Source organism: Diceros bicornis, chromosome 2 (genome assembly GCF_020826845.1).
Source record: "Diceros bicornis minor isolate mBicDic1 chromosome 2, mDicBic1.mat.cur, whole genome shotgun sequence".
In the NCBI taxonomy this organism is placed as follows: Eukaryota; Metazoa; Chordata; class Mammalia; order Perissodactyla; family Rhinocerotidae; genus Diceros; species Diceros bicornis.
Genome location: NC_080741.1, coordinates 93,324,373 through 93,395,179, shown reverse-complemented (window position 1 = coordinate 93,395,179; position 70,807 = coordinate 93,324,373). Strand labels below are relative to the sequence as shown.

At 46.0% G+C, this 70,807-nt stretch overlaps 2 protein-coding genes across 2 annotated transcripts; one reads left to right on the top strand and one right to left on the bottom strand.

Annotated features, from left to right (window-relative positions):
- Window positions 1-1,536: 1,536 nt before the first annotated feature.
- LOC131411297 (large ribosomal subunit protein eL37-like) lies at window positions 1,537-1,860 on the bottom strand. The gene has a single exon (XM_058549999.1). It carries the CDS (start codon window positions 1,858-1,860, stop codon window positions 1,567-1,569), a length of 294 nt encoding a protein of 97 aa, XP_058405982.1. The 3' UTR covers window positions 1,537-1,566.
- A 10,339-nt stretch (window positions 1,861-12,199) lies between these two features.
- On the top strand, window positions 12,200-36,027 carry RPN1 (ribophorin I). The gene is made up of 10 exons (XM_058567035.1): window positions 12,200-12,481; window positions 14,982-15,046; window positions 19,236-19,542; window positions 23,236-23,445; window positions 24,580-24,772; window positions 28,634-28,733; window positions 29,912-30,050; window positions 30,290-30,409; window positions 33,899-34,144; window positions 35,413-36,027. The coding sequence occupies exons 1-10, from the start codon at window positions 12,215-12,217 to the stop codon at window positions 35,593-35,595; spliced, it is 1,830 nt and encodes a 609-aa protein (XP_058423018.1). The 5' UTR covers window positions 12,200-12,214; the 3' UTR covers window positions 35,596-36,027.
- Window positions 36,028-70,807: the final 34,780 nt, after the last annotated feature.

Sequence of the window (70,807 nt, the reverse complement as noted above, 5' to 3'; positions counted from 1 at the left end):
AAAAGGAAGTCAGGTGTTGGTGAGAATAGTGAGTTCTGCTGGCAGTGTTTGAGCTTTCTCAGGCAGGCATTTTAATGGGGGGCTGGGGTCATCCTAAGGACACGGCCTCATGCTGCTAGAAGTCATTCTAGAGATTGGTTGTCTTTTAGTGCCGAGGTTTGGATGAGTTTTTAGGTGCCCGAAGTTCTGTAGTTCTCAAAAGATAGCCACTGGAGGGGCTGGCCCCATGGTGTAGTGGTTAAGTTTGGTCTGCTCCACTTTGGTGGCCTGGGTTCACAGGTTTGGATCCTGGGCACATGACACCACTTATCAGCCATGCTGAGGCAGCAACCCACATACAAAATAAAGGAAGATTGGCACAGATGTTAGCTCAGTGCAAATCTTCCTCAGCAAAAAAAGAAAAAAAAAGCCACTGGAGAAAGTGAAACCAGCCATGAAGAAGACAGATTAGCCATCATGCTTGAGATCTTGGGTAGGTATGCATGGCATCACGGTGCACAGCAGATCTGTGGCAGGAATGCCACTCAGGTCAGCATTGAGCCGGCAGCCAGTGGCTGGCCCTCCTGGGCCCATTGCACACAACTATGGGTCTGTGGCCCAGCCAGTCAGAGATGCTACAAGTCAGGAAATAGGGCACAGGAATGAAATAACTTCCCCAAGTGCTGGTGCCTCTTTGTCCTTCAATGACATTCATACTGGACAGCACAAACCAAAATAAACAGGAACATCAGGCCTTTGCACTTTTATCCACATAATAGATATAATTATGGCTTAAATCACATAGAAGAAAAAAAAGAGCTACAAACAAAAAGTATATTTATGTTGTTTTTTATATTTACTGATGTAGTTACCTTTATTTGCGCTCTTTATTTTTTCCTTTGGAATTGAGTTACTGTCTGGTATCATTTCATTTTAGCCTGAAAGATTCCCTTTAGCATTTCTTGTAGTGCAGGTCTGCTAGTGACAGATTCTCTCAGTTTTTGTTTACATGGGAAAATCTTAATTTCGCTTTCATTTTTATTCTATTATTATACTGTATTACATTAATTGATTTTTGGATGTTAAGCCAACCTCATATTCTTGGGAAAAAGGCCACTTGATCATGGTGTATAATTCTTTCTATATGTTGCTGGATTTGGTTTGCTAATTTGTTGTTGAGAACATTTGCATGTGTATTCATACAAAGCTGTTGGTCTATAGTTTTCTTCTTTTGTGATGTCTTTGGTTTTAGTATCAGGGTAATACTGGCCTCATAAAATGAATTGGGAAGTGTTCCTTCCTCTTCTATTTTTGAGAAGAGTTTGTGAAAAATTGGTATTAATTCTTTAATGTTTGGTAGAATTCACCACTGAAGCCATGGGCTTTTCATTGTGGGTAGTTTTTAAAATTACTAATTCAATATCTTCACTTATTATTGGTCTGCTCAGATTGTCTATTTCTTCTTGAGTCAGTGTTGGTAGTCTGTGTCTTTCTAGGAGTTTATCCATTTCTTCTAGGTTATATATTTTCTTTTTTCTTTATTTTTTAAAACCAGAACATTTATTGTGTGACTATTCATCAAAATCCTTAAGATGAACTGGATGCTGCAACAGCTGCCCTCGTGGGTTTAGGAATTGTTCCTTCACAGAATCCATGCCTGAATCTGCAGTATACAATTTTTAGGTGCCTCATTCGACCAGTCCTAGTGGTATTTAGTCTTTTAGCCTTGGCACTCCAGTTATACTCTCTCTTCCTCTTGGCATGGTAGCCACATTTGCCACAGGTTGACTTCTGAAGGTAGTAGGCCTTAGAGCCACAGTGGCAGCACAGCATGTGCGTCTTATTGCAATGCTTTCCAAATGGTGACGTTCCCTTCATCATCTTGCTTCTGTGGCTGACACCAAAGAGTAGGTTATATATTTTCTTGGCATACAAATGGTTATATTATTCCTTCATAATCCTTTTTTATTTCTGTTAGGTCAATAGTAATGTCCCCTCTTTCATTTCTAATTCTAGTAATTTGTGTCTTCTGTTTTTTTTTTGTTTAATCTAGCTATAGATTTGTCAGTTTTGTTGATCTTTTCAAAGAACCAGCTTGTGATTTATTTATTTTTTTCCCCCAAAGCCCCAGTAGGTAGTTGTATGTCATAGCTGCACATCCTTCTAGTTGTTGTATGTGGGACTCGGCCTCAGCATGGCCGGAGAAGCGGTGCGTCGGTGCGCACCCGGGATCCGAACCCGGGTTGCCAGCAGCGGAGCGCACACACTTAACCACTAAGCCACAGGGCTGGCCCTCAAAGAACCAGCTTTTGGTTTAATTGATTTTCTCTATTGTTTTTCTATTATCTATTTCATTAATTTCTGCTCTAATCTTATTTCCTTCCCTCTGCTTGCTTTTGGTTTAGTTTGTTCTTCTTTTAGTAGTGTCTTATGGATATTGATTTGAGATGTTTCTTCTTTTGTAATATATTTACAGTTATAAATTTCCACCTAAGCACTGATACAGCTGCATCCCATAAGTACTGATATGTTGTGTCTTAATTTTCATTCATCTGAAAGTATTTTCTGATTTCTCAGAAATGGTTGACAATATTTTCTTGAAGCACTTTGAATATGTTATCCCACTGCTCTATCTCCCTTGTTTCTGCTGAGAAGTCAGCTGTTAATCTTATTGGAGGAGCCTTGTAAGTAATGAATCGTTTTTCTCTCGATGCTTTCAAGATTTTCTCTTTGTCTTTGACTTTTAGCATTTTTACTGTAATGTGTCTGTTTATGAATGTCTTTATATTTATCCTACTTGGATTTTGTTGAGCTTCCTGGACATGTAGGTTATTGTTTTTCAATAAATTTGAGAAATGTTCAGCCATTATTTCTTGGAATATTTTTTTTCTGCTCCTTTCTCTCTCTCCCTTCCTTCTGGTAGACCCATTATACATATGTTGGTGTGCTTTATGGTGTCCTACATTTTTCTGAGGCTCTTTTCATTTATTTTCACTCTTTTACATCTCTGTTCTTTGGCCTGTGTAATTTCTACTGATCTACCACAAATTTGCTTATTCTTTCTTCTGCCAGTTTAGATCTACTGTTGAGTCTCTCTGTTGAATTTTTTATTTTTGTACTTTTTTGTGTGTGTGTGAGGAAGATCAGCCCTGAACTAACATCCATGCTAATCCTCCTCTTTTTTTTGCTGAGGAAGACCAGCTCTGAGCTAACATCTATTGCCAATCTTCCTCCTTTTTTCCCCCAAAGCCCCAGTAGATATACAACTATCATAGTTGCACATCCTTCTAGCTGCTGTATGTGGGACGCGGCCTCAGCATGGCCGGACAAGCGGTGTGTCGGTGCGTGCCCGGGATCCGAACCCAGGCTGCTAGTAGCGGAGCACACACACTTAACCGATAAGCCACGGGGGCAGCCCCAAGGTTATTGTACTTTTTAACTCCAAAATTTCCATTTGGTTCTTTTTAATAATTTTTTCTCTTTATTGATGTTCTCCATTTGATGTGAAATCATCATCATACATTCCTTTACTCTTTATTCATGGTTTCCTTTAGTTCTATGAACATATTAATAATGGCTATTTGTAGTCTTTTTCTGATAAATCCAACATCTACTCACTCTCACTGGCAGTTTCAATTGGCTGCTTTTTTTCTTCTGATGTATCATTCATACATTGTTTCTTTGCATGCCTCATAACTTTTTGTTGGAAACTGGACATTTTAGATAATATATTGTAGAAACTCTGGGTACTTGATCCTCTACCCCCACCCTTTAGGTCTTGTTATTTGTTTATTGACTGGCTGGATTCTTTTAGTGAAGTCTATTTTCGCTCTCATGGAGTGTTAAAGACTCTGATGTTGCTCCTCAGGGAGGCGCAGCTTTGGGTTTCTTAGTTACTTTGCAATGAGAGTGGTTTTGGTAAGGACTCTCTTCATCTCTTTCCCTGACTATAGCATGCTGTTGAACTCTAGTAACTGCAGCTGATTGCTCAGTTATTTTCAACAATTGCTCTGCAAACTAACCCAATCAAATGTGGCTCCTTTGAAGGAATAGTTTGTGAAGTCACTGTCTGGCATTTGTTCCAACCCTGGGAGGGCTCCTCCCAGCTGTCTTATTCCCTGTTCTCTTCTGCAAAATGCTAGCCTACAGTTTTGCCTTTTATCACAACCTCCATTGTTCTTGAGAGTGCCCTTAGGCTTGTACTTCTCCATACTCTGATGCAAATGAAGCCATTTCCTTTAGGAAGAGATTGGGAGCTAGCTGTTTTACTGCCTGTTTCTCCACCCAGGCAAAATCTTTGAGCCAGGTCTCTGGAGCCAGGAGTGGGGACAATGGAAAGCTTCTCTCTGAGTGACACTCTCCCTCTAAGAGCTGAGCAATCAATGGATGAGATTGGGGAAATAAGCTGAATTCCTCTTGACTTGCCTCTCCTGGAATGGAACCACTTCCTCACAAGCTGGGGCAAGGGTGACCAGGGCCCCAGTATTCTTAGTGCACTGTGCCCAAGGTGGAACCTCCATTCCATGAATGGGGGCTGGATAGCAGAAGGGAGCCCCCACATCTCACCTGTACTCACCCAGGTCTTAGATTGAACAACACATAGCTAGGTGCAAGATGAGAAATGCTGACTGCTCCTCCTGGAAAGAAAACCCTCTGGCTGGGAGCTCGAGGGAGAACGAGCCCTGTATTCTTGGCTGCAGCAGCCTGGAGTGGAGTCTCTGCCTTGCTGAGTTGGGAGGGTGAGGGAGGTAGCAGTCTTAGTTAAAATACCTCAGACTCTCACTTTACTTACTGAATTTTCATAGATGTTGTTGAATGGGTGTTTCTTCATTTGTTGTGTGCCTTTATAACCATTTCCAGAAGCTTTAAATGGTTGTGTTTTTATAGTTTTCACCAGTTTCACTGCAGAGCAGGTCAGTGCAGCTTCTCAGGCTGTCATGCTGGAAGTCAATCCTTCACTCACCTCCTTCATTTTTTAAGGATATTTTGTTCATATAGAATTCTCGGTTGAGGGGCTGGCCTGGTGACATAGTGGTTAAGTTTGGCACACTCTGCTTCAGTGGCCCAGGGTTTGTAGGTTCAGATTCCGGGCACGGACCTACACCACTCATCAAGCCGTGCTGTGGCAATGACCCACATACAAAATAGAGGAAAGATTGGCACAGATGTTAGCTCAGGGCCAATCTTCCTCACCAAAAAGAAAAAAGAAAGAATTCTTGGTTGACAATGTTTTTCTTTTCAGCACTTTGAGGCTGAAAGGCCACTGCTTCTGGCCTCCATAATTTCTGATGAGAAATAAGCTGTTAAGTTTATCCAGGATTCCCTTGTACATGGTGAATTATTTCTCTCTTGCTGCTTTTAAGATTCTCTTTTTGTATTTGCCTTTTGTCAGTTTGATTATGATGTGCCTAGATGTGGATCTTTTTGAATTTATCCTACTTGGACATTGTTCTCATACTTTCCTTTAGTTCTTTAGATGTGGTTTCCTTTAGTTCTTTGAACATACTTAAAATAGCTCCTTTTGGGGCTGGCCCAGTGGTGTAGTGGTTAAGTTTGCATGTTCCACTTTGGCAGCCCGTGGGTTTGGATCATGGTCATGGACCTACTCACTGCTCATCAAGCCATGCTGAGGTGGCATCCCACATAGAAGAACTAGAAGGACCTAAAACTAGGATATACAACTACATACTGGGGAGAAAAAAAAAAGAAAAAGAGGAAGATTGGCAACAGATGTTAGCTCAGGACCACTCTTCCTCAAAAAATAAATAAATAAATAAATAAATAAATAAAGTAAAATAAAATAGCTGATTTAAAATCTTTGTCTAGGAAGCCCAATATCTGGTTTCCTTAGGTACAGTTTCTATTTACTGCTTTGTCCCCCCTGTATATGGGCCATACTTTCTTGTTTCTTTGCATGCCTCATAATTTTTTGTTGAAAATGGGATATTGGAAATAATATAACATGGCAACTCTGGAGATCAGATCCCCTCTTTTCCAGGGTTTGTTGTTTTTGCTATTTGTTGTTGTTGTTGCTGTTTGTTTAGTGACTTTCATGAACGAATTCTGTTAAGTCTGTATTCTGTGTCATTTGTGGCCCCTGAAGTCTCTGATCAGTTAGCTTAGTGATCAACTAATGATTGCACAGAGATTTCCTAAAATGCCTGGAACCAGTAAATCTCCTAACCTTTGCTGAGAGGCTCTGTGTGCAGGTTGGGGCAGACCTTCAATGCTCATGCAGGTAGTTTGCAACGTCACCTTACCCTTCACTTCTTGTTTCCACAGCCCCAAGAGCAACCAGAGGTGAGAGCTTAGAGCCTTTTCAGCTATTTCCTGGGCATGTGCACAGCCCTACACACATGTTTGGCCTTCTAGATCCCAAGAATATGGGGGCGTCTCATTCCCAGTTTTTCCTTTTAAGTTTTTTTTGAGGAAGATCAGCCCTGAGCTAACATCTGTTGCCAATCCTGCTCTTTTTGCTGAGGAATATTGGCCCTGGGCTAACATCCATGCCCATCTTCCTCTACTTTATATGGGACACCACCACAGCATGGCTTGACAAGCAGTGCATCCGTCCACACCCAGGATCCAAACCTGTGAACCCTGGGCCACCGAAGTGGAGCACATGAACTTAACCACTATGCCACCAGGCTGGCTCCTTCTTTTGAGTTTTTTTGGTCAGCCTCTTGTTTACCCCAACTGTTACTACTGCCTCAGGTAGCTGTGATGCTTAAAAATCACCACTGATTGTTTTCAACAAACGTCCCTGGGGAAAAGGCTGTTCACCCCATGTGAACTCTGAATCAGGTCAAATAAAGACAAGCCTTACAAGTCGGATTTTCCAGGCAACTGCTGTCCAGTCAAATAATGACAATTATCTGGGAACTGAGCTTTGGAGGAACTCTATTATAGTCTTTCCTCACAGAGGCTGCTAGGCTGGTTTCCACCATAATTTTATGTCTATTGGTTTTCAATGCTACCACAGCACTGGCAAGAGTAGAATCAGACTAAGGCAAGTTAAAACGCCACAAAACTCACTGTTCTTCTGAGATTCACTAGTTTTTCTTAAACACTACCGGGGTTGTTACAATCTTTTGGTTAATTTTCACAGTTTTAAAAACATTGATTTTGACTATTTCTCCAGTGTTCTCACTGCATTTATGAAGGAGAGGACTTTTGGAGGTCCTTACTTAGCCATTCCTGCTGATGTCTTAGCCATATAATATTTACAGTAGTCTTTATCTTTCATTTCTTGATAGATGACCACATAGGATGTTCTCAATTTTTTGTCATTATAAGCACAGCTCTATAAAAATTTTTTGTCTATGTAGCCAGGGGCACATGTGCTCACATTTCTCTGGGGTATATGTCTAGGAGTGGAATTGCTAGGCCATATGGTATGCGTATCTTTGGTAGACCATGCCAAACTCTTTTTCTAAGTGGTTATACCAATTTGTAGCAGGGAATGAGAGTTCCTCTTGATCCACATACCCACCAACAGTTGATATTGTGAGACTGAAAGTTTTGCCTATTGGTGAGTGAATAGTGGTATCTTACTGTGGTTTTAATATGCATTTTCCTAATTATTAATGACATTGTAAGCCTTTTCATCCTTATTGGCCATTTGAATAATTCTTTTGGAAGTTCCTGGTCAAATTCTTATGCTTATTTTTGTACTGTGTCGTCTGTCTTTTTCTTTTTCTTTCTTTCCTTCCTTCCTCCCTCCCTCCCTCCCTCCCTTCCTTCCTTCTTTCTTTTCTTTCTTTCTTTCTTTTCTTTTTTGCTGAGGAAGATTCACCCTGAGCTAACATCTCTTGCCACTCTTCCTCTATTTTGTATGTGGGTTGCTGCCCCAGCATGGCCATGAGTGGTGTAGGTCCACGCCTGGGAACCAAACCCGGGCTGCTGAAGTGGCGCATGCTGAACTTAACCACTATGCTACTGGGGCTGGCCCCTTTTTCTTATTAATTTGTATTTTTGTACATATTTTGGGTATGAGTCCTCTGTTAGATGTGTTCCAATGATCTTCTCCCACTCTGTGGCTTGCTTTTCACTTAATGGCATGTTATTTTTAAATCTTTTATTTTTGGATCTATAGAAGAATTGAAAAAATAGGAGAGAGAGTACCTATCTGATCTCAGACTGTCAGTCTGCACAGCTGCATTTGCCCCTCTCATCCTTCACCCAACTTTTCCTTGTGTGAACACCTTACATAATAATAGAATGAGAGTGGGCATAATTTTTTTTTAAATCCTGACAGTAAATACTTTTGGCTATTAGTAAATGGCTTTACGGGCCATACAGTCTCTGTTACAACTACACAACTATACAACTCTGCTTTTGTACTGTGAAAGCAGTCATAAACCATATGTAAATGAATGGGTGTGACTAGGTTCCAATAAAACTTCATTTACATGTGGTTGGCCCGTAGGTTGTAGTTTTCAGATTTCTGCTCTATAGGGAAGGAGCATGCCCTCCTCTTTCCCTTCCTCTCTTCCCACTAGCTGGATTGTAGACATTATGGAGGAAGCAGGAGCAGCCATCTTGGGTCATGAGATGGAAGTCATGTGTTAAGGACGTGAGAGTAATCATATTGAAGGAACCTGGGTTCCTGAGTTCCATAGGGTTTTTACATGAGAAATAAACATTCTTCTTGTTTAATCCATTGTTGTTTTGGTATTTTTGTAACAGCAGTTTATACTGTATACTACTATGCCTAGTGTGAGTTGGGTTTCTATCTCTTGCTACCAAAAGAGCTTTGACTAATATAGATAACAATAAGAATTTGGGGTCTAAAGAAAAGAATTGTTCTGAACATTCTTCTATGGGTAATTGATGGGCTCAGTGTTTGACTTTGTTTCCTATGATATCTGGACAGTTTTATCTTTCCAAAATAGGGGAATAATGAGGATGCTTCACTGATATGCTAATGCACAGAGTGGTATTTCTCAAAGTCACCTGACTGAATGGAATCACTTTTCTACACCTTTTCACTGAGCACCTGCCACACCCCACGCACTCTGGGGGTCATCATAGGGAAGGATGAATTAAACCTTGGTGTTCCTCTTTCCTATAAAGAAAGGCAGGTGCACAGACAACCTACAAGGGGATACAGAGCTAAGAGGGATTAAACATTTGTGTGTGTGTGTGTGTGTGTGTGTGTGTGTGTGTGTGTATGTGTGTGTGTGAGATTCATGAATTGTTCTCAGATGATTTTAAATTTACTGACCAGAAGTAAGCAGAGGGAACAGTGAAGGGGTTTGGGACTTTTAGTTAAAAGGGCAAAAACATCACAATTTCTTGATGTACAGGCCACAAACACAAGTATGCAAGAAATGTAAATATATTTATTTGTGTAACACAGCTTTATTTCTATTTCCAGTTCCATTCTTCTCTGGGTGATAGAAAGTTAATCTTGGTCAATTCGGGCTTTTTCTCTCCTTTTCCCAGGTTGCCCTAAGTCCTGGGATTGGGATGAAGGGCATTGCTTAGTGCCAGGTGAGGGAGCGCTTGGTACAGTACTCCCCCCTTATCCGAGGGGGATACATTCCAAGACCCCCAGTGGATGCCTGAAACCACAAATAGTACTGAACCCTTTATATACTGTTTTTTCCTATACATACATACCTATGATAAAGTTTAATTTATAAATTAGGCCCAGTAAGAGATTAGCAGCAGTAATGAATAATAAAATAGAATAATAACAATATACTGTAATAAATTGTCAGCATCACTACTCTTGTGGTTTGGGGCCATTATTAAGTAAAATAAGGGTTACTTAAACACAACCACTCCGATAATGAGACAGTCAATCTGATAACTGAGACTACTACCAAGTGACTAATGGGTGGGTAGCTTATACAGCATGGATACAATGGACAAAGGAATGATTCACGTGTTAGGCAGGACGGAGCAGGATGGTGTGAGATTTCAACACGCTACTCAGAACGGCAGGCGATTTAAAACTTATGAATTGTTTATTTCTGGAATTTTCCATGTAATATTTTCAGACTGCAGTTGACTGTGGGTAACTGAACCCATGGAAAGCCAAACTGCAGATCTGCAGGGTACATGTTCCAAGACCCCCAGTGAATGCCTGAAACCTCAGGTAGTAGGGAACCCTATATACACTATGTTTTTTCCTATACATATATACCTATGATAAAGTTTAATTTATAAATTAGGCACACAGAGATTAACAACAATAACTAATACAGTCATGTGCTGCATAATGACATTCTGATCAATGACGAGCTGCATTTCTGATGGTGGTCCCATAAGATTAGTACCATATAGCCTAGGTATGTAGTAGGCTATACCATCTTGATTTGTGTAAGTACATACCATGATGTTTGTACAATGATGAAATCACTTAATGAAGCATTTCTTAGAATGTATCCCATCGTTAAGCGATGCATGACTGTAATAAAATAGAACAATTATAGCAATATACTATAATAAAAGTTATGTGAATGTGGTCTCTCAAAATATTGTACTGTACTCACCCTTTTTGTGATGATGTGAGATGATACAATGCCTATGTGCATGAGATGAGGTGAGGTGAATGACATACGCATTGTGACGTAGTGTTAAGCTACTATTGAACTTCTGATGATACGTCAGAAGGATGATCATCAAGCCCATGATGATGTTGATGGTTGGATGTCAGGAGCACAAGATGTAGGTGGTTGATCCATGATAGTTGAAGTTTTTTTTGTCGAAACCTTTTGGAAGAACGTTGTAATCAGAAGTTGTTGTCTCTTTCTCTTTAACTCATCAAAGAGTTGCTGCAGAGGTTGTAATCCTTCAGTGATCATACAGGTGACTTTAATGCTGCGTCCTATCTGAGGATCGTATTCCATAATTTTGTCCTTTAATGTCTGCGCAATTTGAAACACTTCAGCAAATTTCCGTAATGTCCACATTGCTGGTTCTGCTTCAGTTTCTTCTTCATCTTTCTTTTCCTCTGGTAGATGACTCAACAATTTCTTCCAATTTCTCATTTGTTAACACTTCTTGATGGCCTTCAATATGTTCTTCCACTTCTTCAAGCATGTCTGGGCATGTCTCCAAGCATGTATCCTTTGCACTTTTATGAATGTAAGTTCTATTGGGCATCTTCTTCCAGAAGAGCTGGGTTTCATCGCAATTGAAGACTTGCTTTGGATGGTATCTTTTCCCCTTAATCAATTTCTTCAACTCTGCCGGAAATGTGGCAGCAGCTTCTTCATCCCCAGACACAGCCTCTCCAGTAATTTTTATATTTTTCAGTCCAAACCTACTCCTGAATCTGTGTAACCATCCCTTACTTGCAGTAAATGGCTTAGCGTCACTATTTTAGGGGATTCCTTGCTGAAGTCTTCCTATAGGCTCATTGCTTTCTGGCACAACATGTTGCCATCAATCGGAACACATTTTCTGTTCATATCTTCCACCCACAAATGTATTGCCTTCTCCATCTTAACTAAGCATTTATCACGCACTGTGGCTGTAACTTTTGCAGTCTGAGGGGCAACAGCAAAACTAGCACGAATTTCTTTTTCCTTCTTCACAATTTCACGGATAGAAGATTCGTTCTTACCATAGATTTTAGCAACCTCAGCATACGATTTTTTTCCTTTCCTAATTAAGTCCAGAACTTTCACCCTCTCACTTAAAGGAAGCACTTTACAGCTTCTCTTTGGCATATCCGAATTGCCAGCATCACTACTCTTGCGTTGGGGGGCCATTCTTAAGTAAAGAGAAGGTTCCTTGAACACAAGCACTGCCATACCGCCATAGTCGATCTGATAACACAGAGGGCTACTAAGTGACTAAGGGGCGGATAGCCTATACAGCGTGGACAAAGGAATGTCTCACGGCTGAGGTGGGACGAAACTGGACAGAGTGCGAGTTCACCACGCAATTCAGAACGGTGGGCAATTTAAAACTTATGAATTGTTTACTTCAGGTATTTTCCATGTAATATTTTCAGACGGCAGTTGACCGTGAGTAACTGAAAACGCAGAGGGAAACCATGATAAGGGAAAACTACCGTAGTCCCTGCAAGAATTAGATAAATGTAGAAGCGTGCCGTCAGGCGTCCTATGGCCGCCCGTTTCCTTGGAGACGGGGTCCTTCCTCCCTGGGCGCCGCCATCTTGTGGCGCCAGCCTGGGCCCAATGAGCGGCCACGCCGTGGCCGGAGGCGGGGCGGCGGCGGCGCTCAGGCGCGGTGTGCGACTTAGCTCGGTCCGGTCATGGAGGCGCCCGCCGTCCGTCTGCTCCTGCTCCTGCTCCTGTTGCTCGGGGCCTGGGCCCCGGCGCCAGGCGGCGCCGCCCCGGAGGCACCGCCGTTGGTCAACGAGGACGTGAAGCGCACGGTGGATCTCAGCAGCCACTTGGCCAAGGTGACAGCCGAAGTGGTCCTGGCGCACCCGGGCGGCGGCTCCGCGTCCCGCGCCGTCTCCTTCCTGCTGGCCCTGGAGCCCGAGCTCGAGGCCCGGCTGGCGCACCTCAGCGTGCAGGTGAGCGCGGGCGGGCCTCTGCCGCCGGGAGCGCCTGTGCCGACCCCGCGCCGCGCCCTCTCAGCCCACGAGGAAGTGTGGAGCCCGGGGCGGCGGGGGTCCGGGGGAGGTGGGGGCGCGGTGGGGCGGGCGGAGGAGGCCGGGGGCGGCGGCTCTCCGCGGCCACGTCAGCATAAGCCCGCTGGCGCGCGGGCCGCCGCCCACGTGGGCAGCTGCTCGCAGCCGCGGCCCAGCGCGCATCTGGGCGAGCCTTCCTGGGCTGCTGTCCCGGCCCCGCGCCGGTGACCTTGGGCCGAGCGCACCTGCTCGCCCCCATAAGACGAGGATAATAGCCTCAGCGAAGGGCCTAGCGGGGTGTCAGCGTGCCTCACACTTTCCCTTCGTTTCCCACGACGTAACGCAGTCGCCCGACTGGAGGACGAATAAATGAGTTAAAATGAATTTCATTCCTTTAGTTCAGTATGCGGTCCTTTGTAGGTGCTTCTTTCTAGGTATCATCCAGTACAATCACAAATGTAGCAGGTTCGGTGTTTTCAAGTTTGTAATCATTTGAAACCCTTGTTAATATAACACACCTGTTCAGGTTACTAATGAACGCTTTTTAAAATTTTATTCCTCTTCTTAAAATTAGTTTTAAAAATCATACAAATAATACAACCCCTTTACAGATACAGAAAGTTGAAGTCCAGTTTTTTCCTTCGCCCTACTAGTTCTTCTTAGCTTCAGCAGTATATGGCTTGTACGTTTGTTTATCCAGGCGTTACAGCTCTGAAGGAGAGAAAATGTTGGCTTTGGGAATAGAGGGAATATACATATATAGAGTTTTGCTTTTTATTACTGTATTCATTAAACAACATCCATTAAGTGATTACCCAGTTATTTGTTAAGAGGAGAACAGTCATTACAGTGTCATATTTCTTTTAAGCGCATCTTTTTTTCTGACCGAATCTGGAGCTGTAAAGCTGGGTTTATGGAGATTATACTTCTGAAATGACTCCTGTTCTCTTTCATGTCTTGTCCATGACGGAATGCTCAGTTTTGCTCAAAGGTTTGTGGAAAGATGGATTAAAACGTCATTTAAATTTGTGCTGTCACCTTTGAATGTTAAATCCCATTCTTTTGTAAAAGCTAGTGCTGATTTAATGAGGTTGCCACAGTATAACAGGACCACAACAGAAGCTAACTCTGCTGCCATCAAGCTGGAGAATGCTTACAAGCTGCGTTACTGTACTGTTTTTTTAATTGAAAATCTACTTGGTGTCATGTATTGTAGGTATTTTAAGGTACATTCTCATTTAACCCTGGGAACAACCCTTTGAGCTGTAGCCTTCTAACAGTTAACTTGGAAACTTTGGTGAGGTTGCTAGAAAGTTTTTCAGCGGATCACTTTCAATCCTATTTGTAGAATTTTAGGAATTGATGGAAAGGATGGACCATGGTGATTATTGACGAGGAGCCAGTTGTTCCTCGTCTTCTTACTACCAAGGACCCATCTTATTATTTCTCGTCTCATATGGATCCTATATTTGAAATATTTTGTTTTTCTAATCTTTTGTTAAGTAATAATGAATATTTCTTATTAAGACAAATCAACATGTAACTGAACAGTGATAAGCACGAGTGTACTAGAATGTTCCCATTATGGTAATATTCCAGTCAAGTAATGACAGTTTTTATTTTTGTTAGCCTCAATAACTTTACTGAGGATGGTTTCATGATTACTTTTAGGCTTTTTGAAATATTAAAAATGGCTTCTTCATCATAGCTTTGTGTACCCTACGGGGAATCAGTGCTTCAGTTCTAAAAGATAGTCTTAATTGTTTTTTCTTTTAGTGGAGATTGGGTTGGCAAAGAGATCAGTGGTGTGCGTATAAGTTTTTTCCTTACAGTCTGCTCCACAGTCTCATGATGTGAGTGCCTACTCTTTCTCAGAAAGGCCCTGCAGCTTGTTGGAGTTAACATCCTTTTCCTGGTTACACATCCTGTTGCAGTGAAGGATAAGAATAAAGGAGCATGCCAAGCAGTGGCCACTGGCTCCTTCCCAAGGACTTTTGCCACTGTTGTCTTCCTTTGTGCAAGTTAAAACAGTTTTGGTCATGCACGAGATGTTTGTACTACAACAATAAATACTGCTCTTTATTCTGTATGCATATCTGTATTTGAGTGTAACTGAAGGAGAAAGCATCCAAAAATAAGCCTTTCAGGCCTTTATATTTGGAAGTGTAGTTTTTATTTGTATGTGTGTATTTGATCATTCAGAAGAATGTTATGTATTTATAGAGCTTATTATATAGCTTATTCAGTGCAAAAATAAGTCTTTGACAATGATCTTGTGTTTCAGATGAAAAAAAATTGTTACTGAAACCAGAATTCAGTCTTTAAAAGGTTCTGGTAGTTTGAATACTTTAATGTGGACATTCTGAGGCAGCTGGTTAATTGTTGACTCAAAATTTAGAGGTCAAAAGACATAAAAAACAATAACCTCTTTGTCTTTTTATAGGTGAAGGGAGAAGATGAGGAAGAGAACAATCTGGAAGTACGAGAAACCAAAATGAAGGGTAAAAGGTAAGCTAACAAACAGTCAGAATATCTACATCTTGTTTCTTCTTATTATAGATTATCCTATCAGGGTTGAAATGGTAAGCTTGGAGAGTTGCTTAGGAAGTGCTTGGTATAGTAGAGCTGTTTCAATTAATGTAGTGTGTGGTAGCAAGCAACAGGCTGTAATGTATTCTAGATCCATTTATGATGTCTTTTCTGATAACTGATGCTGAAATTGGATTCCCCTAACCATGGAGTTTGTTTTACAACAAGAAAGTAGTTATTTTCCATACCAGATCAAGTCTCCCTAAATGTGTTTATGGATAGGGATCCCCAACCAGTAGATGGGGAACCAGTATGTGAGAACTTGAAGCTGTTTGCCTCAGCACATATCTTCCTGTTTATGGTTGGCTATCATCCTGTTTCCAAGGGGCGGACAGCTCTCCCTCCGCTTACCTCACCCCTTTTCAACACTTCAGGGCACTGAAAGTGATACTTTTTTGCAGGAGGTAGACTGAGCTCTGTGAAGGCTGGGGTTGGACTTGCCTTATTCTCTGCTTTAACCTCAGCACCTAGCATGGGACCTGGCACTTATTATTTACTTTAAGACACTTTATTTATTTATTTTTTTTATAATTTTATTTATTTATCTTTTCCCCCAAAGCCCCAGTAGATAGTTGTATGTCACAGTTGGACATCCTTCTAGTTGCTGCATGTGGGACGTGGCCTCAGCATGGCCAGAGAAGCAGCGCGTCGGTGCGCGCCCGGGTCCGAACCCGGGCCGCCAGCAGCGGAGCGCGCGCACTTAACCGCCAAGTCACGGGGCCGGCCCTAAGACACTTTATTAAGGATATTTTTCAAATACACTTAAAAAGCAGGATGAATTGCATAAAGAACCCAGCTTCAACAATTAATCAGTATTTTCCATGCTGTGTATTAGGCACTGAAATATTTGTTCAGTGAAGGATGTGGGAAGAAGAGATGTTTTTAGCTCAGTGATTTTTACTTTTGCCACACTCTCCTTTCTCCTGGTACATGTGGCAATGTCTGGAGACATTTTAGTTGTTAACAGCTGTGGAGGTCCTACTGACATCTAGTGAATAGAGGCCAGGGATGCTGCTAAAACATCCTACAATGTACAAGACAGGTACCCCCTCCCAACAAAGAATTTCCACTCCCAAATAGTCAATAGTGCTAAGGTAAAAAAAAAAAAAACCCTGCTTTAGCTTATGCTGTGGTCTGTCATAGGAAGAAATAAAAACTTTGGTTCTTGACCAGCAAACCATTATGGATTACAACTCAGTCCTCATATGATTCAGAAAATGTTAAATGGGGTCTCTCTGCTTGGCAGAGTTTTAAAAGCTTTTTCTCATTCATTTTGAATTTTTTAAAAATAATAAGAATGTAATATTAAAACAACTCTATTGTTTTCTTTATGCATATGCTTGCACATACATAATTTTATGAATGAGTATAAATGGGATCATATTTAAATTTATTAATCCGTCTAGACAAAGCTTAACAGCAGCATTAAGCAAGTCATTTATCCCACAACCCTAACATGACAGCTTATAAGTTTTTGTTCTAGACCATGTCCACTTGCAGGTATATTTTACATAGTTTCAATTACTGTGTGATTCTACTTTTTAATCTTTTTTTCCACATAAAACATTTTCTGTTTTCTGTGTGGTCTTCATAGTTGTCTTTGTTATGCTTAATCCTCCTGTAGTTGCTTTGATTTCATGTACAAAAACGTTATCGTTTGAGGAGCTAAATTGTAATACATGATGATTATCTTAATTTTTCTATTGTAGCCTCAGAGTGCATGAAATGGGCATCTCACCAGCCCTGAGGATGTCAGATCTGAGAGTTAGCCTTAAATAAGTTGCTATTAAAATCCCTCCCCCTTGGTAAATATTTAAGAGACTCCTCTCGCACTGAGGCTGTTTGAAGACCCCCTCTGTGTTTCCTGGCTCTGGCTCACCACCTGCAGCACATCTCTTGGAGAGGCGGGATGGCATAGTTGTTATGAGTGTGGTCTTTGCAGCTTTACTGCCTGGGTTTGAATTCTTTCTCTGTTACTACTTGCTGGTCATCTGTCCTTGGGAAACTGCCCCTCAGTTTCCTCCTCAGTGAAGGAATAGTGTCTACCTTTAGGGCATCATGGTTAAGATACCCTAAATTAATACATACAATGTACTTAGAACAGAACCTGCTATATAGTACTCAGTAAGTTTTGACATAATCACAAAGAGGGCTAACAAATGAGAAGCAGCATTCCAGGCAGAGACATCTGTAAAGATACAGAGGTTTGACATTTCATGGAATGTTTAGTTAACTGGGCCTTCAGGGTGGCTGGAGTTCAGAGGAAGGTGGAGATGGTATAAGGAGGGCTGAGGTCAGTTTAAGGAGTGTTTTGTATACCATTCTTAGGAGTGTAGACTTTACCCTGTAGTCAGTTGGGAACATTTAAAACCTTTTTTTAACAACATACTATATTTATTTCTAGCTATGAGTGCACACATTACACACATTTGTCTTTATTACTGCTTCCTGCCACAGAAACTGATGCATACTGAATTCTCAATAAATGTTTGAGTAAATGAATAATTGCTTTAGTTATTCTGTACCCAACAAAACTAGGTCCTTCATGAAATCTCCCAATAGGTTGAGCAGGAAAAGAGCTATAGAAAAAAAATTTGTTTCTTAGATACCAGTATAGTCACCTCTGTGTTGTCTGTCCAGCCTTTTATCAATCAGAAACCTTCATTAGCTGGTGCTTCTGCATTTCAATAAGAATTGATGTTCATAATGATGACCCTGGAGCACTGAATGGTTCTAAAGTGTCTCCTGAATCATCAAAGCAAGATTGAATTATATTGGGAACATTTAACATGAAAATTAAGATGAGAGTGACACCATCAGATTGTGTTGATGGGCTGGAGAGAGAGAGAGATTAGGAGATTAATTAGGAAGAGATGCAATACTGTAGGCAAGAGATAATGGTTTGAGTTGAGGAGGGGGCAATGGAAAGCCAGAAAGGGATGAATTTGAGAGACATTCAAGGCAAGATAAACCAGATAGGGGATGGTACAGTGTGAGGCATCAGAAAATACCTGAGCTTTCTAGTGTAGAGTTGGTTAGATGGTAGCAGTATTAATAGAGATAGGAAATTGGGGATCATGAATAATATTGGACATTGGATATGTTGAAATGCCTGTGGGTTGGTCAGTGGAGTTGTCTAGTGAACATCTGAGATTTTGAGTTTAGAGCTCAGGACAGAATGGGATGAGAAGCAGACTTGGAAGTTGAAGCCAAGAATTGGTTAAGACTGTCCCTGGAGAAGTTGTAGGGCTTATTATATTTTTGAGTAGGTACTTCATAGTAGTGATACGAAGTATAAAGGTGGCTGATGAAGACATTTAAGTTTGGGGTTCTGTAAGGTCTCTATCAGGAAAGTGTTCATGCAAAAGTGTGCTGTGTTCTAACCTTTGAGGAAAAGTACCATGGAAACATGTTAAAATGCCTTCAGTTTTCCACTAATGGTTTCTGGGTCTAACAAAAATTGGTCTCCTGGCTTAAAAAAACTCAGATTCAGTTTTGAGTTAGTACTCCCTGAATTTTAGTAGTTTCCAGGCCATCTCTTTTTCTTTAAAATGCTAGTAGCTTTATTTTTTTTCTGATTGTGAGAGTTATATAGGCTCATCATAAAGCAAATTGGAAAAAACAACAAAATGAAGCTTATCCTCCTACCCTGATTAACATTAACATTGTGTGGAACGTTCATTGAAATACTTTCTTTACATACATTTGATATGTATATATTTTTAAATGGAATCATGCTGTGTAATTTTAAACTGATTTCTGTTATTCACATTGTACATGGAAGTATTTTATTTATAGATAGATAGATGCAAGCATCTTTTTTAGTGCCTGCCAGTATTTCATTGTGTAGCTCTCTACTGGAGTGTTTTTAACTGTTATCCTATTCTTGGACATTTAAGTGGTTTTATACTCTTTTATGATTATAAACAACCTTGAGATAAGCATCCAGATACTTGTCTTAAAAGGCTTAAATTAATAGGTTAAAGGTGATCTCTGAAAGGTAACTACTTTCATCTTGGGTGCAAAATTTTGCTATGACTTTGATCTGCTAGCTCTGTTTTCAGTTTCTTTAATCTCTTTTAATTCTTTTGCCTCGTTCTTCCTCCAGTGGGAGATTCTTCATGGTCAAGCTCCCAGTTGCCCTGGATCCTGGGGCCAAGATTTCAGTCATTGTGGAAACAGTCTATACCCATGTGCTTCAGCCGTATCCAACCCAGATCACCCAGTCAGAGAAACAGTTTGTGGTGTTTGAGGGGAACCATTATTTCTACTCTCCCTATCCAACGAAGACACAGACAATGCGTGTGAAGCTTGCCTCCCGAAATGTAGAGAGCTATACCAAGTTGGGGAACCCCACACGCTCTGAGGACCTGCTGGATTATGGACCTTTCAGAGATGCCCCTGCCTTTAGTCAGGTAGGCTCATGTGGAATCCAGCCCATCCCTGTCTGCTTCAGAGAGTGTCTTCTAGAGTGACTACTAGTTGATAGGCTTGGATGATGTTGGGTAGGTGGAAATCCAAGATCATCCCCCAGTTTTTTAACCTTCTGTGAAAAGAGTCCATGGAGGTCACCTTTCTCATTTTGGGAGTACAGATAGAGAGTATATTTGGAGAGTTGGAGAGGGAGTTAGGAGAGAAGGAAACAAGGCATCCTGGGCAGAGGCAATAAGAGGGATGAAGGCCTGGAGATGGGTAAACGTGTGGTGTGCTGTCTGGTGTGGCTGGGGTAGCTGCTGGGGGTGTAAAGCTGGCTACTTTGCTGAGCCTCGGGGCTGGGCCTTAAAGGTAGAGGGAGCAATTAATATTTAAAAAAGATTTTATGAGGGACAATTTCAAACATATACAAAATTATGGAGAATAGTATAATGAACTCCCATACACCCATCACTTAGATTCAGTGGTTATCAAGATACTAGCACACTTGCTTCAGCTATTCTTTTTTTTGTTGTTGTAATATTTTAAGAAAATCTTACGAATCATGTAATCATCCTACCATGTCTAAAAAATATGGATATTTAAGACATGTATGATTTCTTTGCATTTCTACATGTTCAGAACATGTATCACTAAGGATGTACAGTCAAAATAGTTTGTTCTAATGTCACTTGAAATAATTGTTTTTTCTGTCTCTCAAATGTCAGTTCGACATATAGTTAGGGCTGTTCATTTTGGGTTGTTTTCAACTTTAAGTTTTTTTTTTTTGTGTGTGTGTGTAAGGAAGATTGGCCCTGGGCTAACATCCATGCCCATCTTCCTCTACTTTGTATGGGACGCCGCTGCAGCGTGGCTTGACAAGTGGTGTGTCAGTCCACGCCCGGGATCTAAACCCGTGAACCCCAGGCTGCCGAAGTGGAGCGCATGAACTTAACTGCTACGCCACTGGGCCAGCCCCTAGAATTTTTTTTTTTTTTGATTGAATTTTTTCAATTAAAATGAACATTCCATAGTCAAAATTATGTAACAAGGTATATTCAGAGAATTCTTTCTTCCACTTCTCCCTTCCCTCTCTTCCCTTGGTGACCATTTACATTAGTTTTTGGTTTATCTTTCTAATGTTTCTTTCTATAAGTATATGCAGATTTGTAGTAAATGTATTCATATTCTCCCATTTCTGAAAAAGTATCACCCTGTGTATACTGTGGCACCGTGGGTTTTAGGGGAGCAAGAGAGTCCTCTGTGTCTCCTGGTGTAGTTGCCATGTGGTGCAGAGCGCCCCAGGGTCATGCGCCTCTGTAGAGCTAGTGGATTGGCTGCTCTCAGAGTTGTGTTTCCTCTAACTGCATGTCTGTTTCTTTTCCTTACTTAAAACTGAGTTCATGTTGGGATAGAGATTTGGTTATCTCCTACATAGGCTTTTAAAATTTGAATAATTTTGATTTTGGACCTTCCTCTTTCATTTTAAATTAATAAAATGCTCATGAGAGATTATTTGGCAAATACAGAGGGAAATTTGACAGCAGTTCACATCCACTTTTGACATTTTAGTACCTGAGTCATTTCTTTCTGAGCATAGGGGCTTTTTAATGTAGAGATCATATTATGTGTAAAGTAACATTTTTACCACTTAGAATATTCTCTAAACATTTTACATTACCTTTGTCAACCATTTTTAATGGCCGTTTAAGATCCCATGATTTGATGTCCTACAGCTTATTTGCCGAGTTTCCTGTTGTTGGACAGTTAGCTTTTTTTCTATTTAACACTATAATGTTCATCTTTTTGCATGTAACTTTTTATATATTCTCAGGATAGATTTTCTGAAGTAAAGGTTTTCAAATCAAAGCATATGAACATTTTAAAATCTTTTACTATGTATTGCCAAATGGCTTTTCAAAAGATTTAGCCCATTTATTATGGCCCAGCAATAGGAAACTGCCCATTTGACTACACCTTTGCCAGTATTGGCATTAAATGCTATCAAATACGATTATGAATGAAGTTGAACTTCAAGAAATCTAGTCATAAAGTGAGTGAATAAAATAGCAAGAGCTATAAGAATTAACAAAATATACTTTGTCTTGTCCTTTTCACAGACTTTTTGGGAAGAAGGGTATTTTTCTGGTTCTTTTGTCCTTTTAGATTCTATTTCTGTAGGGTTCTAGATGTGTATTCGTAGAAGGCACTTTAATTACTTAATGACCAGAAAGATTTTTTATTACTAATCTCAGTGGTAAAATTGGCAAAGAAGTGGAGACATTGCTGAAGGTGTCCCCTTTAGTTTTCTTGGAGCCCACAGAGAGGCAGTACTTACTATGTAGAAGTGTGGAGCCAGAACTTCTACACAGTTGAAGGCCTAGTATTGCCACTTAGATTTATGACCTTGAACACGTTAGTGAAAACTGCTAGGCCTCAGGTTCCTTTATTTGTAAAATGGAGGGATAAGTGGTATGTACTTCATCGTGTTGTTTTGAGGATTAAATGAGATAGTGAACTTATTTAGAGCTCATAAAAGAGTGCCTGACATACTTACGTATTAGCTCTATAAATGTTAGCTAAAAAAGTCTGTCTTCTGTGAACTTTTCCAGATAAGTCCTCCTGGTTAGAAAAATCCACTCATGCTATGTATCACCCTCAGTTTTGAAGTTATTTGCTAGCTCATTGGTTAGAGATCATGTCTTCATTAGATCGTATATATATTTGCCAGTCAGAGTTTTTCTTTATTTACAATTTAATATTTTATTTTATTTTAAAGCTATAAAATTATTTTAAAAAGCAACTTAAAAAGCTTATTGTAGAAATTTGGAAAATAGAAACTTCAGGGAAAAAGTAGAAATAATCTATAATTCTGCTATCAGTGTTGATTCTCATGTATTTCATTTCAGGTTTTTTTTTTTTTCTTTTTCTCACATGGTTGCTGTAAGATAGTAAGTAGACTACAGAAGTTTTTGTTTTTAAAACAAATGAGGGCCGGCCCCGTGGCTTAGCGGTTAAGTGTGCATGCTCTGCTGCTGGCGGCCCGGGTTCGGAACCCCGGCCGCGCCCCGACGCACCGCTTCTCCAGCCATGCTGAGGCCGCGTCCCACATACAGCAACTAGAAGGATGTGCAGCTATGACATACAACTATCTACTGGGGCTTTGGGGGAATAAATAAATAAATAAATAAAATTAAAAAAAAAAACACAAAACAAAAACAAATGATATTTATGTTGGAATTTAAGACAATTTTGTATATCCTATTTTTCCAATTAATAATACAATCATGCGTCACTTAACGATGGGGATATGTTCTGAAAGACACTTTTTTTTTGTTAGCTGATTTCATTGTTGTGCGAACATCATAGAGTATACTTACACAAACCTAGGTGGTATAGCCTACTGCACACCTAAGCTAAATGGTACTAATCTTACGGGACCAACATTGTATGCGCAGTTTGGTGTTGACCAAAATGGCATTATGTGGTGCATGACTGTATATCATGAATATTTATTTCCATATGTCACTAAAAATTCTTAGTAAGTGTCATTTTAAAATGTTGCATACATTAGATACATCGTAATGTGACCATTCTGTTGCTGATGTATAGATTGTCTCAGGTCAATTTGATTTAAACTAGTGTTGAGTCTTCAGTCCCTAAAACTTTGAACTACTTGTTTCCTTCCTCTCCAGGATACTTTTAAAGTACATTATGAGAACAACAGCCCCTTCCTGACTATCACTAGCATGACACGAGTCATCGAGGTCTCTCACTGGGGTAATATTGCTGTGGAAGAAAACGTGGACTTGAAACACACGGGGGCTGTGCTGAAGGGGCCTTTTTCGCGCTATGATTACCAGAGACAGCCAGACAGTGGAATATCCTCCATCCGTTCTTTTAAGGTATGGACTGTTCAACTTGGACATTGGGAGAAACTATGACTTGATCATATCTGCCTTTTTGCTTTTGAAAGTAGCTAAATATGGACAGTTTGTGATTGGTTGGTGTTTGAGTGGTTGAGTAACAGGCTTAGAACCAACAGAAGGAATCTTGAAAAGCCCCCATTTATATAAGTAGGCCATGTTTTTTAAAGAAAATTTGACTAATAGAAAAAAGAAAAACATAATACCACCATCCAGATGCTAGTATTGCTGACATTTTATATATTTTCTTTTTTTGTAATGCTATTTTTAAAAAACATTTGATATATTTCATATACGCTTTTATGTCTTTTTATCTTATAAATGAAATATCATAAGCATTTTCATGCATTTACATATTCCAGAAGGGTTTACTGTATGAACAAAGGTATTAACGTTTTCTCCCCGATTGTCAAAATATGCTTACAGATTTGGCAGATACGATAAAGAATATTAGGTGGGGTGGGCCAGCCCGGTGGCGCGGCAGTTAAGTGCACGCAGTCCACTTCAGTGGCCCGGGGTTCACAGGTTCGGATCCCAGGCGCACGCTGACACACCGCTGGTTAAGCCATGCTGTGGCAGCGTCCCATATAAAGTGGAGGAAGATGGGCACGGATGTTAGCCCAGGGCCAATCTTCCTCAGCAAAAAAGAGGAGGATTGGCATCGGATGTTAGCTCAGGACTAGTCCTCCTCACAAAAAACAAAACAAGAATATTATGTGGGGAAACCCCTTCCTTAACTCTACCTACCGCCTAGTAATTTGATGTGGTTTCTTCCATCTTCAGTTTCCCTCCTGTAAAATAATTTACAAATTATTTTTACATTTGTATTGTCTTTGGGATTTGCAAATGTATTTATGATTCTCTTTATTGTTTACTGTTTGAAGATTTGGCTACTTACCAACCTTGATTGAGAAATAGGTGAGATATCTAGAAATTTTAAAGCCTTGAGGGGAAAGTTAGACATTTTTTAGGTTGTTTACAGTTTGGGGACTATTTTAATTGAGTAGTACTGTGATGAAGATCTTGGTGCAGAAAGTCTTTTTTTGTATTTAGGAGTATTCCCACTGAATAGGTTTCTGGAATCTTTAGAAGGGTTTGTCCACTCTCTTGCAGACCATCCTCCCTGCTGCTGCCCAGGATGTTTATTACCGGGATGAGATTGGCAATGTTTCCACCAGCCACCTCCTTATTTTGGATGACTCCGTAGAGATGGAAATTCGGCCTCGCTTCCCTCTTTTTGGAGGGTGGAAGACCCACTACATTGTTGGCTACAACCTCCCAAGCTATGAGTACCTCTATAATTTGGGTCAGTCTTCAATAGTAAGGGAATAGAAAAGAGAGAGACCATCTTTTTCTTTAATTTCCTTAGTTGTTTTTTTGACAATTGCCAGTCCTTCTAGATAGTGAGAGAGTATTCTCTTGTCATTCTTAGGAAGGCTGGGATATCAGGAACAACTTTTCATGGGTGGGTGCAAATTACTATTGTAAAAGTAATACATGCATGTGGTGATCAATTCAAACGGTACAGTAAAACTCCTTCTTACCTCCAGTTCAGTTGAGATGGAACTGCTTAAATTCTTTTAATTTGAGGTATTTGAAAATTTAAAAAAATTCAGAGGAGTAATGAGCACTTTTACACAAGTACCCAGAGCTAATGATTATAAACATTTTGCCATATTTTCTTGATCTTTTTTTTTTAAACCTTTTTAATACAAGATAAAGTACAGAAAACCAAACAAAACAAATATATAGCTCCGTACATTTTTTTTTTTTTTTTTTGGAAAGATTGGCCCTGGGCTAACATCTGTTGCCAATCTTCCTCTTTTTTCCTTTTTTTCTCCCCAAAGCCCCAGTACATAGTTGTATATCCTAGTTGTATGTCTTTCTAGTTCTTCTGTGTGGGATGTGGCCTTAGCATGGCTTGATGAGCGCTATGCAGGTCCGTGCCCAGGATCTGAACTGGCAAACCCCGGGCTGCCGAAGTGAAGCATGTGAACTTAACCGCTATGCCACTGGGCTGGCCCTCGCTCGGTAAATTATTATAAGAGGAACATCTCGTAACCACCACTCAGGTCAAGAAATTGAAGTTTGCTGGTCACTCAAAAGGCCTTGCATCTACCTCTTCCTTCCCCGCAATAGTAATCACTAACCTGACTTTTGGTAACCACTTCTTGAATTTCTTCATGGTTTTATCACCCAAGTGTACACCTCTAGATACTCTAGTTTTGCCCTTTTCAAAAAATTCAGTTTGTCTTATCAGTCTCTATTAATCTGTGGTTTCCTTCTCTATCTGTTTTCCTTACAATTTATCTGTTGAAGAACTTGAGCCAACTTGTAGTGTAACTTACAGTCTGGATTTTGCTGACTGTTTACTCAAAGTGCAATCCAGCATATTCCTCTGTCTTGTGTATTTCTTGCAACTTGACGTCTGTCCCTGGAGGCTTGATCAGACTCAGGTTTGATCCCTTGAGCAAGATTCAAGTGTTCTTTCATTAAAAGGCATGCAGTAACTAGTGTCTGGTGTTTCCTTTTGTGGTGCTCAGTGCCTTGATTCTAGTACATGACTGGGGACTGCAAGTTGCTGATCTAATTCTAGCATTTCTTTTTCATTTATTAGGTGGAATTTATAAGGAGACACTCTCCCTTATCTACTCTTTGGTTTCCCACTATTGCATCTCATGTAGGAAAGGCAGGATAAATACTTGATTCTTTCCATTTTGTTTATTAGATAACCAATTAGGGTTTAAAAAAATTATTATATACTTATAGGTTTAAACATTTTATGGATTTCATTCTTTTGCAATGATTATCCTAATTGATGCTCAAATTCTCCCATCTTTAGCCTGTGGGTACCTCTTCAAGTTAAGTTCTTGAATCTTTTGGATATGACCCTAGCAGTCTCTTTTAGTTTTCTTGCTCCCTTATGAAAAGACATTCCTGGCTCAATTTGTGTATTTTCTATCTCAAAACTGTAATCAGTCATTTCTCCCTGAAGCCCTAGTTTCTTCCTGTGTAAAAAGGTGTTTTAAGACCATAATCTGAGAACTAGGAATGCTCATTGCTCTTAGGTTGGTCAATTTCTAGGCCTTTTCAGTTAACAGCTAGGTATATATTATATACTATATGTAAAAAATTTAAATTTTTACAGTTACTTAATAGTATGACCTATAGGCATTTTGCTTCTATATTATATCTGTATTTAGTTCCATATTGAGAATCCTGGTTCTGAAGGACACAGGAGATGACAGAATTAGAATATTCTACAATTAGTCGTTTGTTTTGTCCCACACCTAATACACAATGGTCTCGGAATAAAAATGTTCATACTACCACTTCCAATACGATTACTGAAAAGAATTAAAATTTTTGTTTTTTTTTTTGCATGCCCTTTCCCCATTCTACCCCATTTTTTTGGTGTACTGTATATATATTGTCAGTACAAATAGCCATTACATAGTATACTTTCTCCCTTTTGACTTTAGTCTTAGTTCTACAGGTAACTATATATTTAATGCTCACCATCAGTCTTTACATTGATTGATATCTCTAGTCATTTTGATTATCTGAAGCTCGTTCTCTAGTAGATTGCGTAGGAAGGGCTTGTGGGAATGAGTTCTTATATGTTGATAACAGGTTGTGCCTTTTGTGCTTATAAGTCAGTTTTGTTGAATATAAGATTCTTGGCTTACACATCTTTCCTTGAATATCGTAACTATGTTACTTCATTTTGTTTTTTTTCATTTTTGGCATCAAGTGTTCCTGTCAAAGTCTGATGATAACCTGATTTTCCCCCTTGTAAGTCACTTGTTCTTTTTATCTAGATGCTGAAAGGAATTCTTTCGTTAAAGTCTAATACTTTTAGTAGAGCATGTCTTGGCAGTGGTTGCTATTCTTGGGTATGCATTATACTCTTTCAACTGAGAGTTTCAAACCTTTTTGAAAGTTTTCTCCTTTGGGGACTCCTATTATTTCCATGTTGAGTCTTTGCCTGTTTTCAGTATTTGGCACTTTCTCTTGAATCGTTTCTTCATTTAAAACTTTTCTTTCCACCTTCTGTTTATCATAAGGCATTATCTGTTGTGTTTATTCACTCATTTTCCTTCTAGCTTAGCCCTCATTTGTAAAATGATTTTTTCTTTTATTTCTAAATTTTTTCCTGAGTTCCATCACTTTGCTGAATTTCTGTAGTTCTGGTTTATATCGCTCTTTCGTGACTTGTGTTGTTTTCATATCTTTAGCTTGTTTTGAAATAGTAGGAACAGTTTTGGTTGGTTTTGTGAGCATGTCTTTCTGGCATGCTTTTGTTTTCTATAGGAATGTTCTCTTTTTTATAACTTTTTGAAATATAACTTATTCTAAGAGTGAGGGGCAGCCTTATGCTTTTCTGTTGCTTATTTTCAGTGTGAACTTTTAGGAGGAGGCATTGTAACTGCCCAGTTCTCTGTTGTTTTAGTGTGGTATTAAAAAACATGGTGGCTTGCTTTCTGAGCTTTCCCTGGCTCTGGTCTCCTGTAGCTCCGTTGTCCCTGTTATGCTTGTTTTTGATTCTACTCCAGTAGTGCTTCCTCAGTGTGGGATGCTGTCCTGGAAGGGGAGCTCTGATGGGCTCTTCAAAGTTCTCAGCAGTTCTAGATTGCTTTAGACTCACAGATCTTCTGTGGGCCCATTTTACTCATGCTGTGCCAGGGGTAGGGCTCCTAAGTTTTAGCTGCTCTTCACTTGGCCTGCCACACTCTCTAGTGAACACTATTGTCTTCTGGGGGTCTTCTGTTTTCAGATCTGTCAGTTGTCCTGTTGCTTCCCTCTGCTTGCTTCTTCACAGATCCTAATTGCAGGTCTTGTGGTGTTGGTGTTTTATGCTCCCCACCCCTTGTTTTTGGGGTTTGTGGAAATGTCTTGTTACCTAGTTTTGTTGTAAGTATGGTCCATGGGTTTTTGGTTTTATTATCTAATTGCTGTGTCTTTATGTGGAAATTGGGGAAGACCGAAAAACAATGCTGCTACCACCACTTCTGTCTTCCAGTCTCTTCGTCCGTTAACTTCAGGTAGCATCTCTTTATTCCTCTCTGCACGAGATGAGATCATTCATGCCCCTGTACTTCCTGCTAGCTCCTGTCCCATTTTCTCAGTTTTTCACATTGCTGCGTGTGTTTGGTTGATCCTTCAGGTGACCAGTATGCACTGAAGATGAGGTTTGTGGACCATGTGTTTGATGAGCAAGTGATAGATTCTCTGACGGTGAAGATCATCTTGCCTGAAGGGGCCAAGTGAGTGTGACTGTTCCTTTCCAGTGCTTCCCGGTTGTCTGATGGTGCCCTCTTGGTCCCTCAAGGAGAAGCTATGTTCTAGGGGCACAGAGTACGTCCTCAATACATAGCTTTGACTGAGAATCCTGTAGGGATCTGGCTGCAGCCAGAGTGATGGCCTGAATCTGATGGGATGATCTGTAACAGGAAAGAATGCAAAGTCAGGGCAGCCAGGTAGCCCTTGTATTCTGTTAGTAGAAAGAGGAAGAATAATGGAGCAATGGCACTGTTTTATCCTGTACTCATCAGGCTAGGTTCAGAAAGGGAGGGGGGTCTCAGATGGCATATTAGGGTTCCGTAGTTACAAACAGTAGGAGCTGTCTTTGGCCAATTTAAGCAGAAAGGAACGAGTTTGGAAGGGCAAGGGATCTCTCATAAAATGACAGCATAAGTTGAAGAAGTAGGCTTCTGAAAGGACAGAGCCAGAGCATCTCTAGGAGTCCAGTTGGCAGAAACTGATGGGACACCTGCCTTTGGCACAAGTGACAAATGAACAGTGCAGTCTTGGTGTCACTCTGCTCTAGGTTCACTTTAAAGGGAAGCATCTACTTGGCCTCTCTTGGGTCACATGCCCACTCTGATCACTAGAAGGAGAGGCAACTTGATTATTCTTCCTATGGAGGACATTCCATGGTAGAGGGGTAGTTCCTCTAAGCAAAACTGGAGTGTGCTGTTTACCAGAAGAAGGGAGAATGGGTCTGGGCGGATAGAAACGGGACGTGTCCACTATACTCTAAAAAATCCTCAGTCACATGAGGAGACAGAACTTTTGGAGTAACTCCTGAGGGGCCTCTTCAAGTCCCTGAGAGGTTCTCGTTGGGTAGAATGCACAAGAGGAGAACTGTGTGGCTGTGTGACTCCAAGGCGTAGGTCAGTACTGGTGAACACTTGCGAGTGCAGGATGCAGGGAGATAGTCGTTGCTGCAGAAGAAGAGTGGTCTAATACTCAGGGCTTTCTGGCAGTGGATTAGTTGTCTCAGGAGGTTGGGTGTTTCCTGGTGCCAGAAAGGGAGCAGAGTGGAGTGTGAACCTCGTGCCTCTGAAAGGCCCCCCGAGCCTTGGAATTCTCCAACCCTAAATAAACCTAGTTGGCCAGTGCAGTTTGTCTGAGGCTGTATTTCATTGCCATCTGCCTGCAGGAACATCCAGGTTGACAGTCCCTATGAAATCAGCCGGGCCCCAGATGAGCTGCACTACACCTACCTGGACACATTTGGCCGCCCTGTGATTGTTGCCTACAAGAAAAATCTGGTAGAACAGCACATTCAGGACATCGTGGTATGTGGCTCCACTACTCTGCCTTCTGTGCCTGCCTCCCCAGAGAATGGATGCTGGAGACCAAAGACTGTCCATCTTTCCCTTCTTGGGCTGGAGTGGTTTGAGCTCAGTTGCCTCTGAGGGTGGGGTGGGGTGGGGCAGTCTGGATGATTGTAGGCCTGGTGAGGCCCCTTCTTTTGCCCCCAGGTTTCTGAGTCCATGCGGACCTGTCAAAGCCCGTCTTCCTGGTTTTCCCCCAGGTCCACTACACGTTCAATAAGGTGCTCATGCTGCAGGAGCCCCTGCTGGTGGTGGCTGCTTTTTACATCTTGTTCTTCACCGTCATCATCTACGTCAGGCTGGACTTTTCCATCACAAAGGTACTCTCTTGGTTTTCTTCTTTCTCTTGTCATTTAGTTCTGCACCCTCGGTAATGTGTTTCACTAGCTTTACGGTGAAGCTTTACTTCACCATCCTCACAAGCCCAAGGCAGAACCCTGTTGCCCAGAAGACTCTGCTGCCTGTGGCCTCCGTTAATCCTTACCCTAAAGAGTCCTTGTTTTTGTTGCTGTGATCATGGAGCACGTGATGGAAGGGAGGCAGGTTGCTGCTGGTGAGCGAGTAGTGTGCAAACAGAGGGCGGCAAGCACAGTGTGTGCTTTTGGTGGTGAGACCTGGGGGCCGGAAAAGGCTTCCCTGAGGAGGTGACAGGTAGAAAACGTGGAGAAGGGCATTCAGCCAGAGGGAATGGTTTGTGGGACAGCAGGGAGGGCTTCAGTGGGCCCTATAGGTAGCATAGGGTACATATGAGCAAAGACATTGGTCCAGCTGGTTCCACAGAGCAGTGAGGCTGCCCCGGGGTTCGGTGGTGCAGCTGGGGCAGCTGCTAGCTAACCTTGTCCTACAGAAGGGCTGAGTGTAGGTTTTATTGTAAAATATCTCCATTTTTTAAGCTATAAAAGTTGCTTTTTAATTGATTTTTTTTTTAATTTTGTTTTAAAGTAATTCCACATTTATAGAAACTTTGCAAGTATAAAGTAATTCTTCTATACTTTTCACCTAGAGTTAGCAGTTAACTTTTGGTCTCTCTCTCTATATATGTAGTGTATATATATATATAATTATTTTTCCTGAACCATTTGAGAGTAAGTTGGAGACATTATGCCCCTTTGCCCTTGAATGTTTAAGTATGTGTGCCCCCTGAGAACAAGGGTATTCTCTCACATAGCCACAATATAATGATCAAATTCAGCAAATGTAACGTTGCTATTAACCAACATACAGTCCCTGTTCCAATTTTGCTGACTGTCCCAATGATAACTTTTATAGCAATTATTTTTCATACTCCAGAATCCAGTTGAAGATCATGCATTTGCATTTAGTTGTCGTATTTCCTTAGCTTCCTTTAGTCTGGGACAGTTCCTCAACCTTTCTTTGTCTTAATGACCTTGACATACTTGAAGTGTAGAGACCAGTTTTGTAGAATGCACCTTAACTTAGATTTATCATATGTTTCTTCTTGATTAAATTCAGATTGTGTATTTTTGGCAAGAACACTATAAAGTGATGCTGTGTCTGCAGTGCGTCACAGGGGGCACCTGATGTCAGTCAGTCCCGGTATTGGTGATGTTAACTTTCCTGACGTGGCAAAGTTGGTGTCTCCCTGGTTTCTTGACTTTAAAGTTACTGTTTTTCTCTTTGCAATTAATAAATAATCTGTTTGAGGCTATATAAATATCCTCATATACATTCACCCGTTAGTTGTAACATTTATCGTTCTTTCTTGTCTGAATTTGTACAGTATGATGGTTAAAAAACTATGATTCCCTTTACATTATTGGTTGGCATTCTACTGTAAGAAGCAGCAGTTCTTGTTGGTTGGTTGATTATTTGTTTGGATTCATGGGTTTGTATTTTATTCCATGGATTACTGTCCACTGGTGCTATTTATTTTGGTGCATAAATTGTCCCAGATTGACGGTGTCTTTTTCACGTCTCCATCATTTTTTTGAGCACTTTTTTTTTTTTAAGTTCTGAGATACTTTTTCTTTTAAATTTTTTTAATCTTTTTATTTTTATTTTTTATTTATTTTTTTTTGTGAGGAAGACTAGCTCTGAGCTAACATCCATTGCCAATCCTCCTCTTTTTGCTGAAGAAGATTAGCTCTGAGCTAACATCTGTACCCATCTTCCTTGGTTTTGTACGTGGGATGCCGCCACAGCATGGCTTGATGAGCAGTGCGTAAGTCCGTGCCCAGGATCTGAACCTGTGAACCCTGGGCCACCAAAGTGAAGTGCATGAACTTAACCACTACACCACTGGGCTGGCCCCTTGAGCACTTATTTTCAGGTACAACAACACATTTCAGGCACATCTTGTATCTTCTCCAAGGAGTCCTGGTTCCTTTTAGTACAGAATGGTACCTGGAGACCCTTATCTGTGACCGAGGTATAATTGTTACTTTTGGAGTATCACTGCTTCTAGGCCCTTTGAGCAGACAGAGCTAGGAGAGAAATATATGTGGTATTTAAAATATGAATTAATACTTATGTGTTTAATTCCAGTCTGCCATCACAGGGCTCTTGCCTGTTTTCCCTCATTCTGTCGTTTTTCCTTCTCTCCTGGATCCCAACAACATCAATATATTTATTTATTTGCTGAGTTCTGTAAACACAAAAAATAGTTTCAGAATCGTTATACTCATACCACTACAAACACCAAACCTACCAAGATTTGTTTGCATTTGTTTTTGTCTTTAGACTGAGAATATATTGTCAAAACCTGTGTTCTGAAGGTAGTTGGCTTAGTTCTTACTTTTTTCCTATGTTACTCATTTGGAATATAGTTAGATTCATTTATTCCTGTTTGAATTTTATTCTAGTTTCCCCCTCCATCATTGTTACTATCTAATTTTGGTTATGAATTTGTAAATCATTAACGAGGCTCTAAATTCAGAACTCGAAAACAGTGCCATTTCCTCCATCCTTTCTCACCCTGCCTTGCAGGTAACGAATCTCATCAGTCCCTGGATGGCTTTCTGATTTATTTTGCAAAAATAAGCAGATACTTTAATTCTTATTTCCTCTTCTTTCTTACACAAAAGGTAGCAATAGTATATATTTCTTGTCCTTTTTTTTTTCACTTAGTAAATATATCCTGAAAATCACTTGTATCAGTACATAGAGATGTTCCTTGTTTGTTTGTTTTTATAGCTGCAGTTTACTCCACTGTATGGATGGGTCATAGTTTATTCAGCCAGTTTTCCTGTGTAGTCATCTCTGTATTTTAAAGCTTGGATAATTTATTGAGAAAAATACTAATTGTGGGCCAAATGAACTGTCTCAGACCAGAGTCAGCCTTTGAGCTGCCAAGTTATGACTTTGGAAGTAGGCACATGGTGAGAAATGTTTCTGGAAAGCATGTGGGGCCTCATCTGATGTGCCGTGAATGGCAGGATAAGGAGTTTGGGCTTTATCCTTTAGGCCCTGGGAAACTCTTAAAGGTTATAAGGAGGAAAGAGACATAATAAACGTTCTGGAAGCCTTCCCTGAGCTGAGATTTCTCTTTCCTTAGCACCTCACCTATCCCTTTCACGGTGCGCTCTGGTGTTAGTATCCTTTTTCATATCCATCTGTCTGCCGCGCCGAACTTTGAAGTTTAACTTCAAATGTCTGCTGTATCTTCATGTCCCTAAGTCCTGCCCTTTGCTGAACCTGGTCCAGATTCCGTGTCAGCAAGGGTCTGATTCTCTGACTTTCCAAGAAGACAGCTTTTCTTGTTTGCACAGCTGATGGTGGGTGCTCTTTGGGAGGTGAAGGTCACAGAGGGCTCAAGCCTAGATGTTGTCACCGATGGTGTCTCTCCCCAGGATCCAGCCGCGGAAGCCAGGATGAAGGTGGCCTGCATCACAGAGCAGGTCTTGACCCTGGTCAACAAAAGAATAGGTCTCTATCGTCACTTTGATGAGACCATCAATAGGTACAAGCAGTCCCGGGACGTGTCTACCCTCAACAGCAGCAAGAAGAGTCTGGAGACCGAACACAAGGCCTTGACAAGTGAGATTGCATTGCTGCAGTCCAGGCTGAAGACAGAGGGCTCTGACCTGTGTGACAAAGTAAGTGTCTGCTGTCACTGAGTACTTGGCCTGCTGCCCTCCTTGCCCCCCTTCTGGGGACTGTAGCTATCACGCATCTGCTCTGCCTGGGTCAGACACCAGGCAGCCTTTGCTCACTGCTGCCATGTGGGCTGAGGCCGCACCCAGTTGTAGACTTGTCGCATGGTGCCAACCCTTGTGGTGGAACAAGAAATTTTGGGGTCTTAGTTGCAAGCTGTGTTTGGAGAAAGCTCTGCCAGCCTCTAGAGCACTGTCTGTCCACATGGCTGGTGTGGAAAGCAGCTGCTTCCTTTCCCAGAGGCCAAACTGGACAAGGCTCCAGACTGCTCATGCTGTGGTAGGAAGAACCTAGACTTAGAATCATGGGTTTGAATCCAGGCTCTGATTGAGACTTTGTAAACCTGGGCAAGTTACCTAACTTCTGTGCCTCAGTTTCCTCATCGGTAGTTGGGGTTGCTATTTGTACTTACCTCACAGTGGTTGTGAGTGTGAAATGAGTTAGTGCATATAAAGTGCTGAGAACCGTGCCTGGGACATGCCGTGTAAATGAGTTTTTGTTACCTGTCAATGAGGATGAGAACCCCCCTAGAGGTGCCTCTCAGAATCCCTGACCACCCGGTCCATGTGGCACTCCCCAGCACTCCCTCTCCTTTACCATGTGCTGTTTTCTTCATAGCACCTACCACTTCCTGAAACTTGATTCATGTGCTTAAGTATTTATGATAATCTGTCAGCTTCTTGAGCGCAGGATGCCTAATCTGTCTTGACTGCTGTTTTCCCAAACCTAGAGTCGAGCCTAGCACTATGGCTCACTAAATATTTGTTGAATGTTGAATGGATGTGACTGCAAAAGTCCTCAGCCTGACACCCAGTTGGTGATAACAGGGAAGTTGTTCAGTCCTGCTGCCAAACCCCTGCCATTGGTCTTTTGCCTAACTGAATCCCTGGACCAAATTTGGCAAGCTGAAGGGAAGAGAATGAACATCCATCGAGTACCAGCTGTGTGCCTGGTGCCACGCTGGGTGATTTCATGTATTTTCACAGCTGAGTCCCAGGGATGGTGAAAGGACTTGCTCACAAGGGTCAGAGCTTGAAGGAACAGGGTTTGTATGAGGTGGAGTGGGCATGTGAAGCGAGGCCTGTGCCCGCCCCACAGCCAGCCCCTCTGCCCTTGTAGCTCCGGGATCTGTAGGCATGGGAGGGGGTGGGCCCTGCTGAATGAGGGTGGGAGGATCACTCAAACCATGCCCTGCTCTTGTTTCGGCCAGGTGAGTGAAATGCAGAAACTGGACGCACAGGTCAAGGAGCTGGCACTGAAGTCAGCAGTAGAAGCTGAGCGGCTAGTGGCCGGCAAGCTCAAGAAGGACACGTACCTCGAGAATGAGAAGCTCATCTCTGGAAAGCGACAGGAGCTGGTCGCCAAGATCGACCACATCCTGGATGCCCTGTAGCCCTTGCCTGTCGTCCGCAGTGGGCCCAGGGTGCTGCGCTTGCAGATGGCGGGGGGGCCGGGGAAGGGGGCTAATGTTGAACATGGAGGCCAGCAAATGCTGGCATCTGTATTTTGCAAAAGGCCTTCAAGGAAAAGAAACCAGGCCTGGCTTCAGGCAACACAAGAAGCTTTGTTTTTGTCCCTAAAGCATTTCTTTTTTAAAGAAGTCTTAAATCCCATTAAAAACAAAACATCTTCTTTGTTTTAAACAAAGAAATTTTCCATAGTTGAAGGTTTTGTTTTGTTCTGAAGCCTAGGATGTTCTTTCAGCCTATAAGCCCCTTGTTTTATGCCTTTCTGATTCCTGATGTTTGGGTATTTTGCGAGTGTGTGTGTGTGTGTGTTTTTTAAAGTGTGTGTGATCAAATGAAAATAAAACAGGGACCGTGAACATTTGTTTTCTTCTGTTGAAAATCTCTCATAACTTATTTCTTAAAACTTTGAGGATAGTATATCCAGTGCTTTTTATCCATTAAATAATGGATTTGCTCCTCAGGGCAAGTTTGCATGGCGAGTACTGGTTACATTTTACGTATTAGAACACCGAGGCCACAAAAGTAAAGTGGCCTACGTAAGGTCGCAGAACAGAGTGGTGGAGTGAAGGCTCTATTCTTGTATTTTTTGATTACCTATGTCACATGTTCTACCAGGCACTAAGGAAATGATGAGTGAAGCAGAGGTGGCACTTAGGGAGGACAGATAGTTAAATGATCGAACACAAATTCATAATCACAAACTGTGACAAAACCCTGTGAGGAAAAGGGACAGGGTCCTCTGATGATAAATGCTGGAGAGTACTGGACATACTTTGGATGGGCTTGGGAGTTGGGGAAAGTTTCCCTAAGGAAGTGACTTTTGAGTTCAGCTGTGTAGAAGTTACATGGATGGCAGGGGTGGTGGGGTGGAGAGTGTTCCCGGCAGAGAGCATAGCATGTGCAGAGGCCCTGGGACAGGCCGGGGCTTGAGGAGCTGTAAGGAGTCCAGAGGGTAAGGTGGAGAGAGTATGACAGGGCTGCAGAGGTGGAAGAGTTCAGACAAGAGAGAGCTTTGTAGGTCTGTCAAGGCTTTTGGCTTTTCCTAAAGTCAAGGGAAGACGAACCACTGTGTGCAAGACATGTTTAGATTTGTATTTTGCCTGAGAACGAACTGAAGCCCGTAAGTGGCTGTGGGAGAAAACCTGAGAGCCTGTTGTGGTAACCCAGGCAAAAGGTGAAGGCTTGGGTAAGGGTGGTGATGTACCGACGTGGATGGAGTTGAGAGAATTAGGTGGGGAATTGACTGCTAAATGAGTGCCATGCTTTCTCCTCTCTGCCTGGGGCATATGGCTTGTCTTTACGTAGTTAATTTCTGCTCATCCTTCAGGTAACAGCCTAAGGTTACTGTCTCAGGGGAGCCTTCCATGACCTGGGGGGACTCAGTCAAATCCTATTATGCCCTCTTATACTCTGTACCTCTCCTCCACATCATACTGCACAGTTGGAATGTATGTGATTACTGGACTAGCTCTGATAGGGCAGAGGTTTTGTCTGATATGCTCACTCTTAGTTATTGGCTAGCTGTGCAAATTGGTGTGTGACACGTGGTAGGTGGGTTACTGAATGAACGAGCAGCTTAAATATTGGTGGGGTGGATTGAGGGATGGTTGTACCATTCATTTAATATGGGGAAGTCTGTGTAAGACTAGTTTTAAGGAGGAGGATGATAAGTTCTATTTCAGACATGGTAAAGTGGGTGTGCCTGAGACATCCAAGTGGGAATGTCTAAGGGCAGTTGGATATTCAGCCTTGGAGTTCAAAGGAGAGGTCTGACGTGGAAATGATAAAATGTGGGGGTCGTTCAGAATGGAGATGGCTGTGAAAATGGCAAAATGGAGGTTGTGGTGGGTTAGGGTGCCTAGGAAGGGTGTCAAATGAGTGACCCAGAACTGAACATTACAACTTCAAAGTATTGTGGCTACTTGGAGCACAACACTGCACACAGGTTGAGAAGTGGCCGGTGGGGTTAGAGAAAGACCAGGACCTTGTGGTGCTTTGGACGCCAACTGAATGTTTCAGAGAGGAGCAATCAGCAAGTTGGGCTGAAAAGTCAGGCAAGAGAAAGACTGGGAGATGTCTGTCGGTTTTAGGAGCTGGTCGTTGAGTCATTGTTTGGTGACGGTAGAACTGTGTTGGTGGAGTGGTGGGAATGGGAGTCGGATTGAGGTGAGGCTTCCTTCGAATATTGACAGTGCATTTCAGGGACAGGCTGTGAAAGGGATGGGTGAGGGGTGGCTATGGGAGGATGTGGGGTCCAAAAGACAGTGGAAGGAGGGGACAGGTATGGAGGAGAACTTTTGTTCAAGAGTGGGGCTTACAGGTTTGGATCCTGGGTGCGCACTGATGCACTGCTAGTCAAGCCGTGCTGTGGCGGCGTCCCATATAAAGTAGAGGAAAATGGGCACAGATGTTAGCCCAGGGCCAATCTTCCTCAGCACGGTGGGCCCGGGCTGCGCCTCCCTCAGCTCCCTAGAATTGCTCCGTTACCTGCCCAGCAGCCCCTACCAGCCCTCAGCGGCCGCCCCTCTCATGTGCCTCCAGCGCAACCTCCGCTCTAAGCAAGCCCCAGGTGCAGCTGTGTCCTTCAGGGCGGGGGCCCTGGTTACCCTGGGCATCTACCACCGTGGGCTGTTTGGCCAGTGTCTTCACTAGCCCTCCCCACCCTTGACATTCGGTTAAATCTTTTCTCCCTTTCTGGAGCAAGAAAAGAGAAAACTTGGCAGAAACCAAGGGTTCACGTCGACGGGCGCCCTCTGCTGGTCCGGCGGGCTGCTCACAAGCCTAGGTTGGGAGCTGCGCTTGCGCCTTCGTGAGTCTGCGAAACCTGTGGACACGTCGCTGGGGGCGCGAGGAAGTAAGGCCGGATGCGCAGGCGCAGAGAACGGGCTGGGCAGGAAAAGCAGCGCGCGCATGCGCGGGGCTCCACCCGCCTAAAGGCTGGGAGACGCGGACATTCCCCAAAGCCGATGTCCTTGCTGTGGCGCCATCTAGGGGAATGGGCCCGAGAGTAGCCGCCCCGGCCTGCACTAGAACTAGGTTTGCGGTTGGCGCGCGAGCATGGCCGTGGCGCTATCGACGGCCGTTGGGAACTTGGGCTCCCAGATGCCCTCTGGGGGGCGCGGGGCCAGCTGGGCCGGCCAGAGGTCGTGGCTCACCCAACATCCTGGGCTGGGGTCACGGGTGAGGCATCCTGCGCCCGCCCTCCCCCAGCCTCTTCGAATCCCCAGCTCTGGGCATTAGCTTCTTAGGCCGTAGGCAGCCCCGTGCTGGCTTGCACCTCGATTTCCCCAATGGCTAACAGGGCCTCAGTTTCCCTCTTGTAGATCCGGGGGGGGAGGGGGACCCTGAGTGTAACGTCTTGGCCCAGGCCTGGCACCCTTTGGCGCAGCGTGAGGCGCCCCAGATACCTGACAGGTCTCATTTGGTCTCAGACCCAGCCTGCCCTCTCTGGCCCTCATGGTGGGCATAGAGGAGGTTCCCCCGGGGCCTCCCCGCCGCTCTTTGGACCCCTAGGCCAACCCCCTCCGTCCAGCCCTGGCCAAGACTCCTGACTCCAGTGGTCTGGCCCCGGCCTCCTGCATGGCCAAAGCTTTGAGCTGTTCCTACAGCCATAGGTGGTCCAGCGGCAGGTCCCCAGCCCTGGGCAGCTGCCCACAGCCTGGCGCCTGGCTCAGAGTGGGGAGAACACGGCTGGAGAAGAAGGGCTGGGTGTCACTTTTCCTCCTCCATTTGTCTTGGAGGCTGACACGGGAGAAAACCCCAAAGGACCGAGTGCGCCCTCACAGTTTCACCACAAGTATCCTGACCGGGCGTCTGGTGCCGAGCTGATAGCGCAGGCCCCGGCCGCAGCCCCGCCGGAAACCGCGCTGCCAGCGGTTGGGGGCCACAGGCCCAGACAGGAAACGCCCCCGGGCGTACCCCAGGGCCCATGGCCTCCTCACAGGCCTGCTGCCTTGGACCAGGCCCGGCGCCATTTTGAAGCTGGGCCAGACTCTGGGACTCTGGCCTGGGATCTGAGCACTGGTCTGTCACCTGCCTGGACAGGCTTGGAAGATGACAGGGAAGGAAACGGGAACGTCTAGACTGGGTAGACCTGAACCAGAGCTTCTTCCTTACCATAGCCAAGCCCTCCATGGTGCCTCCACCCAGCCCTTTAAATTCTCCACTTCCAGTGGGTCGCTGGCTCCGTCTTCCCTGTGACAGGCCCAGAACTAAACACGGGGAATGCAGAAGTGAACAAAATAGTAGTAGTATTGGGCATGGAGAAAAGCCAACAGAATGGGGCATCATTAAGAGGAGTGATCACAGGCTCTGAAAGATCTGCATGTGGGGATGATGGAAAGGAGGACCCAGATTCCAGCCCCTCTCCAGGCAATGGAATCCAGAAATACTCATTTTAAGATGAGAAAGGAGGATGTTTAAAGGCTGATGGAAAGAAAAGAGGTCACAGGGAGGGAAAGGTTGCAGATCCAGGCAAGAAGGGACAGTGGAGAGAGGGAGTCTGGAAGAGCAGGATTGGTTGGGATGGAGGGCTGAAGGGAGAGATCTCCAGGGAGAGCTCTGAGCCCGGAGTGCCTCCCACCAGCTCTGGGGGGAAACCGGCAGAGGTGGGCGCAAGCTTCGCCTCCTGGGCAGCCTTCCGTGCCTTACCCCCTTTGGCACTGTTCTCTGACGTGCGGCGGACTGCTTGCCTCCCTGGGCTGGGAGCTCCTGGCAGCAGAGTGAAAGAGGCAGCACGTCAATGCCTGTGATCCATTTCACAAATACCTTTACTCTGTGTCAGGCACTGGGCGTAAAAGCCACCAGGGGTGCGGTAAGTAGGACAAAGTCACGTGTGACTTTTAGAAAGACAACAAACTAGAAATAAGTCATTGCAGCTAGTGGTGAATGCCGTGAAGGAGGAAGCGGGAGCTGGGAAGGGCGGCGTAGCAGAGCGTTGACGGTAAGGCTCAGTGAATGCCCTAAGGCCCGCGTCCTCTTCCCTCCGGGTCTCTTCCTTGCCGCACCCCATCCAGGCCCTGTGGGCTGCAGAACCTCCTGCCTCCGAGGCAGGTTTTGTGGCACACCTCCCCTCCAGGGTGGCCGCACCTCCTCAGCTCCCAGCCCGTCTCCTGAGGCCCTTGCACTCATTGTCTTGCCCAGCCCCTGCCCTCTGCTTTTGCAACAGGGCATGGTCATACCCGTGCTAGGCTCCTGACGGGGTGTGCGACTCACTCGAGACTCAGGACTTATTGTTTCTCTCCTCTGAGCTTCACGTTGCTCACCTGGAAGTTGAGGACCATACAATATGAGGCCTGGAAGGACTCTGACGTGGTGTAAGTACAGCCCTCCCATGGGGCTAGCTCAAGAAATGGCGTCTCTTCCCTCAACAGATGCTAGAATGATCAGCATAACCCTTTTGCTGGAAGAGCATAGCTGTTTATAAAGTGCCTTTATAAGTGTCTGTTACTCGTTGGTTCAGGGGGCAGATGGGAGTCTCGGGGCGCACTGGGTTGAGGCCCCAGGTGTGGTGGCTGGGGCCAGGGCCTAGCGCTGCAGCCAGCCCCTGGGCAACCTCAGGCAAGTCCCTTCCTTCTCCGGGACTTCAGTCTTCCTGCACAATGACAGATTCTGAGGGCCCTTCTGGCATGGACACTCTGGGATGCTGGGGCCAGTCATGCAGGGAGAACCTCAGGAGCAGCCTCAGTTGAGCAGGGAGGAGGCAAGGGCTTTTTTTTTTTTTTTCTTTTTTGCCAAATTCTGGCTTCTCCCCATTGTTGGCCTGGCCTCTCAAGGGGAGAGGCTGGGTCTGGTCTTTACGAGGCAGGACCCACCTTGGTTCCTTGTTGCCCTGTCTGTGAGCACTGGGGGCGCTGTGATCCAGGGCAGATCCTTCCTGATCCTGCAAGACCCATGCTAGCAGGGTGGGGGCTCTCCTTCTGTCTCTGTCTCATATGTACTCTCATGGGGGGCAAAGAAGGCACAGGCACACGGCCATTCTAACGTTTGGGCACGCCTGCCCCTGCCGCAGCCATGGTTATCACCAAGACTCACAGACGTGCACAGATGGACACATGGATGTGCACGTCCACTCCTGGGGCTACTCACCCATGCCAGAGGTTCACTGAGTGCCCACCATGTGCTGTGTGTTGCTCTTGGCCTGGGGACACCAAGGGGGTGGTGGTGGGCAAAGTCTCTGCGCTCGTGGACCCACAGACACACTGTCATAATACAGCTGACACGCAGGACACTTACATGGCGCCGGGCACTGCTCTGTCACTTCACACATCCCGCCTCTGCTAACCCTTACAGCCACTCTGTCAGTGGATACTGGCGTCCCGCTTTGCAGCTGAGGGAGCTCGCACAGCCCGTAGGCACTCACCCCCTGGGTCACATTTCCTTGCCCACAGACTGCCTCCTTCATGTGTGTGCAGGGCATACAGGCTGCTCCAGGAGCACCCTCATGTGCAGAAACCCTGCTCTGCACCCTCAGGGCCCCTGCATGGCTACCATGTGCTCCATCTCGTCACACAGCTCGTCCACCCCTGCTTCTGTGTCCTGGCTCCTGACGACTTCTCTTCTAGAGAGCACTTGTTGTTTTCTCAATCTCAGCCCCAGTTCCTGTCTCTCTGAGCTGTCCCCCTTAGGGCCTGGCACGGAAGTCCCCAGGCCTGGCGCCTCTCTTCACCAGGCTGGAAGCCTGGGCCAGGGCCTGGGTTTTGTGCCCAGCGCAAGGCCTCGAGTGGAGGAGGTGGATCTGTGCAAATAGTGGGAGAATGTTGGATGAACACTAGACGAAGGCACAGCTTCTCACTCACTGGCACCCAGAGCTCTTCCAGAGAGCCCAGATTTTCCTGCATTGTGAGGCTGGGTCACTGCGGTGGGGAGCTCAGAGCCAGGAGGGAGCCTGGCAGGAGACCAGATGGGCCCCGCGGTGGCTGGACACAGGCAAGGGACTCCAGCAGCATGGGGGCTGGGTGGGGCATCGTCAGGAATGGAGACTGAGGGGAAGACCCCTTTGAACTTGACAAGGCTGGAGAGGAGTGATTTGAGGGGTGAGGCCTGGGCTGGGGTATCTGTGCACACTCAGGGCACAGGAGAGGAAGAGGCAGCCCGGGAAGGTGTTATGTTGGGCTGTGACCTGTGTGTGTGTGTGTGTGTGTGTGTGTGTGTGTATGTGTGTGTGCGTGGTGGGAGGCAGCCTGGGGCAATTGGAAGAGGGTGGCATCAGACCTACTCAGAACTGAATCCTGGTTCTGCAAGTCACTTAAGTTCTTTCCACCTGTTTCCTGACTCAAACATTGGGCCAAATAATACCTGTGTTATGAGGATAAAAAATATGTGAGTAAACATCCTGGCACAAGGAATGTATGTGCTTAATCCATAGCAGTTGTGATTTATTTGCATGTGTGTGTTGGGGAGCAGGATTTTAGGGCCCTTTTCAGGCTTGTGAATTGCAGGTCCTGGCAGAGCTGGTCTCGAAGGCCCACCCCAGCGTGGCCGTCCTGTGATTTTAGGGGAGCTGCCCACCTGTTCCTCAGAACCCAGAGTTGCCTGCTGTGGGCCCAGCACAGACAGCAGTCCTGCCCACAGGGACTCGCATGTGACAGATACGGACACAGGTACCCAGAGAGACAGCATTACCCAGGCTCCATGACTAGGCGTGGAGGCCCGGGGGTTATTAACTCTGTCCCGAATAGGTTAGACTCTGTGCTGGCCATTCTATTAATGTTTTCTACTTTTCTCTCTTTCTTCAGATCAGGACACACTACCTCTGTCCTTACTGTATCTTCATTCACCCGACCCCCGCTTCCAGCCCCTCTCCCCACCGACAGCCCCGCTGTGTAGGCTGTGTGTCCTCAGATGCGTTCGCGTCCTGGTAAAGTGTACGGTTTGTTTCCCTGCACATGTGTCCACCTGGCTCTGGAGCACACTCTGTTTCTTGCTGGTCTCACTTGGCTCAATTTTTGGGTTTATCCATGTTGCCATGTGTATGTCCAGAATGCCCTTCTACCCCAGAGTATGTCACTGTGTGTCCTCCGTCTCCCAGCACCCACTCCCCAGGGATGGACACCCACACGCTCCGTCTTCCTTCACCTCCCAGCACCCACTCCCCAGTGATAGATCCCCACAGGCCCTGTCTTCCTTCTATCCCAAAGGAGCCTGCAGGGAGGACTGGCAGGTCACGGGCTCTGCTAGGCTGGCAGTCAGTGTGTCCCCCTCAGCAGTGTCCACCCTGTTTTGCACACTTTGCTTACGGTACCTGTTTGGTCCCTACAGCAGACTTGAGAAGGGGGTGTGATTCATTTCCATTCACAGCGAGGACTGAAAGCCAGAGAGGAGCAGTGCCTCTTCTGGGGCCACACAGCCATTGAGTCAGTCTGGGGCAAGCCCTGGCGGCAGGCACTTGCAGAATGACAGTTACATGGTGCAGCCTGCACTGAGCCGAGAGCTGCACCAGCCTGGTCCAAGATGGGAGCCCTGCTCCAAAGCAGTCTGCTCTGAAGTATCAGTGTCCCCAGACAGCAACCATGTGCACTGCTGGAAAGGAAAGGCTGTGTGTGTGGTGCCCGGGCAAGGGAAGAAAAATCCTGACTCAGAGGGTGGGTCCCAGGAGAAAGTCCAGGTGGGGCAGCGCAAGTCTAACAGCCCACAGCACGAAATCTCTTTGCAAAGACAGAGCTGCTTCCGCACTCCAGCCCTCTGCTCACCGTTCTATCCAACGAACAGAGTCCCTTTACTTGATTTCTATTTGTTTTCTACACTTACCTTTTATTTAGGCAAGTACAATTGGTTTTCCACTTATGGTGGGGTTACAAAGTTTCCTTTAAAGCTAAATTGGAATATGAGACTGACCTGAGTAGGGAGGAGGTGAGATAGCAGAGAGCTCAGCCTCACTGGCTCCGGGCAGGCTGCGTGGGGTGGATTGCTGGCTTTGCTGAGCTGTGTGACCATGGGCAAAATACTCAACTGCCCTGTGCCTCAATTTCCCCATCCATAAAATGGGGGTAATGTTAATTCCTGACTCTTGAGATTTGTTGTTGGTGTGAAGCTCAAATGAGTTGATGGGGGGCGGGTGCTGGCCCACAGTAAGCACTAGGTAGGGGTCTGTTAGGGGAACAGTGAGACTGGGGGATGGGAGCATATGGCACAGGATGCGAAGGTGGAACTGGAATGCTGGCAAAACGCCCATCTAATTCAGCTCCCATTTCAGAGGGGAAACTGAGTCCCTTTTGCCTTATGCTACATTCCACCAGACCCAGTGGAACACTGGGGTCGTTAAGAGGTGGCTCTTTGGAAGGCTGGCCCATGGGGTGACTTTGGAATCAACCATACCTCTGAGCCTCAGGGTTTCATCCAAAGAATGGCATAATCCCAAGACTGCTGTTGGGGTGACAAAGACTCTCTCCTTGACCAAACTCTAGTTGGGTTCCTCTGAACTCTCTTCTCAACTAGGCCCTGACTTTTGGGCTTCCATGTTCCTCCTTGTATCATCCAATTTTAGCAAGACCCCGCTAGGTCAGTTTAGCCAGAATCCCGCCTCACCCCTGATGTTTCCTCTTGGTAACTTTCCATCCACTGACCCTCATTCTGCTCCTTGGCTATCAATTCCCTCTTCCTTGTTGTATTCAGAATTGAGCCCCATCGCTGTCCTCCACTACGAGACCCCAGTGCAGTGGTTCCCCTTGAATCAAGTCTTGCTTACCATCTTTAACAAGTGCCATGAATACTTTTTTCTTTAATAGGGATCATGGGAGATGCACAGAGAGCACACAGCAAGCCCTCAGTAAATACTGGCATCCCGCAGCCCAGCTGCTGGATATCATCTGGCTTCTTCCTCCAGTTCTTCCATGGATGTGTTCCGTGGCCCTGGACAAAGTTACTGCTTTGTTTTCAGGGCCTTAGTTTCACCTTAGCAAGGTCGGGTGGCTGGGCCCTGGCCCCTGAGCGCCCTGCAGATAAGACCTGGACCCGCCCCGCTTTGCTCCAAAGACCCGCTGAGGCCAGCAGGGACTCTGAGCCCATCGCCACCAGAGGGCGCCCCCGCCCAGGAAATCCACACCTTCCCACCCCAGCGGAAGGCCGGGCGCGCCCAGAGCACACAGGCCCGGGAATTTCAGGCTGGCTGTGGGTCGCTTTTGCCTCGTGGTGGCTGGTGTCTGGCATGGAGGAGCTCTGTAGAACGTGGCTAGATTCTACTTTGGGAAGGTGAAGAAGCATGGCGCCTGCATGAAGGGTGTGGTGGGTGACAACCTGGATGCTGGAGCCGCTGGCCAGGGTTCAAATCCTGGCAGGCTGTGTGTAACCCTGCCTGCCTCAGTTTCCTCATTTGTCACATAGGATTATCACTGGAACTACCGCATAGGGCTCTTGTGAAGATCAAACAAATTGATGATGGTAGAGCACTTAGGAACGTGATTGCTGGATGAATGTCAGCAATTATTATGGACACAGCGGGCCCTGTGAGGGGAACTTGACATCCTCATACCAGTGGTTCTTCATAACTCCCCTGAGGATGGACGCTTCTATCAAGGAAACTGGAGCTTAGGGAAAGCCAGCTGAAGGTCCCACCATGGTGAGTAGAGGTCACAGCGGGATTTGAACCTAGGGACTGGCTCCCAAACGGGGGCAAGTCGTGCCATGTTGCTCAGGCCTTTGCAACTACCAATGCTGTGGGCCCAGGCTCCCTTGAGAACCTGCAGACACACTGTGGGCAGGGTACTTGAGGCTGCCGTTCATCCTGCAGCAATGGACCCGGGGCCTGCTGGACCTCTGAGTGGTAGCTCTGGGCCAGGTGCTGTGGAGACCCAGGGACATTCTCAGGCTCCGGTTCCTGCTCTGGAACCACCCTGTGGCACCAGTGCTATCAAAGACAGCCTGCGATTCAGTGTGAGAGGAGGCAGAGAGCAGATAATAGACCACTGAGTGGCTGTTTGGGATCAGCCTTGCACGAGGCTTGGCTTAGGCAGGGGAACATGGACGCCCCACTTAAGAGTCACAACTTTCCCTGACCTCTCTGGCAGTGGTGGGTCAGGCTGGCCTCGCCCCTGGTTCCTGGGCCAGCCTGACCCCTGCTTAGGGCCGTGAGGACCAGTGAGAACTCCTTGCCCCTGGGCAGCCCATTATGGTTCTCCAGGTGCGTCTCGTATACTGTCGCAGTGAGGTAAGTTTAACAATCCCCACTTAACAGATGAAGAAACAGGGCATACAGAAGTCAAATTCAAGACCACACACCAAGTGTCGGAACCGGGACTTGAACCCATGTCCTCACCCCACCATGCTGTAAGATTCTGCTTGGTGGCTTCAGCTCAGTGATGGAATGGCTCGTCCAGGAGATGGCCTGCCTAGAATCCCAGCCAAACTCCACGGTCCCTGACATGTGCCAGGCCATTTCTCCTCCATGTCCACGTTTGTGCTATGTCTACCACCGTAACCTCCTCTCTCATTCAAATCCTCTCTGTCCTTCGTGGTCCAGTTGAAGTATGTCCCTCCGTACACTCCACAAATCCTTCCCACAGTGACCACAACAGCCTCTGATTTCCTTGGTCTGCAAGGAAGATTCCCTCCTTGTCTGCCTGGAAAAAACTCCTCTTCATTCTCTAACCCAGCTGCCAGCATGAGCCCTGGAAGGCCTAATGCCACTCTCCTATGTGGAGACAGTTACTACCTTGCTGGGCTTTCTGTACATTTATGAGTTACAATATCGTAACAGTATCACTGCATCGGTTTACGTTCAGATTCCTTAAAAAATGTTTTGTGTGTTTTAAAATTGTAAAAGTAATGCATGCTCATGCTAAACATTTAAGCAGATCAGAAGGGTATAAAGAAAAAGTAGAAGCCCTCATCTTTCTACCAGCCCCCAGTTGCCAACCTCTTTCCCAGAGGAAAACTTTGTTAGCAAAGTTTTAACAATTTCTTGTGAATTCCTCAAGAAACTCTCCATGCCTGTACAAGAACGCTCATACTATTTCACTGCACTTTAATGCTCTGTCTTTGTCCTCTGCTCCACACCTAGCTCCCTGTGGCCTGGGATGGGGTCTAACTTAGGTGGGTGCCCAATGCCAGCCCTGTGCTGGGCCCCGAAAAGACACTCAGAAGATGTTGCCTGGGCTGGTTTTGCGTCCTCACCACACTGACGGGCCATAAGTAGCGTGGGGCCTGGTGTGTTGCCTTGTTGCTGACTGGAGTTGCACCAGCTGGCTGGCAGGAGTGTTTTCTTTTCCTGCAGAGTGTTATTATCATTATGAAAAGTTGAATGCATTTTCAACATTTAAAGGTCAGGAGATATTCCCTAAATTTTTTAATTTTCTATATCTGTTGAAAAAATTCAGATGATTGGGCCATGTGGGGCCTGTGCTCCCGCCTGGCAGCCCTGGGCTGGAGCAGTAGCCTCCCCTCTGAGCCCAGTCTGCACAGGCTCCCGTGCTCCCACCCCTGCTTCTGGTCTAAGCACTTGTGTGCGCCCCCTGCCTGGCCCAAGTCCCCTGAGTCCGTGGCCTAGTGCTTGGCAACCTACGGAGGAAGACAGATTTGCATGAAAATCATGAGTGACAAGAGACTGCAGCAGCTGAGTGCCCTAGTAGATGTGGAGGAATGACTGAGAAGGAATGCAGGCCCAGACGGGATCAAAACCTTGGTCCACGGCCCCACAGCCCACTCCTTCAGGTTGGTGTCACCCAGGACAGCACTGGGGCTCACACTCTGAGTCCTCACTGTTCTGTGAACAGAAACCTCCTCTGCACATAGAGGGTGCGACCTGGGGTGGTGCCTGCAGCCTGCCCTGCCCATAGATGCCCATGGGCATGGACAGGTGGCCCCTGGTGCACCTCGCCTATGGGGGGATTCAGACACACAGGGGAGTTGTTCCAGGCGAGGGATGGGGCTTGGGCTGCAGTCCCCTGGCTTGGAGCACATGGGCCAGGGACAGGTCAGCATGGTGTGGGGCACTGATATGGCATGGCCAATTCTACATAGTGCTAAGTGAGTACAGTAAATAAGAAGCATAACTCAGGTCCACTGCAGGGAAGAGCAGGGGAGGGGAGCCAGTGGGAGAGGTGTGGCCTGGGGCACACTGGGGCATGTGGCTCAGAGCTTCCCAAGCAAAGCTGAAAATACAACCTAAAAGGATGAACTTAACGATTTGAAGATGGAAACCCAATTACCCATGTAGCAAACTAAATACACCAGCAGGCCGTCAGTTTGCCATGTCTGATTGGCTAGTACCATCATTTCTTCAGAGAAAGGGTTTTCTCTTCTTTTTTACCCTAAAAATTGGGAAGCTCATAATCTCAGTACAGGGCAGCCCTTTCAGTGACTGCATCTTGTTTTATTGAAAACTCACTAGGTTGCCCTTGGGTTTCTGGCTTCCCCGGTCAGGAGAGGAAACTTCATCGGCCTGAACCTGTTGACCGGGGTGAGGGAGGCCCTGAATGTGGTGACCCCAGAGCCATCCCCGGGCCTTGCCTTTCTCCTGCCAAGTCTGGGCCTGGAGTCCCTGCCCAGCTGCTGAAGTAGGGAGATGCTGTGCAGCACTAGGAGGGTTCGCCAAGAAGTAGAAGTCCACTTCCCCTTCCAGTGCATCTACCAAGGAGGCCAGAAGGACCTCAGGCCGCCCGAGGCCCAGTCCTGGGCATGGAGACTCAGGAGTCAACTCCAGCTGTGGGAAGCTTCCAGACTGAGGGGGGCTCCCGCAGGCTCCCGTCCATCCGCCTGCAGAGCAAGGGCCTGCTCTGGCCGGGGGGCCAGCTCAGCAATAAACCTGGCCGCCATGATTCTCGCTCGGCCTCACGCCTTGGTGTCTTCCCACTGGGGGTGCCCAGGGCCGGACGCCGCAGGTTGGGGAGCGAGGCCGAGGCTGAGGGGTTGGCAGGCTGAGCCTCCTCTTGCATATCTCTGGTTGAGGCCTCTTCTGTCCTTCCTTTCCCAGTGGGCCCCCATCTGCCCCTGCTCCCCCTGTGGGGTGCGGTGTGGGGAGGTTGTTGACAATTTGTGCATTAATCTCTCTGCCTGGGGCCTCCTGGTCAGGTGGTGCTTATCAGGGTTCCGCTCCTGTCAGATGGGCCTTCCGGAGCCCGTGGGCGAGGGGGGGCAGCAGGAGCCCCTGCTGCAGGGCCTGAAGGCTGCCTCACCATCCTTGGGCCTTCACATCCCCTCACCCCCCTGCGGGCTGCCTTCTTTACCACATCAGGATACAGAACATTGCATGAATTCCGGTCTCAATGGAATTATTTCAGAATTCTGGTCAACCGCAAGCTTGGGGTATTTCACAAACTATCTATCACTGCTGTGTGGTGGGCAGAGCCTGGGCTGGGGGCAAGTAACGGATGCTGGGAGGCCCCTGCCCGCTGCCTGTGGGGGCAGTGAGTCCTTGCCGTTCTTGCCACCCACCCAGCAGCACCCAAGGCTCTGTAGGTAGATGCCCCTCATGTCTGCGACGGGCTCAGGCCCAGGGTGGGGGATTCAGGAAAGGCAGCTGAGGCCAGGCCCTGGGATGGAAAGGGCGCGTGGGGAGAGACAGAGTGGGAGCGGAGAGTGCCCAGGTTTGGGGTTCACTCCCAGCTCCACCACCTGCTAGCAGTGGGGCCTTGGCAAATACTTTGTGGGTCTCGGTTGCCTCAGCTGTAAAATGGAGTTGTGATGCCCACGCCTCAGTTCAGCAGATATTCAGAGATCAGTAAGACTCCAGCCTGGCTAATTCTTTTCACACTTTCAGGACTGTTATGGGGGTGCATCTATAAAGTGCTTGACTAAAAGTGGATGCTCAGTAATTGGCAGCTATAATCAGAGTAATAATAGCAGTAGTAGTAGTAATAGTAGTAATAATTCTGCCAGTAACTTTTCCCCATCTCTCTGTGATTGAGGTCATGCTTACGACTTGGGGAAAGGAAAGACCCTACTTCAGGGATGGCAAATGCGCTGTCTGTACGCTGCCAGTCTCCCCTTCCACACCACGCAGACAGGGCCAACAGGTCATCAAGACACTGTTTCCTTCAAGCCTGGACAGTGCCTCAGAATCCTTCTCATCACTGTGCCAGGGCAGCACTACCAACCAACCAGAGTAAGCACATGAGAGGAAGCTTCTTTGTCATTCTGGCGCCAACTGATGGGAGTGGTGAAAACTGGCAGGGCAAGGGGTCCCCATTCTGCTTCCTGCTCCCTAAAATCCTCTGAAAAGTCTTACCCTTCCTCCAGGTGCCAGATGCCAGCCGGCAGGAAGCTCCCTTCTCAGAGGGCCTGAGCAGGGCAGGGATTGGAGGGGCTGATCACATCTCCTCCTCTGCAGGCTTCCCTCCAACCACGAGTGAGGAGACCCGGCTCTGAGGGTGAAGTGATAGAGAGGCCTGGGCTTGGCTGCCACAGGATTTGCTGCCCACAAGGGTTCGGGATTCCCAGTCATTTGCTCAGCAAGATGCTCCCAGTTGGCATTGCCCAGGCTGGGCAGGAGCCCCTGAGGGTTCCTGCAAAGGCCCGGAGCTAAGCCTGGTGCTGCCCTCCCCACGAAGAAGCGGGCTCCCGGTCTTGAGCCCAGAGACCAGTCCTGTCCCTCCTGCACAGGGCCGAGGGGAGGACAGGGCCGGCAGGGGCCATTTGGCCACACGCCCAAACTATGGCATCACAGTTTGCAAGCCTGCCTTGGCCTGCTAGCTGGCCACGTGTGAGGGCACCCACAAGGGTGATGGAGGGAGCATTTGGAATCAGGATTGTCCCAGCAAACCCAGGACCCCTGTCCTTGTGGCAGGTCCCGAGGCTAATTAAATTAGTCCCCACACCCATTTCTTTTTCCTTGTGCTTTTAATGAGGATGACCATCCCACCACCCACGGCTGCCCTTCCGTGGGCTCAGGTCCGTGGCTGTCGTATTCTTCCATAACAACGGCAGAGTATACGTACCACACAGCCTGCACCACTGGCTTCTTCCCTTTATTTTGGAGATTGTGAATACTTATTGGTTGTATTCATCTGCCGCATTCTTTTACCTTTATTTGTTAAACTTTTTATCTAGAAATAAATTCAAACTTACAAAAAAGTTAAGAATAAGAATAGTATAAAAATCAGCTGTATACCATTTACTCCAATTCATCCATTGTTCACATTTACTGTAACATTTTCTTCCTCCCTCCCTCCCTCTCTGTCTCCTCTCTTCTCCCCACCCCTCCCTCCTCCTCCCCCGCCCCTCCCCTCTCGTCCTCCTCTCTCTATGTCTGTATGTATACATAAGCACCCAGGATTATGTATATTATGCATATATAGTATACATTTTTGAACCATGTGAGAATAAGTTGCAAGCATCATGGCTCTTTAGAGACTTTAGTGTGCATTTTCTAAGAATAAGATTATTCTTTTATGTAAACACAGCACAGTTATCAGTCTCAGTACTTTAATCTACTGTCTGTAATCCTACTCTGCCAACTGACCCGATAATGTCCCTTTCTTCGTGTTCCCCCTTCAGGCACAGTAGAGGGTGGGGACTGCGTTTAGTTCTCCTGGGACTTGTTAAAGGCTCTGGAGCATGTCGCCCCCCTGACGGAAGGAGCCCTCCCGGGCCATGGACACCACAGGGTGCTCGTCTTTGGCTCCACCGGCAACTCTGCAGTGAACGCCCTCATATGTGCACTTTGGTAGACAGGATAAATACTCATAAAATAAATTCCTAGGAGTGGGTTTGCTGGATCAAAAGACACATGCCAGTGACATTCATTGGTCATTGCCACATTGCCCTCGAATGCGCCCCGAGCCGGGTAGGACGAGCTGCTGCCCCACAGCTTTGCCCACACGGGGTCTTTACGCGCTTCTGTCCTCTGCTGGTCCCCATCATTGACATCTGACAAAGTTCAAAAAGAAAGAAAAAAGTATTACAAGTTTTAAAATGTTGCCTATGAACCAACTATTAGATGGCATTAATGAAATATTATATTAGCAATGATAATATATTTTGACTATGTAGAAAAATGTTCATATTTCTTCAAGACGTGTACTGGCCTGTGTAGAGGTGGGGTGTGCTGAGGTCTCTGATTTACTTGAAATATGTCTATGTCAGCATAAAAAAAGAAATGAATTAAAGTGTTCTTCTGCTGTTAACTTCAAATCAGAGTTTCACGTCAGTCCTCGAGGGATGATGGTCATAAAGTTGGGGACAGGCTGAGGAAGAGGTGGCTCTGAGGAGAGAGGACTAGTCAAAGGAAGCGGGGGCTTCTGGAGGGGGTGGGGTCTAAAGGGTCTGGCAGGGGGCAGCAGGGGGTGGAGGGTGGTTCAGGGCGAGAAGCGTGGCTCTGCAGCTCCCATTCTTTCCTTCTCTGCTGTCACCTGGAGCTTGAGGTGAATGCCACAGGCATTTCATAGAAGAGTTGAGTCTGGGACGCATTTGGAGTTGGAAGATGGGCACAGTGATACCGGAGAGTGACGGGCATTTGGGGTGAGCTGGTGAGTCAGATGTGATGGTACAACCCACTGTTATCACTACTAATAGCAACTCAGAAGGACTTTTTAAGAGCTAGGTACTGTTCTACACACTTTTACAGTTATTAACTCATTTGATCCTTTTTTTAAATTGAAGTATAATTGACATACACCTATCCTTTTAGTTTCAGGTGTACACCGCCATGATTCAATATTTAAATACATTATGAAGCGATCATCAAGGTAAGCCTAGTTACCATCTATCACCATACTAAGTTATTACAGTGTTATTGACTATATTCCCTATGATGTACATTACATCCCCATGCCTTATTTATTTTATAACTGGAAATTTGCACCTCTTAATCCCCTTCCCTTATCTTCCCCATGCCTCAGCCCCTTCCCCTCTGGTAACCACTAGTTTGTTTACTGTACTGTGTCATTCGATCCTTGCAACAACCTTACAGGGTAGATACTATTATTGTGCCCATTCTAAAGATAAGGAAGCTAAGCCAAAGAGTGGTCAAGGAGCCAGAGACACTCGCAGGAGAGTGGAGGAGCCGAGCTAGGAAGCCAGGCCGTCCAGCTCGGGAGCCCTGCTCTTGGCCTCCAGCCGCGCGGCTAAGTGGGTGCTGGGTGGCTGGAGTCTCAGCTGTTAAGGCTGCATTGATTTCGTCTGAATTATCAAACTAACGTAACATTGCAGAAAGTTTTCAAAATAACAAAAACAAAATAAAAAAACAAACTCTTTCCCTGTGAAGCAACATACTCACCACGATCATTTGAATATGTTTTTGCCCAGTGGACATTTTCACAAATATAACTGTTTCTTTCTTCCCTTCCTCCTGCCCAACCTTCCTCTTTCTTTTTATGACTTTCTAAGGCTATATTTCCAGAAATGGATGAATGTAGCAAGGGGGATAAGTTTTTTAAAAAGTTTTTTTAATGATTCTTGGCAGCTGCTGTGTGAGGCCCAGTCTCACACCTCGCATTTGTGGAGGCTGACCGTGGGGTTCACAGATCAGAAGCTGTGTCGCAGATCACTTTCAGAGGCTTCTGGGAAGTGCCGAGGTCCCAGGCTTCGTTGTCATTATTGCTGACCGTCATCTGCATCGCTGCATTGCATGATCTAAAGCACTTTCAGGAAGGGGGAGGGCCTGGCTGAGATGACAGCCCAGACTCAGCCTTGCCTTGGAGCTTTCTCGTGAAACAGACGCGCACCACAGAGAGCCAGTGTAGAACACACAGAAGGACAATCTGGAATGCACAACTCGGGGAGCAGGGACTAAGGGCCCTGAGACCTGAGATTGCAAATGCCAAGCCTCCTGGGCCACTGCTGGGTCAGGCTATGCAGGTTGTGGATTACGGGAGGTGCCATTCATGCATGACTGAGCAGGGGCCCCTAGAGATGAGCAGTGCACAACCTTTACCACCTTATGAGGCAGCTCCGGCTAAGCTGGTAATGCACATGAGTGAACAGGACAGGTGTCTGCAGATTGACTCCATAGGAATAGTCTTCTCTTCTGTAAAGTAGAATTCATGACCCTTTGATTTACTTTCTAGTTTCCAATTTTTGATAGAGACGTGGGTACCAAGAACTATGTCTCCACTATAAGAAGAGCAATAGTATAAAGGCCTTTAAAAATGAAAACAGCATCTAAGCTTCGGTGTCAGGGTGGCAATAGGGAGTGGTGGGGACTGTGGCAAACTGATGAGCGCATGTACCACATGAAGAGGTAGCTGCTACTCAGCTCCAGCTGATTGGGGCTATATAGGAAGTTTAAACCATTTCAGTGGCTTAATCTCCCTTTGCTTCATTTTCCCCATCTGAAAATGGGGATAACACTAGTAACTTCTGCAAATGGTTATTGCAAGGATTAATTATTATAAGTCAGGCACTTGAAGCTGTGCCTGGCTGTATGTGTTCCTGTGACCACTTCATCTCTAATCTGTTGAGACATTGGCCCGTGTCCACAGGTGACAATGGAAGGGAGATGTGTTCATTAACCAAATGGATCAGTAATAATAATAGCAAATAACTGTTGCAGTTTGCAAGGCCCTTCCATCTATATTATATCATTTAATAAATCCCTCACAGTCATCCTGGGGGTTCTTGGCCCTAGGTTACAGATGAGGGAGCTGAGGCACAGAGGGGTAAAGTGCCTTGCCCAGGGTCACACAGCTTGAGGGTGGCAGAGGCCGGGTGCACTGCTGTTCCTAGCCCAGTCCTCAGGCCCTGTGCCCAGTGGGCAGGACAGTGTTCTTTAGAAGTAGAAGAGTTGCTGCTCCAATGAAGCATCTCTTGCGAAGGAATGTGTGCGCAATGTTTCTAGGTGAACACAGTTTTGTCTTTCTGGGTGTGTCTTCTCCCTAAAGAGAAGACTACAGAACTCTGCTCCATCAATTCAGTTTTCCAAGGGGGAGGAAACCACGTTTCCTGAGTACCCCCCAGGCGCCAGGCAGTGTCAGAATATTCAGCCCTATGTTGTTAACCCCCAGTACACTGCCAGGTCCAAGGGCAGACCCCGTTCCATAGGCGAGGAGACCGAGGCTCAGGGAGCTGAAGCCACTTGCCCAAAGGCACGTCTGGGACTCATGTCAGGCCTGCCTCCCAGATGGGAGACCCTGCAATTTCCACCCTACTCCAAGGGAGTGGAGAAGGAACTCCTTGGCAGCTGTCCTTCCCCCTGCCCTCCGTTCTCCGGGCCCAGCTTCCCTGTGCTGAGTCCTCCTGCTCAGTCCCAGCTCCCTCTGCAGCCACACGGAAGGCACTGTGACAGCTCCTTGTGGTCCCCTCGGAGGGCACTGGCAAATCACAGGGGTCCGTGAAGGCTCGATTCTCCTCTTGCCCTCGTTCAGGGGCTTGTCTCCTTTATCCCTTTATCTCTGCTGTGTTCTCCACGCTCAAAACGACTCTTCTAATCAAGGCTAAGTTCGTGAAGCTGCAAGACGCATGTGCACTTTTAAAAACGGACATTAGTATTGAGATGATTGTGAGTCACATGTCATTGTAAGAAAGAACTCGGAAAGAGCCTCTGAACCCTGGACCCAGTTTCGCTGGTGGTGGCATCTCATAAAACTACAGTATGAATGATAGCACAACCAGGATATTGACATGGATGTAGCCCACCGATCTTGTTTAGATTTCCTGGTTTTGTCTGCATCCGTATTGTGTGTGTGTGTGTGTGTGCGTGTGTGTGGTGCGTTTAGCTCTATGCGGTTTTCTCACCCGTGTAAGTTGGAGTACCCACCGCCGCGGTAAGGATACGGAGCAATTCTTCCTCCTGCTGCCGCTTCATGCGCGGATTTTCACGACAGGCTCTTGAAGACGGAGCCCTCCTCGGCACTGGGCTCTGTGCTGGGGCCATCCGTCCACACTGGTCTCTGTATTTGGGCTTTACAGCAGCCCTGGAGGTTGGCATGGGTGCCCATCGTGAGGTTATCTTGCTGCCATTGCATAGTTGGCTCGGCAAGAGCCAGTACCATCTCAGGACCATGTAACATCCACAGACCTTTCCTTTTGCTTTAACCATCCCATTATTATTATTATTATTATTATTATTATTATTAAAACAGTAATATATATTTGTTTTAAAAAATCAAACAGGAAAGAAGGGAATACAATGAAAGTACAGACCACTCTGTTTTTCCAGTCTCCCCAAGGGAACCTCTGTTTTCTGGCATATCCCTCAAGTCATTTTCCATGTATTTACAAGTCAATATGTGAATATTCTTTTTTTTTAAAAAACACAGATTGACTCACACTAGACACCCTGTTAGCAACTTATTTTCATTCAGTCATGAATCTTGTGTATTTCTCCTGTCTCTACACATAGATCTTTTTCATTTCCTTCCTTTTAAAATCTAAATGTATTTTAAAAGATAATACTTTCACGTCATTTAAGATCCAAAAGGTACAAAAGAGCACATAGTGAAAGCCCCTCCTCCCACTGCCCGCCACTCAGTTACACTCTGTAGAGACAGCCAGCATTACTGGTTCCTCGTGAGTTCTAGAGACAGCTTTCCCAAATACAAGCATATATGTATATAAATTCTCTCCCTCTGTTTTTTATTGAGATATAATTGACATAAAAATTATATTAGTTTCAGGTGTATAACATGATTCAATATATGTATCTATTTCAAAATGATCACCACAATAAGTCTTGTTAACATCCATCACCACACATAGTTACAAATTTTTTTTTTCTAGGGATGAGAACTTTTAAGATCTACTCTCTTAGCAACTTTCAAATATATAGTACAGTATTATTAACTATAGTTAGGATACCGAGCATGCTCTACATTACATCCCCAAGACTCTTTTATTTTATAACTGGAAGTTTGTCCCTTTTGACCACCTTCCCCCAATTCCCTCTCACGCCACCCCCTGCCTCTGGCAACCATCAACGCGTTCTCTGTATCCATGAGCTCACTTTTTAGATTTCACGTGTAAGTGAGACCATCTGGTATTTGTCTTTCTCTGTCTGACTTACCTCACTTAGTATACTGCCCTCGAGGTCCATTCACGTTGTCACAAATGGCTGGATTTCTTTCTCTTTTTTTGGTGAAGAAGATTAGCCCTGAGCTAACATCTCTTGCCAATCCTCCTCTTTTTGCTGAGAAAGATTGGCCCTGGGCTAATATCTGTGCCCATCTTCCTCTACTTTATATGTAGGACACCTGCCACAGCGTGGCTTGATAAGCAGTGCATAGGTCTGCGCCTGGGATTCAAACCTGTGAACCCCGGGCCACCGAAGCAGAGCACGCAACCTTAACTATGACGCCACCGGGCCGGCCCCTGGATTTCCTTCTTTTTGATGGCTGAGTGATATTCCTCTTCCTCTCCTTCTTATACCAGGAATCTGCACCTTGATTTTTTCCTGAACAATGTCTCTTGGAGACCCACTGATAAAGAGGTTCTTCACCCTCTTCTTCAACTGTGTGGTATTCCCTAGTAAGTATGTACTGTAACTTATTTAAGCAGTCTCTTATTTATGTCCATTTAGGCTGGTTCCAGTTTTTCTAGGAGTGCACCATAGGAGACAAGGATCTTTAATGGTGGAATGCCAGGCACAGTGACAGGCACAGGCACAGCAGGGGCTCCTGGGTGTCTTCGGAGCATCTGTGACCACCAGAGGCACAGGGCATCTCTCTGCCCAGTTGTCATGGGGACGTGTGTGACAACGTGTTTCTTACCCATGACATTTGCAGGTTGGTGACTCAGAATGCTATTTAATGTTTATCTTACTTCCTTTCTGCCCTTCATGTTTTCCAGCTCCTCATTCTTACGTCCTCCCACTCGATGAGCGGTACCAAATCTGAGATCCTGTGAGCATCTCCAGGTGTTAATGAGTCGAAAAGATCATCCTGAACCAGGACTGTTAGAATTTAGGTTCTTATTGGGTTATTTCTGGATAGATAGGGAGCTGAGAAAACTTGGTTAAGATTTCCAGTTTGAGATGTTACGATCAGGGGAATGGTGACAACTTCTGTTCTTCCTGGGGCGGTGGAGGTAGAGCCGTGGTTCTGCTTTGACAGTTGATGAATTTGTGTAAACTTGGCAACAACTCAGGCCCGAAGAGACCAGCTGGCCCCAGCCTGGTGTCGTGTTTACCTCTTTGATTATTTTTGGTTGTGTGGGTTTTGAAAAGGGAAATCGAATGGCGACAGTTTCGTGGACATGCCCTTACAGTGGCCTGCTCTGTCAAGTCAGAGGATGTGTAAGTGAAGGTTCTCCCTGAATGCGACTCCTCCACGCAGGGCCCTGGAGTGGCTTGAATTCGGGTGGTGGGTTTTAAAAGGTCTCTCTCTTCCAGGCTGCACGGCCTCGGTGAACACAGTAAAACCTGACCTTGGCCTTTGGTTACTGGCCCTTTTAGGGTCTGACTGCTGAAAGTGCCAGCGATGGCATGTCCACTGGGTCTTAGTGTGAGGAATCGGCTGAGGAGGGCAAGGACGAGCTTTCACAGTAGCTCAAGAAGGACCCCTGGTGACAGCACTGGGACTGTGCCGCCTCCGCACTTGGGTCCAGCTGACTCCAGCGTCCACCCATCCTGGCAAAGGCAAGTCCACGTGGATCCGCCTCCAGGACGTCCCAGCAGTGTCACCCCAGCCTCCAGACAACGGCCTCAGAAGGACTCCGCTTCCCAACAGGCCTCCCTACCTGTGCCCAGGCTGCCTCCAAGTGTCTCCTCAACTTCCCCACCCTCTAAACCTCCCCTTCCTCACACTTAGCTTTTTTCTCCAGTGATTTCCTTGGGGGGGCCCTGACTCTCCCCACACACAACTCCCCTCCATCCTTCCCTCACATCCACCTCTCCTCCTGAGGGAGGAAGCTCCCACAGGCTCTGCCAGCTGCAGGCCTCCCTGCTCCCTCCCTCCCTGTGAGGTCTAGTTCTTTCCTTCACAGGCCCTTCCTCTCTTGGCAGGACCATGGGGCATGAGGAGGCTGGGGGTCCCACCAATACTGCACGTGGGTAGAGCTCAGACTCGGACCTTCAACGTTCTCCCTAAAAGAAGTCAAACACCAAGAGAATGAAAAAACAAGCCATGGACTGAGACAAAATCTTTGCAAAAGCCTTACCTGATAAAAGACTATTGTCCAAAATATACAAAGAGCTCTTAAAACTCAGTGATAAGAAAGCAAACGACCCAATTAAAAAATGGGCGTAAGACCTGTAGACACCTCACCAAAGAAGGTATACAGATGCAAATAAGCATATGAAGATGCTCCACATCAGATGTCACCAGGGAAAGGCAAATTATAATAGTGAGATACCACTCCACACCTCTTAGAATGGTCAAGATCCAGAAGACTGACAACACCAAGTGCTGGCGAGGATGTGGAGCAGCAGGAACTCTCATTCCTGGCTGGTGGGAATGCAAAATGGTGCAGCCACTCTGGAAGACAGTTGACAGTTTCTTACAGAACTAAACATTCTCTTACCATATGATCCAGCAATCATGCTCCTTGGTATTACCCAAAGGAGTTGGAAACTTATGTCCACACAAAACCTGCACACGGATGTTTATAGCAGCTTTATTTATAATTGCCCCAAACTTGGAAGCAACCAAGACGTCTTTCAGTAGGTGAATGGATAAATAAACTGTGGTACATCCAGACAGTGGAATATTATTCTGCACTAAAAAGAAATGAGCTATTAAGCCATGAAAAGATATGAAGGAAACTTAAATGCGTATTACTAAGTGAAAGAAACTGATCAGAAAAGGCTGCATACTGTATGATTCCAACTGTATGACATTCTAGAAAAGGCAAAACTGTGGAGACAGTCAAAAGATCAGGGGTTGCCAGGAGTTGAGGAGAGGGAAGGATGAATAGGCAGAGCACAGAGGATTTTTAAGGCAATGAAACTATTGTATATGATACTGTTATGGTGAATACATGTCATTATACATTTGTCAAAACCTGTAGAATGTACAAAACCGAGAGTGAACTGTAACGTTAACCATGGACTCTGGGTGATAATGACGTGTCAGTGTAGGTTCATCAGTTGTAACAAATGCACCACTCTGGTGGGAGGTGTTGACAGTGAGGAGAGGCTGTGCTTGTATGGGGGCAGAGAGTATAGGGGAACTCTCTGTACTTTCCACTCAATTTTGCTATGAACCTAAAACTTCTCTAAAAAATAAAGTCTATTTTTAAAAATTAAAAAAAAAAGAAGTTGAACATACAATCACAGAAATCCAAGGACAGGGTTGAAAGAAGATGGTATTCCTCATTCAGCTTTAAATTTGTGTTCCACAATTGGTCTCACTCCTTATGGCAACTCCAGGTTAATACATACATATTTTTATAAATCTCCTAATTATCTTGTGTGAGCATAATCACATTGTAGCATGGTTTTTTTTCCTTCTCATAACAGCTTGAATTTGTTAATCTGAAACACATAAAATATCTTGTAATTTATGTAACCATGTTTTGGCATTTCTTTAATTTCTTATGTGCCGATGGTACTCAAGTACCAAGGGCCCCACCCTCGGTCCCTTTCACAGGCTGGTGAAGTCTCCCTCCTCAGGCCCTTCTTCTCCCTCCTGTGGTCTCCTACCCAAGCCTCCCATTCCACGAGCAATCCTGAGATGAGCCTCCTCTCCTATCATTCTCCTTTGTGGCCTTCAAGGCCTCATGTCACTTCACCCCAACGCAGCCAGCTCTGTCAGCCCACAGGCCTCCCTCCCTCAGAGCCCCAGCCAGTCTGCAGAGCTTCCTCCTCATGCACTTGAGCAGCTACCCTGGATGGAGCTTCTACAACTCACTATGACAACTCACAAGTCTGATCGTGCCATGGAGGGCAAAGCAAATGAGTAAATATGGGGCATTCTGATTCCATCATTTCTGGTCTCACTGTGAGCTTAGATTAGTCACTTGGGAGAAAGGAGATATGCAGGTGAAGCTAAAAGATTAAGTTAAAAATCCTATAGTATTGAATTTGGAAGTGTGAACTCATGTGTTTCATATTAAAATGTTACTTGTGCTTTATTCAATGAAAGGCCTCCAAAACAAAGCCAACCCATAGCAATGAACACCCTGGCACTCAAACTGTGGTCTCTAAACACCCTTCTCCACTGAATGAAATTAGAGGTCCATGGAGAAATGGCTGATTCCAGGTCTGGGGCAGGAGAGGCACAAGATGAGTTTGGAACATCTGGTTGTATGAAATAGAATGGTAGCTATCCAAGACCACTAGGGTCATGTCAAAAAGCCTCAGGAGCCAACACGAATGATTCCCACTGGCCAAAGATGGGACAACCACCTGAGCATCAATAATAAGAAGAACTGTAATGGATTGTAATCTCATCAACTCTGCTTAAATCCTTGAGTTCATATGGTACTAAAAACAAACACAAAATAGCAAAACTCATTGTCACCATTGGGAACCTACTCATTGTTTTGAAAAATAGTACATAAGAGGGAAAAAATTGAGCATTTATCCTTCCTTTCCTATATCAACTACACCATTGGGTAATCAAATAGTAGATGAGAAGAAGTGTTTCTTTCTGGACATATTCTTACTAATGAATGAAGAGGAATGATGGAAATAGAATGCCATCATTTTGCAACCCTAATGAATTAATGGATTTAGGTATTGATGATCAACTTCTGCTGACATTATAACAGAGAGACAACCAGGCATGATATGCCTCCTGATGAAAGAACAGTTACCATCTATGACATGGTCTTGCCAAAATAATCAAACCTGAATCTGATCAAACCTCTAGCTCTAACTACCAATTTTAGGAAATGCAGAGGAGAACATGTGAATCCTGTGCTTCTCAAGCTCCAGTGTGTGCAAGGATCACTGCAGAGCTTGTGGAAATGAAGTTCTGATCCCGCAGGTCTGGAGTGGACCTGAGATAGTCTGCATTTCCAAGAAGCTCCCAGGTGATGCTGATGCTGCAGGCTCGTGGACCGCGCTCACGCTGAGGAGTGAGGTGTTAGATGACACCACAGGGATGCAAACAGCAAAATCCACACGTGGTGCACTCTACGGGACAAACAATATGATTTTCTTCAAAAAATAAATTGCAAGAAAGAAAGGAGATTAAAGGAGTCTTAATAGACACTTCAGTGTGTCACAATGGGTGATCTTTTTTTGGATCTTGATTTCAACAAACTGTGACAAAAAGGTGACATTTGTCAGATAATTGGAAATCTGAACATTGACAAGATTAGTTTCCTAGGGCTGCATTAACAAAGTGCTGCAAACTGGGTGGGTTAGAATAACAGAAATTTATTGTCTCACAGTTCTGGAGGCCAGAAGTCCAACATCAAGGTGATGTTGGCAGTGCTGTGCTCCCTCTGCAGGCGCTGGGGAGGGATCGTCACTGGTCTCTCCCAGCCCCTGGCAGTCCCAGGCGTTCCTTGTCTCGTGACAGCATAACTCTGCATTTCACACGGCATTCTCCTTGTATCTCTTCACATAATATTTTCTCTGTGCGTGTCTGTCTCTGTGTCCAAATCTCCCTCTTTTTATAGGGACACCAGTTAGCTCGGATTAAGGCCCACCCTAATGATCTCTTTTTAACTTGACTGCCTCTATGAAGACCCTGTCTCCAAATAAGGGCACATTCTGAGGTACTAGGGGTTAGGATCTCACCATAGCTTTTTTGAGGGGATACAATTCAATCTACAACCCTAGATATTTGATAATATTAAGGAAATAATGTTAATTTTTTAAAAAGGTATGATAATGATATTATGGTTATGTCTAAAAAAGTTTCTTTTTCCTTCAGAGAAACATACTGATATATTTATAAGTGAAATGCTTTGCTGTATCCAATTTGCTACACAATAATACAGGAGTGATTATGGGGTAAACGCATGGCAGCAATAGATGAAGCAACGTTGGCCCTGAGTTACTTATTAAACCTGGGTGATGGGTATACAGGGGCCCGTATAGCGTCTGTTCACTATTGTAAAAGTTTGAAGTTGTTGATAATAAAGGTAAAACAAACAAACAAACAAAAAGAACAACAAACCATAAAAATGAAACACTTCCCATGGAGCTGACTTGGCCCCTTCCTTATCCCCCCATCCAGGCCCCCCAGGCCCCTCTCCTCCCATTACAGGCCTCCCCTCCTGCAGGCGGCCTGGCTGGGCTCCCTCATTAGTTCCCCAGGAACCTCTGAGGCCCAAACATCCTGGTGGGCTGCATGCACCCCCCCCCAAACTTCCTCTGCTCCCCTCCCAAGCGGCCCCCTCTCCTGGCCAGCTTTTCCTGCCCAGGAAAATGCCTGACCGCCAACTCTGCCCTCTTGGGGGCAGCCACCGCTCAGGGAAGCAATGCCCCAGCCCCAGTGCAGCTGCAGGCCAGGAGCTCAGGCCCTGGTGGGCACTGCCCTGGGCCCCATCTTCTACGTCCAGGGCAGGCCTGGTGGCCTTTGAAGGAATGGTGGCTTGGGGACGTGCTTCCCCCAAAAAGGAAGATTTGGCATAACTCCATTTGTGTTCATTTCTCTCCTGGCTCTCTGAGGGGCTCCAGGCCAGGCCTCAGGGGCATCACAGTAAGGCCCAAGGGTCCCCTGACAGGGACACCCGTTCATCAGGGGGAAGAGACCTACAAGCAGAGAGTGTCCCCTAAGAACCCTGTGATCTCTGTCCTAGGGCCTCTCCCTCCAGGAGCAAGGGAGCCTTCTAGAATATTAAACAATGAAGACAAGACAGAAGAGCATTGTGATGAATTGTAGGATCTTGCAAGTGCTTAAATTGCACAGATTAATACCTTTAAGAAAAAAGTCTTCTGTAGGTGTAACCTCATTTGGAGAGAATATAAAAAAATCTAAACTCGAGGTTCTTTGTGAAAGCAAGGCTTAGAGAAAATGGCCCGACTCTTCCGGGTCACCTCACAGACCCTTCCCGCTCGTGTCACACAGGAGCTCTTCTCAGAGGCTCACATGGGGACCTCCTGCAGGCCTCCCTCCCGGGGCCCCTCCTCTGTACCTGTGATCCCACAGGACTAGAGGGGCAGAGGGAGGACACTAAGGAAGAAGGGCGGCTCCTTGGAGCCTTCTGAGGACAAGGGTCTTGGCCTCATGGCCGCCCAGCCCAGGGCGCCATTGCTAGAGGACAGGGTCCCAGCTTCCTTCATACAAAGCTGCAGAGAGGCCAGCTGTAGGTCAGCCACAGACGTGCTCCAGCTTGTCCTGCATAGTGAATTCTTTCCCCACCTATTGGCACCTACTATCTGCCGGGGACAGTTCCAAGTCCCTGGAATACTACAATGAACACAAGGGACAACAATCCCTGCATTCTGTAGTGGGGCTGACAAGAAACAATCAATGCAGCAAATAAGTAAATTGCAGAAAGTGTTAGGGATGTGTGCCATGAAAACATTGCAAAGGGAAGAAAATAAAGGGGTGGCTGTGGCCAACATGCAGATGTCACCTCAAAAAAACCCCAAGTTCAGAATTCCCTTGAAGAGTAGGACACTGGCAGCCCCCAGGCTTGGATCCTGACTGGCAAGAATGGGCAGGCCCACAGCTGTGCTGTCCTTCATTAGCCACAGTCCTCAGCACTCCCTAGTGCCTCGCATGGCCACCTCATTCATGCATGCTTCCTGCCTGTTCCTGTGGACGTCGACCTGGGGTAAGGCGTATGCATGTGTTCGTCCAGGACATGGACGAACAGACCTGTTCTGTAATATGTTTCAACCACCTGGGGATCTTGTTAAAATGCAAGTTCTGGTTCAGTAGATCTGGGGTGGTTCCTGAGAGCTTCCATTTCTAATAAGCTCTTGGATGATGCTGATGCTGTTTGTCCATGGAGTAGCAAGGGTTTCATTGACTCAATGCATCGTTTTGGATATACCCACAGACATCTACTTAGGACCAGTAAAAAACCCTTTCTTGTCCTCCTTAAAATACAAATGGTCCAGGCTGGTCTTCATTTTGCAAATGTTTACTGCCAACTTTATGCTGTGGCCAGAAGAATTACATCAGTCAGTGACAATCTGAGCACACCAGGGGTTTCTCTCCTGTCTGCCCATTGGAATCACCTTGCAGTGTTTCCAAAAATGCCCCATCCCAGGCGAATTCAAGCAGAATGGCTTTAAATGCTCCACAGTGACTGCAATGTGTGGTCAGGGTCAGAAGCAGAGAGGTGTCTGCGGCGCGTGAGACGAGGCGTCAGAAAGCATCGAAGAGCCAGTGAAAAGGCGAACTTCCTGTGGATTATATCAAATGAGAAGATGATAGGGCTAACGTTGGACAAGAGGGCCCAAGATCAAGGGAGGATGAAAGAGAGTGCAGAATTTGAATGAAGTGATGCAAAAAAGACCCCATAGGAGCCTCTTGAATGATGTGTTCCTTTAGCAGTGACTTTGGCACCAGGACCTCAGCCGGTGGGCAGGGGTGGCCAGGTGGAAGAACAGCAGGGATGCAGAGGCCACTGCAACCTGCAAAGCGGGCATTTCGAGACAGAAGGGACTAGAATAGCCAGCGGGGGTGGGTCAGGAAGGACCTTCATCCTGGGGCTTTGCCTCATTTGTGAATTTCAAATGGGATTGGATTTATGCTTTAGAAAAACTGCCGCCCTGTGGAGGGGGAGGCCGGAGTGGAGGCTGGAGTCAGGAAAACCAAGTCAGGAGGCTGTTGGCTTGTTGGGAAATGATAAAAGCATGTCCTAGATCAGGGGCTTTGAGGGACGCTGGGGTGGGGAGTGTGCGTGGGACACGAAGGGTGGGGAAACCTCCCAGAAGGTGCCTGGGATGTCCCCAGAGTTCTTGGAAGCTCTGCAGACAGCTTTCCCAGCTCACACCTGTTGATTGCAGCTGATCCTCAGGTGGTCACAGGTCAGTCGGGGAGGGGCCTGGCAAGGAAGTTCGGCGCCTTTCCCTGAGATGATTCTTGCTCCCAACCTTATTTCTTCAAGGCTTGGAGCCTTAACTCTCATTGCCGTCATTCACAACATCACCAGTGGAGGGAGGATATTTGTAAGTTGCTCTGAATGTCTCAATGCTTACTAGGAGGAAGCTGAGAAGATTACGAGTTATGTCACAGACACTTCCGTGTCGCCTGCTGGCATTGTGGGAGAATACCAAAGAGAATACAATCGATGACACTTTCCCAGAGATCTGCTTCAATATGTGAATAGAACTGTTCTTTCAGATTTGACGTCTCTGGGCTTCTTTCTCCTGCACATCAAATTGGTCTGATTTCCTGTCTCAGGAACCACGTTCTTCACACTCGATCCCCAGACACGTGGCACTCTCCGGTGCTTATGAGAGAAAAACCAGTGCCAGGAGACAGGTAGTAAACATAGACAGCCACAGCAGAACTCTTCTCAGGAGGGGCCTCTGTACTCAGGAAAGCACCTTTCTGAAGTGTGCTGAGAGGGCGAGAGTTGTGACGTGGAAAGAGATGAGGAAATGAACAGAGCTACCCTGTCAAGCTAAGGGTGGGGCTGCGATGTGGGCCGGCAGAGCCATGAAGAGAGGGGTGGCCATAGAAGAGGGAGCCAATGAGAAATTCTTGGTGGTGGGGCTGTCACTGGACTCTTAGTTACTCTTATTAATTATCTGCATTAGGGTGTTCCTCTCTGATTGAGGTTTACATTGCTGTCATTTAAATTACCCTAAAGCTTCAACAAAATCCATGTTCCCTGATGTCTTATGCGAGCGATTTTTGGAGTACAGGAGGTGGATCAAAGAAAAGTGAACAGTTCCACCTCCGGGTCAGTGCAGAGTTGAGGGAAGACACAGGACATGGAGGCACGAGTGAGAACAAGAGTCAGCAAGGAGTCACAAATGGTCAGGAGACCAGGACCCCCCGCAGGACCTGTGGAAATCTTGGGGAGGGCATTGGATAAGCCATGGGACAAAGGACTGGTGATGTGCCCCAATCCTGTTGAGCTCCCGAAGCCAGGGGCAACCTCAGTGGACATCTGGGCTTCACGTGGACGTATGTAGGACTCACCACATGCACATGCCCACCAGGGTGGGATTGCCCCATGTCAGGGCACATGATACTGTTCAGCTCTAAGATCACTTCTTTAGTGGTCAGGACCTTTTTTTGGTTTTAAGAGACAGAAACCCAACCCAAACTGCCAGAAGCAGGGGAAAAAGTAATTTATTGGCTCATTCATTTAAAAAGCAAGAGGCTGAGTCAGGGGTCACTGGGTCAATAGGACTCCAGTTTCCCAGCTCTTGGCTTCTGGTTTCTTCGCTGTTGGCTACATTCTCAGGCAGGCAGGCTCTCTCCTCCTGGTGACAAGACTGAAATGAATAATTTTGAAGTGTTTATGGGAAATTAAAAATAAATAAATAAAAGGACTATTGCTGAATGATGCCTACAGAAACCTGTCCACAGGGTGTGGCTGGAGGGAGTCTCTGTGAGCAGGGACAGGAGTTAGCTGTAAGTAAGTGGTGGGAGGAGGTCTTCTAGCCCTTTGGGGTCTTCCCTGAGACCAAATGTGTTCTTGGTCTAAGCCTTGCTTGACAATCTTGCCTCCACCTTCCCAGCCTCCCTTGCAGCTAGGGTGACCGTGTGACCTGCTCTGGCCAAGCTATCTGCTTGGAGGATTTCAGGCAAAGCTATTGCTGTGCTTGGAAAGGGGGACGGCCGCCAAGGCCAGTGCTGACCTTCCCCTGCCTTCCTCCCTTGAGCCCTGGAGCTGTGGCAGCCATCTTATGACCCCTCTTCTTTCTTCCTTGAGCAAGGACATGCCTAGGAGCCTCAGTTTGGGAAAAGGTTTACCTCTTCCTAAACTATGTGGGTTAAGAATATATTTTTTAATTACAAAAGTAATACATACTTAATGTAAACAATTAAAATAATAACCGGTATATATAATAAAAAGTGAAAGTCCCTCAGCAACACTTCTCCCCCTAAATCCTGACTCTACAGACGTAGCCCCAGTTACTGGTTTGGGGAGAAGCCCTCTGACCTTTTCCTGTGTTCTCTATGCCATGCTGAAACTTCCCACTGAGTTCCGTGACCTCCATGTGCGTAACATATCTAGGTCAGCCTCAGTCTTTCGAGTGGCCCCGGCTTGGGCTCTATCATAAATTATTTATTTTATTTATCATAAATTATTTAGGTTTTCCTCTATGAATGGCATTGAGGAGGTCAGTTTTTCACTAGAATACTATTATTTGTATCCTCATTGCCTTGTTTTCCCAAGAAAAAAGAAACCACATCAATTGACGTTTAGCAGGTGGCCACTATATAGGGACACTGTGCTCTTTTGGGGGACACAGAACAGAACTGGACAGGAACCTTGCTCTGAGGGCTTAGTTGGGTGGACAGGGTAAATACATCAAAAGCTAAGGTCACACCCGAGTACCAAATGAGGACGTTTGGGGCGGAGGGAGTGGGGACTCCTAGTGGTTGGCCGGGGTGGTCTTCACGTGAGGGAGAAGTCACTGGAGCTGGTTCTGGAAGTTTCGGTAGGTGGCAGGGAGGGTGCCCAGGCAGGGGAGCAGGTGACCAAAGGCGCAGAGGCAGGAGGAAGGAGCAGGTCCCGGTTCACCAGGCCCTCCCAAGGTGTCCAGGAAGCCTCGTTCTTCCCAACACAGGTAAAATTAAGGTGCCAGAACTCATTATCTGGCCTTTCTTGGGGCTCACAGGCTCATCTCCGCTTCTGTGGTGGTATTTTTTTCTCTCTGTCTCGCTCTCAATTTTTTTTAAATAAAAATAACTCTGAAGGCACCTTTCTTTCACGACATCTCAGCACTTAGATCCCAGCAGCGCATCGATGGCAAAGAATGTCCCCTGTCACGGTGCTCCTTGCCTTTATTTGAAGTGCCTGGCTGAGCTATCTCCCTGTGACATGCTTCTTTCAGAGCGAATCATTCATGCCCCCACGGCCCCCACCTTCCCCTAGCTCCGGCTCCGTTCATCACGCAGGTGTGAAGACAGGCCTGGCCTTTGTGTGTGAGGAGTGTGTCCCCCTCCCTCATGCTCCCTCTTGGATCACCTCCAGGCCTGTCAAGGCTTTTCTCGCTCTGAGCTGCACGGCGCGCAGGGCTGACGTCTCCTGTCATCCGGGCGAGGGCTGCACAGCCCGCAGCCCACCTCTAATCTCCCCCTCCACAAAGGGCAGCCCTGCCACTCAGGGGGACGGCAGGCGAACTTGGATCTGGGGCCAGATGGTAATACATCCATCCTGCCCTGTGTAAGAGGAAGCAGGGCTCGCAGAGTGGCCACAGTCCTCAAAGCAGCAGCCTCCTGGGGCAGGGGGCAGTGGGGAGGGGGCCTGGGTAGAGAGAGGGAACGTGGAGCCATCTTGGGCCACCAGAGTCAGGGAGCCAAACTTATGTTGGGAAAACGTGATGGCACTGCCCACAAAACAAAGTGGAGCAAGCTGGCCCATCCGAGCAGTGCCAGCTGGTGGTTAGTGTGTGAGGCGGTCTGGGTGACAGCCTCAGGGCCATCATAGGAAAAGGAAATGACCTACAGAAATAGGGTCAGCGTCCCCATCCTCCACCAGACTCTCAAACTCTTCCCCTGCGTCTGGATGGACGCTGATGAAAATTTGTTAGAGGGAGGTGGGAATGCAATGAGCAAACCGGGGGCAGCTGGGTGCCCGGGGCCAGCTCGTTTGCCTTTTTGGCCTCAATCTCCTTATCTGTCCAAAAGAGAACACAGTGCCTGCTGCAGAGAGGACTCCAAGAGACTGGATCACCGTGGGGAAGCGCCGGCAGCGCCTGCGTGCAGTGGGTGCTCACTGTTGTCCGTGGGCAGTGGCGCAGAGCGGAAGCGGAAGGCAGGGCCTGCAGGAGCGTGTGGCCGCTGACAGGCTTTCTCTGACCCACCCAGTGTTTAGAAATTTACTGCAGGAGTTACTAACACAGAAAAATGTGGACATTCCACGTAGAAATCTGGCCACACGGGGCCTGCCTTCCTTCAAGGCACAGCAGGCTGGAGTTGAGCAGCAGCTGTCCCCTGAAGGTGGCACCGTGTCCCTAGCTCTCCTCAATGCCTACTGCTCCCTGTCATTGCATACCCGGCCAGCGTCGCCCCGTTTTGTGCTTTGCCGGGCCCTGGAGGCATCTGAGTTTGAGAGAGAGCTCTGGGCCCTAGAACAGACTTGAGTTCGAACACCACGACTGCCACTTAACGATCGCGTAGCTGGCCTCTCAGAGCTGCAGTGTCTTCATGTGTAAAACAGGACTCACGGCCCCATCAAATGAAAATGAGAGGAGCATGGATGTCAGCTAACTCTGAACGGGCACAGAGGGTGGACCCTCGATGAAAGGGAAGACATTGTGACTGGGGTTCGATTGTCATTGTTCAGCACTGG

Excerpts from the sequence above, each read along its gene's own strand:
- LOC131411297 (XM_058549999.1), bottom strand. The coding sequence starts at position 1,860 with ATGATGAAGGGAACGTCACCATTTGGAAAGCATTGCAATAAGACGCAC.
- RPN1 (XM_058567035.1), top strand. The coding sequence starts at position 12,215 with ATGGAGGCGCCCGCCGTCCGTCTGCTCCTGCTCCTGCTCCTGTTGCTC. Across the intron at positions 12,482-14,981 it reads TGGCGCACCTCAGCGTGCAG|GTGAAGGGAGAAGATGAGGA; the intron begins GTGAGCGCGGGC and ends GTCTTTTTATAG. Across the intron at positions 30,410-33,898 it reads TGGACTTTTCCATCACAAAG|GATCCAGCCGCGGAAGCCAG; the intron begins GTACTCTCTTGG and ends GTCTCTCCCCAG.